The sequence below is a fragment of the Megalops cyprinoides genome, chromosome 15 (genome assembly GCF_013368585.1).
Source record: "Megalops cyprinoides isolate fMegCyp1 chromosome 15, fMegCyp1.pri, whole genome shotgun sequence".
NCBI lineage: Eukaryota > Metazoa > Chordata > Actinopteri > Elopiformes > Megalopidae > Megalops > Megalops cyprinoides.
The window spans coordinates 29532488-29590660 of record NC_050597.1 but is presented as its reverse complement, the minus strand read 5'-3'; the positions used below and the strand labels follow the sequence as shown (position 1 = coordinate 29590660).

Below are 58173 nucleotides of genomic sequence, written 5' to 3'. Positions count from 1 at the left end.
TTATCCCCCATATAATATAGGCCTGTGGCTTGTAAACATGTTGCTGTCTTGCCTCCTCGAGTCTGTGGGTAGTTAATGAATGATATTTCCGCCATATCATAACTACTGTGCTTCATTTTATTGTTTGTTGCAATCCGATGTCTTTATGCTCAGAGCCCAAGCACTGACGCGCCTTATAATTTGTACCAAGCAATCTTTTAGGCATTTTCTTTGATTGTTTAGAGAAGGCACAGTAGGTCTTAACACCCATCAAAAGTTTGAAGACCAAATAAGGGTCTTCAAACTTTAAGGGGGGGGGGGGGCCTTGTCAATTTGTTGTACGATCTTCAAGGTGAGATTTTACTACATGTGGGCTGTGAATTGACAAATGTCATTTTACGTTCCGTTGTGGGTCTTGCAGTTTGTAGAGTAAGTTCACGCCATTAGATGTGAGAAGCAGGCCTGCATTTTTGGCATTGTTGGAAAATGTGATGTGATGACATTACACGTTCCTTAGGGGAGATCACCAGAGCATCACATCTTCTGGGGAGATGTGAACAGAATGAAAAAATGGATGAAGGAGGTTTTGTAGGCCACCTCTTTTTGGGAACAGGGTCTCGGCACTGTTTGAAGAGAGTTGGAGAGCAGTGAAAGGTTTTGCGTTCTGTCTCCCGTGACTGACCTAGATTTAGATTTGTGGGGCTGCTGGAATGGGGAGAGGGACATATTTGAAGCTTGTCTTCAATAGCATTCGCCGGATGTGAACTGAATGCCAAGGGGCTGTCTTAGCCGTAACACTGGAGGGAAGACTGTGCTACTTTGCTTGGCTTAATGAGCCCTCCTGCTTTGAGATAGTTTGGCTAAGCAGGATGGGGGGCGTGCCTTGACAGACCCCCCCCCCCAACATACACACACACACACAGACACCATCAATGAACTGTGCCCTTCTGAGCCAAGCCTCCCTCTCTCCCTCTCTCTCTCGTTCGCTCTCTCTGTGGACTTTAGCCTGGTGTGTTATGAAAGCGGATGTGTGATAGAATCTGGACAGGGACTCTGGGGAGAGGGAGAAGAAGACCCAACAGAAACAGTGACCGCCTTCGGGAAAGGGGGCAGGCAGGGCTTTCTTTGGCTGGAGGTCTGCGTCTAGCCATTCCACAACTTAAAAAGCAACTTCATCAAAAGAGAAGCTTCAGATAGGCGTCCAAGCACCGAACACAAGGAGAGTGAAATCGCCTCACAGAAAGCAGAGTTAAGATTTAACCTTAGGGACTGCAAATAGAAGTCTTTCATGAAGCAAAGAAAGAGACACCTGCTGTTTTCTCCTCATTAGAAAACTCTGCAGTCCTGCTGAATCACCACTCGCCTTTGGCCCAGAGAGGCTGTTTGTGGACTGCTGATAGACTAAGTGGGAACATCAACCTCTCTCTCGCTGATTGGACCCAAACTTTAAGCACCATGTCAACTGCCTTGGACCACTACTGCGGCTCAACATTCTGGGTAATCTTTCACTCGATTTCACTTGTTTGTGACTTACATGCTTCAAATTCCTTTTTTCCAGCTGTCTTCTGATTTGTGAATTTGCTACTTGCAAATTGCACTGTTAAATCAATTTTGTGATGGTTGTTTCAAATGTGTGTTGCCATCACTGATGGTTTCTTGGTGTCAGAATAAAGCTACTCAAGATGTAATACTGTGTTTTAATAAATAATTGCGTCTCCCTAAAAGACACCCACAACTTTCATCAATTGTTTACCTTGCAGTTTTCATTTGTGTTCAGTGGTAAGCTTTCAGGCTTTTAGAGTTTTAGTAAGTCCAATATTTGAAAATGAACCCCAGGGAAAAGTATTCCAAAGACATACAGAGTATAAGGTTCTCATTTGAAAAATCAAGACTGATTTATATACCACCCATCCATCCAATCACTTTTGCAGGGTTTTACTTTCTTACAGAACCAACTCGGATGCCCTCAAGAGCTTGCTTCTAAGATTGGCCTTCCAATTATTGGACATCCTTTACTACCAGTTTTTTATATCACAGAGTGCACTGGGCAATACACAACGTTGAATGATTTATTTGCATACAACCCTGGAATGTTTAGACAAAAAAAATTGACTTGGTGAAATAGAGATTAATCTTATCCCAGAAAAATCATTGAAATTGAGTCAAGCTAACTGTTGTATCTTGTGACCTGTATTTGATGTATGTAAAAGCCACCCCCCTCTGTGAAATTCCCCCTCTGTGCATTGGAATTGTTATAATTAGACATATTTGTTGCTGTGAGTACCATCAGTGCTTAGAAGAGAGGATTCGGTAAGATATAATCATTAAAGCATGACACATTTAATTGTCTACGTTTCCCAGAACACTCCAAAACCCTTCCTCAACTAAACAGTACAGAAGCATTATTCAACCCTCAGCAGTCAACAATATGCCAGAGATTTGTGTGGGATTTTTGTTTAATTGTGAAGAGGATTCTTCCTCCACTTAAGGTATACCTCTGTGTCTTACAGCTCTTGGTTGTTTCCTGAAGGATGTTATCTCTGAACGCTGAGTCATGTTTTTATTGTAAACAACAAGACTTTTTAGTTATTCTGAAGAATTCATGTTTCAAGTCCTTCAGCAAAAGAACAAAACTTATATTTCCACCCTCCTTGCCTGATGAGATTTTTGAGTGGTAATTTTTTGAGTGGTAATTTTGACAATGTAATAGGCATTTCTTTTTAGGTTTTTTTTTAAACAAAACTAGGAGCTGCCCAGTTGTTTTCACCAATACGCATTTTCAAATACATGAAGAGATGTCTCACCATTTTCTATCATTCTTCAAATTCTGTGTCTGTCCCATGACTTCCAAATTGTCTTTGATTGAAGTAAGGATTATTATATGCAGATCAGTTTATCAGATGAAGCTAATATTCACATTATTAATCCGTTTGTTTCAGGGACATGTGCTTAAATGATTCATTATTCTGAAATTAATTCACTCAGTCCTTTGTTAGACATATATTTTCTTTGTATGCACAAATTTTAAATTTCACAGAATGCAAGTTTTTTCCCTGAGTATCATGTCCGATCATATCATATCATCTGAAGCTTATATTGTCTAAGCATCTACTGTATTCGGAATCTAATCAGTGTATACTTCAAGAGTTGTTTTTTTCAGGGTTTGCGAGGTAGTGTGTCTTGTGTGTCAGGTGACCAAGTAAACCTTTTTGTATTTTGATAGAATATTTTTGGGGTTTTATGGATCATGGGCAATCCTCAAAGGTCAGATCCTGCCGGGCTTGATTTGGTTCTGTGTTCTAATCACCTGTATGTCACATTTTATTAAGAATCTTATTAGAGTTTGGAACAAAGCCCTTGGATTGGATGCTTAGAGGCTGCAGCTTCTTAGCCATTAAGCAGCAGGGACCATATTTCTGTAGTGCCTTCAGCTGTGTGCTTGTGTCTGTCCCAGAATGCCTCATTCCTGGAGCGGCCTGACCCGGATTTGCCAGTGTGTGTGGAGCAGACGGTGCTGGTGTGGGTACCGCTGTGCGTCCTGTGGCTGTGTTCCCCCTGGCACCTCACTGCCCTCTTCAAAAGAAGGCTCTCCAAGGCACACTTCTCCAGGCTCTACATATGCAAACAGGTTAATCCCAGCATGCTGCAGGGTACTCTGATACACTTTAGCAAATAGGAGGGTCCTTCATTAATGGATGTGGAAAGAGACCCATAAAAAGTACTGCTGTCAGTTTTTAATAACTTATCTAATCTAATATATCTTAATCTAATAAGGATTTCCATACTTGAGGATTTACAACATCTTTGAAAATTAACTCACCAATATTCTGAGGTTAGAAACCCCTTACCTCACTGGAGATCTGCAACGATTTGGCAGAAGTCCATTGGCAGTCGATTAAACACGTGGTGTATGACTGGCCTACAGACACTCACATTCTCTGTTGGCTTTCAGGTCCTGGTTAGTCTTCTGTTTCTGACTGCCGTCGCTGGTCTTGGTGTCACCTTAGGAGAGGATTATGGGCCGTCGAATAACAGAAATACAGATGGGACAAATCCAGCGGTTTTTTATGCCAACCCTTTGTTGTTTGCTGTCTCCTGGGTAAGCCTGAGCAGGGGATAATGCACTAATACCAGTTCATATGCTCACCCCATTACTTACATGTTTTTGTGTGTGCGTGTAGGTGGCCCATTCCAGAATTGCAGGTACATTTCAAGCATAGAAAGAAAACAAAAAATTGTCAACTCTGCTATTGTTAAACTGTCCAGTGTTTCTAGATCCTACTCCTGGAGCCACCCTGTCCTGCATAACTTCTATCTATCTTTGCTCCAAACACACCTGATTGAAATGACTAACATGCTCTGGATTAAATCAGGTGTGCTCAACTAATCAAAAGTGCCACTGATGAGTTCAGTCAGGTAGGTAGAGCAGGGAAAGATGGAAAACGTGCAGAGCAGGGGGGCCCCAGGAGCAGGATTGAGAATCAGTGGTTTAAACCATTAAGACAGCTGACGGTAACAGAGTTGACATTTTCCACCATTTTGTGCTTTAACTCCATGTGCTAACCTCAAACCACATACCACATGGCATGTCTAAAAACAGTTTCATGGATTTTCAACATATTATCGTTTTTTAAAAATTGAATGAGAGATTCATGCCAATATCACAATAACAGATGTGACAATTTTGTACAAAATAATGAGCGAAGAAGCATGGCATACCTCACTGCCTTCCAGATGTTTCCCACCAGAGGAAGAGACATCACTGGGTGCAGGTCACATGCTTTTTATTAGAACTCTTTGCAGATTTGTATGCGGATTTATAACAGAGATAACAGAGTTGACCAGAACATTGGGACAGACACAAAATGTATTTTTTTATTACTGAAATGACATATTATACAGAAAATAGATATTCTATGCAATTGATTTTATAACTAACTTTTAATAGAGTAAGCACAAAAAGCTGAAAATTAGACTTAATTATTTCATGTTAATTAAAGTTGAATGTATGAATCAGGAGCCAAAGACAGTCAATAATGTGTGGGGTGGGAGTCATTTATTTAATATTTTATGTATTAATTGTGCCTACAATATACATCAAGCATTATTATTAGTGAAAGCATAATATAATTAGTATTATTATTCAAAACTGATTCAATAAAAATATAGAAAATAACAAAAAGTTTATCTGGGAGACGCAAAATGTACCCCCAGTTCTAGAACTAATCAGATGTTGTTGAAGATTTTCGATCACATGTATATTACCAATTAGGCACAGGTGTCATTGATCTTTAAGATCAGCTTAATATGTATCAGTCTCGCTGTCTTTATGCTGTGTACATTGTGTATATGTTACATTTTATACAGCATATTAATATTTCACAGCTGAACTAGGTGTGTATTTGAATGTATTTTGAAAAAGCTTTTGTATTTACCTCATTTACTCTCTGTGTGTGTGTGTGTGTGTGTGTGTGTGTGTGTGTGTGTGTGTGTGTGTGTGTGCCAATATTTAAGGAGCACACAGGAGCACACAGATCAGGCCAGTCATGTGACTTAATTATTGCCACATCCCAAGTCTCCACATGACTACACCCCTGGTCTGACTATCCCCAGATCCTGGTGATGTTGTGTCAGGAGGGCGTGCGGAGGAAAGGGGGCGCTGTGGACTCCGGCTCCCTGTTTCTCTTCTGGCTGCTGCTGGTGGTCTGTGAGACCTTCACCTTCCAGACGCTCCTGCGGGAGGCCCTGGGAAAGGTGACCGGGGGTAGAGAATGATGCTGGGGGCATCTGTCTGGGGATGTACACACTTCTAACAGTTACACGTTGCACGTACAGACTCATAGACTGCACTCATAATGTACACACTGGCATCTGTTGGAGGGCAGCAGTATGGTGCAGTGGTAAGGGGCAGAGCTAGTAACCTAAAGGTTTCGAGTTTCATTCACAGGTGAGATACTGCTATGGTACCCATAGGCAAAGTACCCTAACCCTAACAAAATGCTTCAGTAGATCCAGCTGTATAAATGGATAACATGTAAAATTTGTAAACCAAGCAGGTCTCTCTTGACCATCTGCTAAGCAAATGTAATGTAATACATTTCAGAATGTCAAATGTAATAGGCTCCCTCATTATACCTTCTCAAAGGCTGGACACCCGTAACCAAAAAGTTGAAATTTCAAATCCAGGGTTGGGTATTGTTATTGTGCTATTTTACAAGGTTCTCGATCTGTATTGCATCAATAAATCTATCCAGTTATCATGTAAAATGTAAGTTAAATACAGTAGATTGCCCTGTTCAAGGCATCTGCCAGAAGATTAGTAATTCTCTCTCTGCATCTTTTTTTCCTCAGGGTGAAATAGAAGACCTTCCACGCTTCTGTCTGTTCTACATATCCTATGGCCTGCAGGTGCTTGCCCTCATCCTGTCCGCTCTTGCTGACATCCCCCCAGAAGCTGCGGAGTCAGTGAAAAAGGTATCTACCCCTTAGGCATCAGTAAAGCAAATGAATCTCGCTGTCATATCAGTCCACACCAGCATTGACCACAGGGTGCAAAACTCTGGATCTTAAATGATACACTAACTCCCTTATAATACAACAGATGAGATTCTTGAGCTGAGCCAATAAAATGCATTCATGGCCTCTGGATTGATGATATAGTTTTGTTTGTTTTATTTGATTTAGAATCCTGAAGCTGGAGCACCTTTTCTTAGTAGAATCACTTTCAACTGGTTGAACAGGTAGGACTTACCAGTGTCTGTGCATTCATATGGCCTGCTGGAAGAGTGAAACACAAGTAGAACTGAATTTAAAAAGGTGGAGGAAGCTCCCAGCCTTTCATTTAGATAAAAAGCCAATAAATTCATAAAAGAAATGAGTCCCTGCTTTCTACACACTTCAAACACAGTAGTACCTCAGGGAATGTGTTGTCCTCTGTTATTTCTTTCTAGAACAACATTATGTAATAAAAAATACACTAGATAAGGGACTTTTTGGCTGAGGATGATATAATTTGGGGCCTTATTTGTGTTTTTCTGTGTTAAAACAGTCTCTGGTGCCAGCATTCAAATATCATTCATTTTTAATATGTCGGGCAAAATTAGCTATCTTTCATATCTCTCTGCCTGTGTAGTATGGTTGTAAATGGCTACAAGAGGCCCCTGGTGCAGGAGGACTTGTGGGATCTGAATGAGGAGGACAGCACCCACAGCATCTGCCAGGCCTTTGAGGGGGTGATGAAGTGGGAGCTGAGGAAAGCGCGGTCCAGGCTGCAAACCCACCGGGGGAAGGCCAGTCAGAGGGCAGAGGTCCAGCAGAATGGGCTGGCCAAGGGGGTCAGCCAGGATGTGCTGGTCATGGTATGAACCTGATATGCTCCATATTACGACGGCACCAGCCCAACATTATCATCACACCACAGCCATGTGACTGCGTGAAGGTTGAGACGTTGAGGTTGAGGTTGTCTGGTTCATGTAAGCTACATTTGAATAAAGTGGACCAGATTATACTGTAGGTTTTATACACAATCAGAACCTGGCAGGATATTTTGAGGATGACCACAAAGCAATTTAACTTAACTTTACGGTCTACTAAATTTGACCTACTTTAAGTAATAAGTTTCATGTAAACACATAAATAACATACGATAATACCAGACCTGATCTGAGCCAGAGTAGATAGCAAACCCTTCAGACAAGTGGAATTTCATCGTGATGACCGTGAGGGAGCAGTGAGGTCAGTATCAGAAAACAGAATGTTGGTTCATTGTTAGCTGAGATTGCATGGTCACAGCTGGATTTCCACTGGTGATGTAATGGCAGGGTGATCACTGACCCAATGGTAGAGATTTAGGTACTCTGTTTAGCTCAACTCTATTTTATGTCCAGCAGTGAGTTTAAGTGATTACCGGTATGTGATTTATTATGATTCTGCTTGTCTATTACATAGATTACATAGATGCTGGGTTGAAATATAGACTGAAATTTATCTAATAAGTCTTGCCTTTGAGAAAATGCACAATAGCATGTTTGCTTGTCACGCGACACATATGTAATTAGCACACACACACACACACACAGACTTTATTCAGATTCACAGATGCACGGTCTTTACATTGGGGAAGAGGGAGACAGGCTGGTATAAAACAAAACAATGCACAAAAACAGCTCTAAAAATGTTTTGTGCTGACATCTGGCTAGAATTAAGTACAGAATTCATGTTTTCCTCAAATTATTTAAGGTGTCATTATGGTGAATTAATCCTATATTTATTGATGCAAGCCAGCTTGAACATTATTTGACCGTGTAACAGTTATGATCTCATGTATTTTACTCCTACACGACTCCTTCAAAGTAGGCTATTGGACCGTAGCTGCTATACCAAAGGTAGGCTATGCGGTGTGATGTAAAGTAGACTTGACTCCATTTTAATTCTGACAGCACAGGATAACACAGCAGCGCAACTCAAACACATGGCCTACCTGTCAACAGGTTGTTCCAGAGAGGGGTCAATCAGCTGTCAAGGAGTCATCAGTGTTAATGTAGCTAGCTTATTAATTCATATTGCTCAGTCTGTATGTAAAAATCATGAAATCAACATTTTATTAAATGGAGTTTATTCTAACAAGAAAGGATCATTGTTTGAGGTTGTGAAATGTGAAATTACATTGGACCCGCTAAAATCTTTGAACAAATTCCAAAACCCCTGTTTGAGCTAACAGTTACTGAAATATATCTGCAGAAAGTTTGCTTGACATTTTGCCTGTCACAGTTATACATAATATACACATGTATACAAATATATAAATATTGAATCTTTGTCCTGTACCCCATAGGAGGAAACTGGCGAGAAGAAAGGGAAGAGAAAGAAAACTAAGAAAAAGGATGGTGAAAAGGAACCTGATTACCCCCACTCCTGGCTTGTTTCCTCCATAGCGAAGACCTTCAAAGGGGTGCTGATAGAGTCTGCTGTATTCAAAGTGCTGCAAGATTTGCTGGCCTTCATCAGCCCCCAGCTACTCAAGTAAGTGTTTCATAGATGAGTCAGACACTCAGTGTCAGAGTCAATGAACTGCAGAGACAGAGAAATCAAGTCACAGAGACGCTGAGTCACTGAGCCATACAGACTCAGGCCTGGATTTGATCATATAGCAAAAAAGCAGGGGCTTTAGAGTGACACAGTCAGTTAAGATGCTTGTTTTGAGTGCAAGCTGAGCCCTATGACCTGGGTTTGAGCCCAGCTGTATCATCTGCCAACAACTACCAGGAGCCCACAGTGACATAACAAAAATGTGGTTACATTGAATTTGTCATCAGAATCACAAACCCTTTTAACATTAGACCTAGTTCCTGTATTACTCTGTTCAGTTTGATTTGAACCAGTTATAAAGTATAAACACGCATTAGGAATTTTCTGTGTTGAGTCCCAGGCATCAAAATGCTAAAATTCAGCTTTCAGGATGACTTGAAAAGAGAATAGTGGTATGTTATATGAATGCATTACATCCAAATGCACAAGAACTCATTTTGTAGACCACTCACATTATTCAATTATGGACCCTCTGCCAAACTGACACTTCAGTAACGGCATCAGCCCAGAAAGTGAGACGTGAGAAGGAACTAAGGAACTCTAGCATTTCTAGCAACCACGTGCTGAAAGTCAATTTGTCCACGACTTGCTCCTTTATTACAAAAACAAATTCTATCCCACCCCCAGAAACTGGAGCACAAATTACGTTTACATGTGCTCATTTAGCAGACGTTCTCAAAGACAGCAATTTACAAGAAGTAATGGGCTGCTGTGGCAATTTGGCATCCATAAATTCACAGAATTTGGCATCCATAAATTCACAGAATTATTCTGCAGTATGTGAGAGGGTACAAATTAGCAATGTGCTGGGATTCTTTCAGCTTCAGCCAGCAGCGTGAATAAAAGGGTGTCAGTGTGCTGTGCCAGCATTGGTTGTGTCTGTATTTTGCCAGCCCTATTGGAGTGAAAGTAGTGACAGCTGAATGCAGAGACATAGGCAAGCTGGTCAGGCCTGCCGTAACATTCACAACCCGGTCCCCCTGCAGTTTTGACACAGTCTTGCTGAGTCACCATGATGCTGCCCTTTTGAAACTGGCTCTGGAGTTTTATGTGTAATGTATAACCATTGCAGTGTCAGATCTGGACAAGAACATGTAAAAAGTGAACTTTTCTCCAGTCAGGAGGACATCAGGTTTTAACACCAAACAAAACAAGCAGAAAAGTTAGCCTTTTTTTTGAAGTAAAATTTTGAGGCATGCAATACAGCATTTCATCTGTTTCCAACTTTAGCTTGCCTATGGGTGTACATCTTGAATAAAAGCATGCCATGCCAAAATATTAACAAACATTTGTAAAATGTGTGAAACCAGGATAGAGCTTTGGTGGACCTACATTGATCAACCAGAACATCTAAATATACCGTTTGAGAGCTAGAGTGAAAGAGTTACTAACACCAATAATATTTCTTTATTTTAAACTTACTTTATTTTACTTTATTACTTTAATTTAAACCGCAGCACACTGGTCTTGAATACAAGGGATACAAGGGATGCAGTCACACTGGCTACATAATGAGGCCCCTTGGGGCTTCCAAGTGGCTCAGTCAGTAAAGTGCTCGTTTGGAGTGCAGGTTGAGCTCAAAAGCCTGGATCTGATCCTGTCTATATCTGCCAGCCATGTCTGGACTACGTTTGTTTTTGTGGCGAGACAAGCCTAATGTGCAATTCTAAGCAGGGGGTTGCAGAAAGCCAAAAAACGCTTTGTTTTCTTTTCATGTACAGTATGTCTTATGCATGTATGGCAATGACACCTTGCCCTGGAGTTTATTCTGTTGTATAATATGTACATCCCCGATGTCTTGAACTTAAATACAATACGTCTGTAAGCATTTACTGTGCTAGGAATCCATTTTGCTTTTCCTGATTGTACGATTTGGTTTGGTCCAGGGTGATGATCTCTTTCACTCAAGACCCTTCCATTTACGCGTGGAAGGGGTACACATGCGCAGTGCTGCTCCTGCTGGTGACCATCCTGCAGTCCATGTTCCTGCAGCAGTACTTCCAGCGCTGCTTTATCCTTGGCATGCAAGTGCGCACAGCCATCATGGCTGCCGTCTACAAGAAGGTACAGCCATCCCTCTCACCCCCCTGCTTCCTCCACCCAAGCTTAATCTCTGAAAACTTTCATAATAATTGCCTTTTTCTTGCCATGTGGGAAAGCTGTAGGGAGCTGTACATTTAACCAGAGGGTTGTACATTAAAATCTGGAGAGGGGCGTGTTTATACCTTTGACCTCAGCACTAAATATGAGTTGCTTCAGTCAGTATACTAATGTATGAATTAATTATTTGACTCTTTATAACCTATCCTTGATAAGAGTACTTGCCAAGTAAAGGTAGTGTGTTTGATACGTTATATTTATAATTTCCTTATAGGACCATGAGATCATATTTAAATAGAGAAATGTTACTAAGTGCTTGTACAGCAGGGAAAGTGTTTCGATGGAATACCTTACCAAACCAAACACTTTCTCTGGGTTATTGCTCATGGAACAATCCGAGGAACCCCATAATAAGGAAAAACATAACTTCACTTATGATCCACTGCTAGCTGGTGTGATGGTTTAATTCCATTAGGCACCAATCAAGTGATTGAATATTGATCATAACACAGAAAAGCCCGGAAAGTGTCTTAAAACACCCAGGGGAAAGTAATACAATATAGCTTCGAAGACCACAGTTTTTTTAAGGATCAACGTTGGAAATTGGATGAATGTACCAACCATGCTTGTGAAGGCCATTTAAGATGCTGGGTGTAATATATATAGTCCAGCATGGTTCAGTTTCTTTTTAAAAATGCACTAATCTTGTTTTACAAGAACATAAAGTAACCCAGCGTCCTGCAGTGTAATAAATTCAAAATGTATGTCTAACTTTGTAATTATGAAACATTTTTTTTCATTAAATTATCATTAATAGAGCAATAACCTTGTAATGACCTGTGGTAGAATGTGCCTAAAACTGCTGTTCGAAATCATTCCCCCCCCCCCCCCCCCCCCCACTCCCCATCCTGACCTGTAGGCTCTGGTGGTGTCCAATGATGCGCGGAAGGAGTCCACAGTGGGGGAGACGGTCAACCTCATGTCTGCCGACGCCCAGCGTTTCAATGACGTCACCAACTTCATCCACCTGCTGTGGTCGTGCCCGCTGCAGATCATCCTGTCCATCGTCTTCCTGTGGCTGGAGCTGGGGCCCTCTGTGCTTGCTGGCCTGGCTGTCATGGTGCTCATGGTGCCCCTCAATGGACTGCTGGCCACCAAGTCCAGGGGCTTCCAGGTCAGGTGCCCCACAATGCCAGTCTTGCATCTCGTTCATGTCTCACCTGTGTCTTACATGTGACCTGCTTGTTTTTCACTTTCTAATTTTTTCTCTTTCCAACTTCCTGTTTTCTGGTTGTTAACAAATAGTGTCACAATATTTGGAAAAAAAAAAGACAGGGAAAAAAAGGAAATACTATTTGCCGCATGAATGAGGATGGGCCATTGTAGATTGACGTTGGTTGGTGGCTGAGACTGTGATGAAAGGAGGCAACATTCTTTCGGTGTTACTACAGTCAATCAATACTTATAGTGTTTTGTGTCCTTTGTATATACTTATGTATATATTTTAGCTTTCTGCAGTTTCTACAGTTTTTGAATGTCAAAATGTCATACTGTTCTCTGTAGAGGAATGTTGATGACTGTCATGCTTTGACACTGCTCAAATCATGTTAGTTTACATTCTTGTTAGCTAACATTCTTAGTCAACTCAACAACATAGTTAACATTCTTGCTATAACTAAACCTACTGACAATTTAATTTCAGATGAAAAACATGAAGCACAAAGACAAGCGCATGAAAGTCATGAATGAAATATTGAACGGCATCAAGGTGATTCCTTTTTAAATACTGCTGATTCAGTTTTTTTAAAAAGTATTCATCCCTTCACCGAAGTCATTTATGAAAGCAGTGTATTAATTAAATAAAAATAAAATTGACTACAAAGTAACAGGTACTACAAGCACAAAAAGAGCTTTCGGGGATTTTTTTGTCTCTTTTCCAACAATTTCTATATTATTAGTGAAGCCATTTGCATCTCTGTATTGTCTGTGTAGTTGATTTTTGCTGTTGTGAAGTAGAAGTAGCTCACCACCAAATATAAGAATGGCAGGTTGCAGTTAGGGTTTTTATATCAGATATTACCTTTTATTGGCTCCTATTTGCAGGTGTGTGTTGCTTCAGGACTCTTTGTGTCCCCATTTTCCTCCCCCTCTTTCAGATTCTTAAACTGTATGCCTGGGAGCCCTCTTTCGAGGCCCAAGTCCAGGATATCAGAGAGGAGGAGCTGAGGGTGATGAGAAAGTTTGCTTATTTGTCCTCCGTCTCCACTTTCATATTCTCCTGTGCCCCAGCCCTGGTAAGTGTCCTGCTGCAGGCCATGATGGGCAGGAATGCTCTTTCTCTGGCTTAATGAATAGCTTTATTCTGGGTTTGTAACCCATGGGCTCCACTTTGATATCTGATGGGGTCTCCCTATGTGTCCTGCAGGTGTCTCTAGCCACCTTTGCTGTATTTGTGTCAGTCAGTCCTGATAATGTGCTGGATGCTGAGAAGGCCTTCACCTCCATCTCTCTCTTCAACATCCTGCGCTTTCCCCTGGCCATGCTCCCCATGCTGATCTCTGCCATGGTGCAGGTATGCATGCTAAAGCACACACACCTACATCCATGCAAGCACACTGACAATTGCTCATGCATTGATAGACAGGTGTACACAGCCACACGTATACTCATTCACATCAAGAGGCTGGCACACACACAAATTTGCAAACATACACAGCACACAGAAATGTAAACTACACATAGACACATGCAAAAAAATGAACACAGACAAAGACCCGTACAAATGCACGTCACATTTAAGTCCTTAGGCAGAAGCACACACATGAACATATTCAACACTCCTCTCAGAGGTGTTTTCTTGATTCCAGACCACAGTGTCTAAAAAGCGTCTGGAGAAGTTCCTGGGAGGAGATGATCTGGATGATCGAGCAGTTCAACACCACTCCAGCTTCAGTAGGTTTGCAGAGAACTAATCCGGCTGGCTCACACTGCTGAACTTAAACTGTAGTTTTACTCAGCCACTATGTCCAAAGTGCCCCTCAGTCCTCACAACTGTCAAAACTGGAGTTTGGTGAATTATGATATTACAACACAACCATAGATTTAAATAACATTATTATTTAAAACTTAAGATAATTGATTGTTAATAAATTATTACTTATTGTGTATACTTAAAGGGAAAAGAGGCAAGACTTTGATGTTCTCTGACCCAGTGAGCCAGGCAGCAGGCTGCAGGTGCTAACTATCAATAGCCCTTTAGGCACATATAAAGAAAAAAACATATTTTCGGAAAATTTTTAATGTTTCTGGTATATAGCCAATGTTGAAAAAATTCCAAGCTGTCCATGACCTAAATAATAGGTATGTACCCATAATGCACCATGCAACCTTTTGCTTTGCTTGTATCCCTCAAGCAACATTCCTAAAACAGAGGATTTTGGCATTTTTCAAATCATAGCTGAGAGCCTAGAAAATAATTTTTACATCATACAACTTTCCAATTTAGTTTTTTCTAAATTATGGCTTGTTGTTTCAATTATGTACTTAAGATAAGTCAAACACTTAGATGGACCTGGACTTGGATGAATTTTAATCTCTTGTTCTTGGATTCATCAGACACTGCTGTGAGTGTTTGTGATGCTACATTTGCATGGGAGAGAGATGCTGAACCCGTCCTGAAAAGGTGAGAGCATTCAGAGCAAACGTTTTTTTTTTTCTGACACTCGGGACAACATCTAGCACAGGATTCTCTCATGTACTCTCCACTGTGTGCCTGGGTTGGAATTTTCTACCATTGAAAACAGGTCTCAGATCACCTTTCCCACCCCATAACTTCCGTCCCCAATCATTTTGTTTAACATTTTGTTTCTGATCCAGAATTAGTTACTAAGGGCAGAACGTGTCTGCACTGTTTTTTCTTAATGTCGTTCCCCATCCCTTCATACTCCTGTGCGTCTTCTCTTGAGCTCCCCCTACTGGCTCCTGTTTACAGCCCACATCTCATTCAAAACTCCTCAGCTGGTTAATCAAACCTTCAGCCAAACTGCCTCACAGAATCTAATTTCCCTACCTCCTGGCCTATATCCTGCTCTCTCCTAGTGCTGTCTGTCCCTCCCAACGCTGGTGTGTTTGTACCTCCAGTCCTCAGTGATGGACCATACTCTGTACCTCGATCCTTCCAATATAGTTTTATCTGGAAACAGAACAAATGTACAGCGACTTTGGTTATAAATCTTAATTATTATCTCTGTAGCAGTGTCTGAAATTAGCTTTAGCTATACTGCTGTCTTGATGGCTACATGTTTTGCCTAATATTATATACAATGTTCCCACCATACTGATGTGTGCCTCACAGGAGCCAGTTAAATTGTAATGTGACTCACAGTAAATAATTTTGACCGGTAAATAAATCTGGCTGGCTCCTGAGTTATGTATCTACTGGCCACCCTGATTATTAGACCATAAGGTTAATTTCATACCCTGTTGTAGACTAGCCATTGGCTTGTGCTGTTATTCTGATCAGTATAATTGTACTTTTGGCTCAGTTGTATCAGCTCTTTCTTAGATTAACTGATTGTGAAGTGTTAATGGTAATGAATGACAGGATTTTTGTGTTCTATTTGTATACATGACACATTTACATTATGTCACTTTAATTGCTCTTATCCAGAGTGACATAGAAGATGTGAATACATCAACATTACATTTCCATTTTTGACCTCCAGCAGACAGACTTGCCCACATCAATGTACAAGATGTGAAATAAAGTGTTACACAAACATCCACACACAGAAAAAAATGCTGGTGCCAAACACAGGGCTGAGATCACAAGTGCACACACAGTGTAATGGCGTCTTCCAATTAAAAAGTTAATTATTGAACAAACCAAAACAGCAAGAAGAAGAGGGAGAATAATTCAACTACCACTACAACTGCTACTGTTAATAATAACAATATCCATTAGATGGTGATGTTTCTCCTGGGGTTTTATTAGCCCATTCTGTTTTTTTTTTTTTTTTTAAATAACATTACACAGTCTCAACTATGCTTTTTTGTCCCTGTGATCATTTAATATTTTCTCCTACTGTGGCCTCTTTGTTACTGTACTTAAATTAGAAGATGGAAAAATCTGACTAGAAGTCTTATTAAGCAGTGTGTTTCATCTCAAATAGCATTTTATCATCCCTATACAGTAAGTTTATTTACCCCCCAACCCCTCCTGTCAAGTCCAACCTGACAGGCTGTGTACATTACAGAGATTTAATATCCCCTTCATTGGCACAGCCCAGTAAACAGTAATGAATTGCCCTTCATCGACTCAGCAGGTCACCCTTAGCAAATGTCTGCTGCTTATTCATACTCCCACAGCTGGTTTGAATGAAAGCAGGTGTTTGATTGCTGTTGTGTGTCTGTGTGGTACCTTTTTTGTGAGTTACAATAGCCTGCTGCTTTCACTCACTGGAATGGGAACTGCTTTCCTTTTTTCCTGTGAAGTAACACTGTTAATGGCTATGCATGAATATGAATTTTATTCGCTACATATAAGAGCTTGATTAAACCCAACTGAAAGGCAACTGGTGTAATTCTGCTGCAATTAGCAAAAACACTGTCTGGACCATTGTGGCTTCTAATAATCATTGCTTTTACATTGCATTAGGTTGCTGAAATAAAATCAATTTGGAGAATAGGTGGAAGGATAAGTTGAAGGCAAGCAGCTGTGTGTGTGCATGTGTATACGTGTGTTTCTGCGCATGTTTGTGTGTAGCTGCCAGTATGTATGTGTGTTTATAAGTGCAACAAATCTGTTTGTGCCTGTGTTGCGCAGCATGTCCTTGGACATAAAGCCAGGCCGGCTTGTGGCAGTGGTGGGAGCAGTGGGATCAGGGAAGTCCTCCTTGGTTTCGGCCATGCTGGGAGAGTTGCACAGCCTGAAGGGTTTCGTCAACATCAAGGTAATAAGAAATAATACAGAACAAACAATACGGCTGCAACACATCTATGTATATAATATGTGTAGTGCATCACCCCCCAGTGATTATTTTTATTTATTTACATATTATATATTATATATTATATTATATATATATTATATATATATTATTTATATATTATTTCTCTTTTTGCTGTGTTGCAATATCAAATTTAGTTATATTAGAATGGGATTTTTTTCTGCTCCTTTTGAAGTGACTCTCTACAGAAATAAAATGAAACAGAATATTTAGATATCTTCAGAATTATTTAAAAAATAATCTGAAAACTGCTGAATTGATAAGTATTCACCTCCCAGAGTCACTACTTAGTGCATTTTCATTTTACAGCTTTGAGTTGTCTCAGATTTGTCTCTGTGAGCTTTGCACATTTTGATTTTGGAATTTTCTTCTATTCCTCAATGCAAATTTTCTCCAACTATGCCAAATTAGATGGAGAATGTTGGTGGACAGCAATTTTCAGGTCATACCACAGATTTTCAATTGGATTTAAGTCTGGGTTTTGACTCAGCCATTCCAGTACACATTCAAGCCATTCCTTTGTAGTTTTTTTCCCCTACGCTTAGGGTGATTGCCCTGTTAGAACATAAATCGTCACACTAAACTCAGATCTCTGGCTGACTGGAACAGGTTCTCCTCAAGAATTTGCTGCTGAAAAGCAACCCCAGAGCATGATGCTATCACCACCATACTTCATGGTAGGGATGGTGTTACCTAGGTGCCAAACATAGTGCTTTGCCTTTAAACCAAAGAGCTCAACTTTAGTCTCATCAGACCACAAAATCTTCCTCCAAAAGCTCTCGGGTTTTGTCATATGGCTTCTAGCGAACTCCAAGCATGCCTTTATGTTGGGCTTTCTCAGAAGTGGCTTTCTAACCCATGGCCACTAACCCGTAGAGACCGAATGTGTGAAGAGCTGATGATATTATTGTCTCTACAGGTTCTCCCATTTCAGCCAGTGAGCTCTGTAAATCCTTCAGTGTTGTAGCTGGTGTCTTGGACACCTCTCTGATAATTGCCCTTCTCTGCCTGGGCACTCAATTTGGAAGGATGTTCTGATCTTAGTAGCACCTGGGTTGTGCCATATTTTTCCACTTTGTTATAATGGATTTCACAGTGCTCCTAGGAAGGTTAAAGGCTTTGTTGATCTTTTAATAACCCTCTCCAGCCTTTTTCCTCCTAACAACTTCATTGTGAAGTTTCACGGGTAGTTCCTTGGTCTTCATGACAGCAGGACTGATCTGACCTCCCAAATCAGAGGTATTTATTGTGCTAGCATACAATTCAACATAGGTGGATTTGAAATGAACACGTGTACCTTGTTTACCATATTTAGTGTGAGCTCTCAGGAAAATGGAATACTTCTCCTAATTTAGTTGGTTTAAAGACAGGGGGGTGAATATTTATCAATTAAGTAGTTTTCATATTTTTAAATAATTCTGAAGATATTTTATTTCTGTAGCAAGTCACTTCAAAAGAAGCAGAAAATCCCATTCCAATATACTTAAATCTGATGTTGCAACACAGCAAAAAAAGAAATAATCACTGGGGGGTGAATACTTTCTGAAGGCATCGTGGTTTAGTGATGACATTTATGTGGTCAAAAGTGATGGTTAAGTCACTGCTGTGGTAGTTCAGCTGGTTAATGGAATGCCTTAAATGCAGTGGTAGGAGACTGAGGCTTTACATGTTACCATGTGCCATCAATCAAAAGACTCCCCCCCCCCCCCCCCCCCCCCACAGGGCTCTGTGGCCTACGTTCCCCAGCAGGCCTGGATTCAGAATGCCACACTGAGAGACAACATCCTGTTTGGGTCCCCACTGGAGGACAGCAGGTACCACAGGGTGCTGGACGCCTGTGCTTTGAGGCCAGACCTGGAGCTGCTGCCAGGCGGGGATGAGACAGAAATCGGAGAGAAGGTGAGGCTAGCGGTGCTGGAGTAACACTGAGGCTGTCCTCTTAAAAGAAGCAGTTTACTTTACAGTTATTCCTCACTAATGTACATATCTCATTTTTTTTATTTCGGAAGGAAGACAATGAATATTTCAAAAAGATTCCCTTCTGAAAAATGTTTAAGTGGATGCACCAAGTATGCACTAGACAGATATCCCTAAATCACTGTAAAAGCTTGCTACACACAAAGAAAAAACTTTCTCTAGATGTCTTTTTGTCATAAAACAGGTTTGGGGCCATTTAAATGGGTGATTGATATATATATGAAGTAAATGTGTATGTAAAATATATGTATTGTATATAGAGAAAGTCACCCCAGGTAAGGAAGTACATTGAGCCTGTGGGTCACGTGACAGGAAGCTCCTGAGGCATAGAGCTTCCTTGTGAAGTATGAAGTGATGGTAACCCTCACTTATGCTGTGTTTTACAGGGAATAAACCTGAGTGGTGGGCAGAAACAGAGGGTCAGCCTGGCCAGAGCCACCTACAGCTCAGCTGACGTATACCTGCTGGACGACCCCCTGTCTGCTGTGGATTCTCATGTAGGGAAGCACCTGTTCGAGAATGTGGTGGGGCCCAAAGGCTTGCTGAAGGATAAGGTCAGTGTGACCATCCAACCTGGTCATTGCAGTAATCCATAAACCTTGGAAAAGGTTTCCTGAAAAGGCAAATATTCAGACAAATATCAAAGCAAACCAAGTAAGCACAAAGTAGTTTATACTTTAATTGAATGAGGGCCAAAATATTTGACAACAAACAGGAGAGAAAACATTTAGTTGGATATACAAAGCAGGCACCAAGACAGTGGCTGTTACTGGGCTGCTGTCTGCATGCATACCATGCCAAAACAAATGCTTTCCCTGTGTTTCATTTTCTTACAGAAACAGACTACTATATTACTCTTTGTGCTTCTAACATGTCATGCACAATGTAACGTAGCTTGCATAGGCTCAACACTGGCAGTGGGCCATGTCATTCTCAGACTCGTATCCTGGTGACACATGGGATCAGCTTCCTGCCGCACGTGGATGAGATTGTGGTCCTGGTGGATGGGCGGGTCTCAGAGGTGGGGTCCTATGAAAGCCTGAAGGCCAGTGGGGGCGCCTTCTCTGAGTTCCTGCGCACATATGCGTCAGAGGGGGGCAACAAACCACAGACCCTGCAAGGTGGGTGTGCAGAAAAGGTGCTCTACAGTACCAAGATTTATAGAAACATCATCAGGAATCCCCTCACCAAATGATTTAATAGCCTCCAGAACTTAGCTGGGTTATGTGAGAACACAGAGTCTATTGTCTCTTACCTCCACCACCCACAAAACACAGTTACAATGGCATGCAAATTAATGTCTTCACTGCATGGAATGAGTCTTTACTGGTACAGTAAATTTAGTATCGTAGTAAATCTTATATCATATTATATTGATTGATTTTCAAAACTCAATATGTGTACCCAGTTGGAGTGTTTCATATGACCAATGGCCTGAAAGAATTGTTCTGGCATACAGAAACCATGCTGTATACTATTATTTATCTTCAGAATGCAGAAAGAGAAATCACTTGGCATTTAAGAAAACCTTCAAAATTAGAAACAAATAAACAAATTGTGAACTTCACTTGAATGGCTGACATGATAATAGCCTCAGTTACCCAAAATATTACATTCATTTTAACATAATGTTTTCAGGTATTAATTGGTCCTCTCACATAGAACCCATTATTCTTGTAGTTCTATTGCATGTTCCTGCTTGAAGGGGTCATTTTTATAACTGGCATGATGATGTTTTCCACCTCCAAGACTGGGTCATCTCTGTTGATTTTGTAGTAGCTACTTTCCTTGGATACTTCAGTGAACCTTGGCTCTAGGTAGAATCAGCTCTTTAATCTCAGCTGTTTTGAACTGTGAGGAATGAGATGGCATCCCTCTTTGTGTGAGTTCAGACATGCCATCAGATACAGAAGAGGTGGACACAGTGCCTGAGGGTCAGGAGCCCCAGGCAGACTGCCCACCTGAGGATGTCGTCTCTGTGACACTGAAGAGAGAGAGCAGCCTGCGCCACAGCCAGCGCAATAGCAGGTACACACAGTGCAACGACACAAAGAGGAGAATAACAGCAGTTACACACAGTGCAGAGATACAGACAGAGTAACAGCAGGTATGCACAACGCAAAGACACAGAGAGGAGAATAACAGCAATTACACACAGTGCAGAGATACAGACGGAGTAACAGCAGGTATGCACACTGCAGAGATACAGTAGAAGAAGTAACAGCAGGTACACACACTGCATAAATACAGAAGGAACAGTAACAGCAGGTACACACACTGCAATGACACAGAGAGGAGAATAACAGCAGTTACACACACTGCATAAATACAGAAGGAGCAGTAATAGCAGGTACACACAATGCAGAGATACAGAAGGAACAGTAACAGCAGGCACACACAATGCAAAGACACAGAGAGGAGAATAACAGCAGTTACACATAGTGCAGAGATACAGATGGAGTAACAGCAGGTACACACACTACAACAACACGGAAAGGAGAATAACAGCAGTTACATGCAGTGCAGCGATACAGACAGAGTAACAGCAGGTACGCACACTGCAGAGATACAGTGAGAAGAGTAACAGTAGGTATATATATTTTACCAATATAATGGGAGAGGACAACAGCAATAACAGCAAGTAGCGCATTGTAAAGAGATAGAGAGAGGCAAAAGCAATAAAAACCTATCATGGTTGTGACTTACAGTAGCTCAACCAAAAACAAACAAACAAGATACAGTGGCTTAATCTGGTGCTGGTTGTAGTACAGGAATAATGTTTTATTTTTTCATTTATTTATTTAACATGTATCATATATTCTTTCATTTTATTAGTACTGAACTGTTTTTTGTCTGTTTATAAACCATCTTCTTCTCTTTTATTTTGCTAGTATAAGGTTAAGAAAACAGGGCTCTGTCAAAAAAATCAAAGACGTTCCGCCATCAAAGAAGGGCCAGCGGTTAATAGAGAAGGAAACTATGGAAACTGGACAGGTAGGTCCTCCCTCCTTTATCTTTGCTTTCTTCTTGGCTGAAGGAAAGAATGTAACTGCCACATAAATTTAAAGTTACCGACTGTTAACTTTCAGTTGCTCCACAGCGCTCTATCAAAGGCACAGCAACTCTCTTATTGCCTACAGTGTGTCGGACAATAGATGCTGAGAATGGAATAAGCATTACTCACAGATGTGTGAATTTTACAAAGCACATATTACTTTTTATGTCAGGGAAAAGTTTCATGAAATTCTTTTCCAATGAAAAAACGAAGCAGTGCAGAACAGAACAACAACAGTTTGCTGGGGACTTGAAGAAGCAAACATGATGGGAATAGTACATTGAGATCCAGTTCATTCCCCCTTTATTATATCTTTGTGAAAAAAAAGCAAAAAAGCAGTGTGTGCCTGTCTTACTGTATCAAGCTGTTGGGAACATATTAACATAAGGCGATCCAGAATTTTAGATTCTGGAAAAATACACTTTCTTAACTTGTCTTTTTTCCACCTTCTCTTACACTGCTCTGTGCCCACCCAGGTGAAGTTCTCTGTGTACCTGCAGTACCTAAGAGCCATGGGCTGGGGCTATTCCACCATGGTCTTTGTGGTCTACTTCATCCAGAACATCGCCTTCATTGGCCAGAACCTGTGGCTGAGTGACTGGACTAATGATGCGGTCGAGTACAATGGAACATACCCCGCCTCTGTGAGAGACATGAGGGTGGGCGTCTTCGGCGCCCTTGGGGTGGCACAAGGTACAGACACATAAATGTCACAATTATTTGCACAGACTAGATGGGGGGAGGTGAACTCCCAAGTAGTGTTCTCTTAGTTCTGCAGAGTCTTTGTATCCCCAAAAGTGAAAGACACTCAGGATTTAACAGGTTCAGAAAACAGAAGTCATTAGCAAAATACTCAGGGCACAGATTTTTTCAGATGTTTTCAGATTTTATTTTTCTTAAGAAATATTTGGGAATTTAGTAGTTTTTACTGTTTATCACTGTTTATTTTGAATTTAAAAATCAAGAGTTTATTTTTACAAGATGTTTCGTTTCCATAGAAGTGTGTAAAAGTCACAAGTATTGTCACATTTTGTCACTGTCGAACACCAATTTATGTAGAGTCAAATTGTTTTTTTTTTTTTACATGCTTGGTTTGCATGCTTGGTTTAAACCTCCCCTGTGATCTCTCTAGATAGATCGTATTGTGAGCTTTCTAAATATATTATAAATATATTTATACTTTCCCATTTTTCACCCATCTTTTAATGACTTCCACTTGTACTACCTCAGGCTTATCTTGCTATGAAAACTGAATGTGCAGTCCACCAGTACACCTGCATGCTAGTGTGACAACAGACCCACAGCGCACTACAGAGAAGTGGCACTGACTCCACTGACACAGTGACTTGCAGGTGCCCTGAGAGTAGCAGGCCGATCTACTCTTCCCTGTCCCCAGCAGAATGAATTTGTTACACAGCTGTGGGCTCCTGGTGGCTGTCGGGAGATGACATAATTTCAAAGCTGAAATGCTAAGGCTAAGGCTTAGTCTGCACTCAAGAGGAGTGCCTTGCTGGCAGCCACTTGAAAGCCACCAATTTACTGTTTTAAATGATTATGGGTATGTTTTGGGATAAACACCCTAAAAGTATTGATAACGACTAAAGAAATATTATTAAGTTGGATGGCCCTAAACGTAAAATACACATTTATACGATATGTTAATTACATGAGATGCATTGTCATTCACATTTTACTCTGAGGTCATACTGTAATTTCCACTACCTGAGTTCTACCAATTATTGTCGCTGGCCTGCTGCGCTGTAGTCTTCACCTTTACGATATATTAATCTATCATGAGTTGCTTTATAAAACTTTGCCATCCTTTTGATCTACATTTTAGCATATAATGAATTTACTTTTTATGTTAGGTTTTGCATAACATGGCCACCTGCAGTCACAATAGATGATTGTTTGGATGCCATATCTGCTAATCACTGCTAATCACTAAGAAATCATAAAGAGGGATTGAAGACATTAACTGTATATTTAAAATGGGGACAGGAGATGGTTATTTTATTTGGTTACTTGCACATCTCTTTACTGGATGGCTGTTGATAATGTAAGAAAACAAAAACAAAAAAAAAATTGGTGTACTTTATAAAAGCACTGTGTTGAATTGCTCTCTGTGAGATTTTATTTCAGCAAATGTATTTTTATTGATTATGATAAAATATTAGCTTCTTCATAAAGGTACATCTTTCTTAGATGTGTTTTTGAAGGCTGTGGTAGACCCTTAATTTGAAGGGGTTCAGGTGCTATAGGTGTAGTGAGCAAAATGTGCAGTGTGTATTGTCCTTCCTTGCCAGTCACATTTGATGGTTGGTGAACAGATGAAAATTGCAATGTTCCTTATCCTGTTATTGCATTAATAAGGTTCTTTATCCAGAGGCTAGAAAGGCGTTTAATCATGCAAAACTTGCAAAAGGAGTTGATGAGTACACTGCTGCAGCACAGCACCAGTGCACTCGGTCTGAGACCCGTACAGCAGCCAGAAATGCGTTTTGCATCAAGTCATTGTATTGATGGATGATTTGTGTTGCGTGACAAGGACAGGATAAATGACGCGAGAGAAATTTTGTTGCTGTAGGAGAACAGACAGAGATGGGAGACAGCTGTCCACATGAAAGCCTAAACTGTTTTGGGGAAAGCGAAAAAGCTTTCTTGTTCAATAATTGTTCTGTCCACCTACGTATTCACTGACCGCACCATTCTTTTTTTTTTTTGGCTGAAAATACAATTTCAGCCTCAAATGAGTGTTCTGTAGGGAGCCGTGACCTGGGGCCCTATTGCACAATCTCAGGCCTCGTAGAGTGTCCTTCATGGGAGAGAAGCACAGACAGCTGTGATTAAAAATGAACAGAGGAGCTTGGTCAGAGGATCGGTTGTTTAGAGAACAGGATATGGCTTGTAGCTGGTTTCTGTCCTCTTCCGGCTCAGGTTTTTGGATCAACGTCTGTTGCCTGTAACCAAACACAATAATGTGTTATTATTCCTTCATTACTGCAGTTATAATTATTACTGTTATCATGTAATTTAAAATTTTCCTTTTGTCTCTATTTCTTGCAATTTCCACTGTGGTGCCTGACGAGCTCTGGATAGGGGAGACAGAGAGCTTTTCTTCAGTTAATGATTATCCTGAACCTGTCATTGAGTAGCAAGCCAACTTATTAAGGCTCATCCATTAAGAGCTGATTCCTTTCTTGCATTATTCCATCTAATGTGGTATCTCTGCTTTTCTGCACTTCACATTTTGGTTCTAATGAAAAACAGGAAAAAGGTTTATAAGTATTTCTTTTCATGTTAATACAATGAACGGATGCAGCTTGATCTCTTTGCTGAAAAGCAAATAATGTTAATGTGATGCGTGCAATGGTGACGACATTAGATGCTTATGAACCTAAAAGAATGATCTGCTGATGGTGATCTGAACCAACACTAGCAAGCTGGCAAATTTTGAAAAACAGGACCATTATCTGCCTCCATTATTTGTAGCTCACTGGCCATAAGTGAATCTGTCATATATGTTTATAATGTATTTACTCAGAAGCTGGGTTTTAGTTGAGACAGAGAGGAATTCAATTCTCAGTTGTGGGATGAATGAGGCCATAAAATTTATCATATTATTTGGAAAATCAATCAGAATTCTGGAGCAAACGCCATTATTTTGATGTGGATGTATAAAGGCATTCCTTATGTACCAGAAAAAATGTACGATACAGCTCAAATGCCATTCACATTATAGATTTTGACAAGAGTTTCATTTTAATCATATTACACTTGTGTGTTTTTACATCTACCTTTACATTTTGTCACTTAGCAGATGCTCTTAGCCAAAACGATAAGTATATAGCTTATAATATTACATTTACATTGTTCATATGCAGTAGATGCTCTTTTCCAGAGTGATACCAGGAGTCAAGCACACAAGGCAGAGACCACAGAGATGCACCTGGTCTAGCTTCTAGAAGTTGCGCTGTTGAAGGAATTGTTACTGTTTGGAAAGCCTGATTTGATGTTGTCTCTCAGGGGCGCTGGTGTTCCTCGGTACCTTGTTGATGGCCGACGGGGCCATCTCTGCCTCTCGGATCCTGCACAGCCGACTGCTCTCCAACGTGTTGCGTGCGCCCATGGTCTTCTTTGACACCACACCCTCAGGCAGGGTGGTCAACCGGTTTGCGAAGGTAGGATGCCGGCCCCATCTGTGCTGAGGAGTAAAATTAAAAAGTTGGATTTGCCGGTTCATGTTCAGGCTTGTGTTTGGGGTCCCCACGGCTCAGCTCAGTGTAGACCGTGTTTGTGACATAATTGGAGCATGACACTGTAATGCCGATTTGATATCCACAGGACATATTCACAGTGGATGAGGCGATCCCCATGTCCTTCCGCTCCTGGTTGCTGTGTTTGCTGGGGGTCCTTGGGACTTTGTTCGTCATCTGTTTGGCAACACCACTGTTCACTGTGGTCGTCATCCCCCTGGCAGTGGTGTACTACTTTGTGCAGGTGAGAGGGGCGGTCTGTGTGGATACTTCCTCTCAGACCAGCTTTACATACAAAGAATGACCTTTCAGCTCTTTTTATGTGTGTTCAAAAGTGTACATATCTATAGCCTGGTTCCCTGGTTCCCAGACAACAATGACGTTGTCAACCATCCGAGTATTTAGTGAATGGGAGTTCTGCACAAAATAAATATGACGATCCTAATCATTACATTTAAATTTACATTTTATCACTTATCAGACTCTTTGTTATGTGTTATGTACAAGATGAGTAGTTACATTTACATTATTGACATAAAGTAGACATTCTTATCCATTGCCGCATACAAAATGTGTACATCTAACAATACATTAACATTGTTGACATCAAGTAGATGCTCTTATCCAGAACGATGCCAGAAGTCAACCACAAAGGGCATCCAGCAAAATGAACAAGAGTCAGTGTCAAACACACAAGGTTGAGACCACAAATGAGAGCATAATATACCCAGCAGAACTCTTCCATTTCAACACAATACCAACACATTCTCAGGGCCTCTCTGGGTTAGTAGTACACAGTTATTTATGTTAATTATTATAAATCATTAAACGTTCATTTGACTAAGTGTTCCATTGACCTCTATAGTATAGTATTAGCTATAGTAATGGCAGTGTACAGGCAAGTAGCTTGATAGAGTGCCAAGAATTTCACTAGAGGGAGCACAAGGAGTACCCATTAAAAATCAACAACAGAAATCTGCCATACTTGTATCCTTACCTGCTGATGCAGTGCCTGGAAATCAAACCAGCTACATTTGGGTTACAAGCCCAGCTGCTTAAACACTACACTACAATGACCCATATCCGTATGTGTGTGGATCCAAATGTAAAGCGTGTGAATTGCTTCTCTAGATAAGGTTTAGCTTCTAGGTACATACTTAATTGAACATGCAACAGATGAAATCAGTTTCTCCTTCACTGAAGTGAAACAGGTGGACCAGAGGAAAGAGAGGGCACTGCAGTGACTCAGTAAATAAATGCACTTCTTTGTAAGCTGTCTTAAGCAGACAGAGCCTGCCCCTTTGTCTGTGGTGGCTATGCCTCTGTATATAGATGATCAGTAGACAGGGCTGTTTAAACAGCTTCCAGGGGGAGGGGGTGACCACCTGCCTCCTGGTAGAAATCACTTCTGGCCTTTCCTGTCACTCCGTGAGTGAAGCCAGGTACGCCGCAGTTCTGAATGCTCCAGGCTGCTAAAGGCCACCATCTGTCTTTTTTTGTCCCCAGAGGTTCTATGTGGCCACCTCCAGGCAGCTGCGTCGTCTCGACTCCGTGTCCCGCTCGCCCATCTACTCCCACTTTGGTGAAACAGTCTCAGGGTTGTCCGTCATCCGGGCATATGGCCACCAGGAGCGCTTCCTCAGGCAAAACGAGGCCACCATCGATGACAACCTGAAAAGCGTCTACCCCTGGATCGTCTCCAACAGGTCAGATGGACGCGATGGTGGCATCGCATAATTTAAAAGGCAACCCACAGCTGTTCTGTGCTTTTACCATACAGTTATGAGTTACCAGTTATGAACCCAACTGAAGCTTCATATTTCCTGGAAACAGTCAAGAAGTGTTGAAAAGGAACTAGAGGAAGTGTTTATTTGGATGTAAGGAAAAAGGTAATAGTTTTCACTTTAGGGGACTTTTTCCCAAGTAATAGCAGGAGCTGAGCATTTGGCAACAGCATCTGCAGTGGGTGATACCATCGCTACTCATAGTAATTCAAGAGCACTGAGTAACTAACCAAAACTTCTACAACTCTCTTATAATGCTGTACACGTCTCTGTATGTGTATGTACACGTCTCTGTATATGTGGGCTTTTTTTTCAGAGTTTTCTCTGGTCAATTTCTGGTCTCTTATCAATGACCATTTGTTGTTTGCAAGGTAGCCTATCAGCAAATATGCTGTTTTTATGATTTCTTAGGTTTTTATCTCCTGAGAACTGAGACCACTTGGACCCTCCTTAAATCAGATTTCATGTTTGGATGTAAGATTGCTATATGTGTTCCTGTTGGTGACTTGATGATTCTGATTCTCAGGCTTGTGCTCCTGCTGTCTTCCCTGCTCTTGCTGCAGGTGGCTAGCCATCCGGTTGGAGTTCCTGGGCAATCTGGTGGTGTTTTTCTCGGCTCTGTTTGCAGTTCTATCTCGAGAAACCCTGGAAAGTGGCATGGTGGGACTGTCCATCTCCTACGCTCTCAACGTGAGCAGCGATCTCCTGTGACAACAATTATGTCATTTACCACGCCACTCACACCCTTAGGCTATACTGTATTATGTTTGTCTTGGATTTCTATTAGGTAAAGATGCAATGGGTGCAAGTACATTGTAGTGTTGGATGTCAATATTCCCTGAATGATAACTCTGGCTTTCATAAATGGATTACCAATCTGTTGTGGTTCTGAGGATATCCAAATGAAAGTGTTTGATTGATGATCTTTGCTCACATGAAGGCTAAAGGATTGTCTCCTGTTCACCCCCAGGTGACCCAGACCCTGAACTGGCTAGTGAGGATGACCTCTGAGCTGGAGACCAACATTGTAGCAGTGGAGCGCGTAAGCGAATACACAGAGATCGAGAACGAGGTAAAGTTTCAGTGAGCAAGTATTTCGATATTGAGAACAAGGTCAGGTTTCAAAAAGTGAGTACACCAAGACTGAGAATGGTGTACAGTGTCATTAGTTTCAGCCCACTGCTAATACCTGCTGACATTGACAATGTGTAATGATAATGGCCACATCCTAGAGTGTCATCAGTAGATTTGCTTTGTCATTCCTGTGTATTGTCATTCTTTTTTCATCTTTCACACATGTTTATTTTCAGTAAGTGGCAGCATCTGTTCATTATTAGCCGTGTTGCTAGGTTTCCTAGTAACCTCAGAGAGCAATAAATAATGCCTTTCGCTGGCTGGGTCTGCAGGCAGCCTGGATCACAGAGAAACGCCCCCCCGAGGGATGGCCTGATGCTGGGAGGCTCCGGCTGGAGAACTACAAGGTCCGGTACCGGCCTGAACTGGACCTGGTTCTGCATGGGATCACCTGTGACATCAACAGCACAGAGAAGGTATGGTATGCATAAGCCCCAGGCATCCCATGGTGATCGTTAGGTCCTCCTCTCACTCCAAGATGACAACCGGCATCCCACCTGCTGCTAGAGATGTGCTGAATGTGAAACAATGTATAAGCAGGAGGCATAAGACAAAGTACTGTAATTTTGTATTTTGTGAAATCAGAAAATGAGTAAATGTTTCATGGCCCTGAGAAGAAATTGTGAAAATCACATTACCATATGACATAAATTAAAACACAGATTTAAACTGGCTTTTTTTTTTTTCAAAAATATCATGCTTTACTTGTTCTGTCCTTTAGACCTCAGCAGTGCAGACAGAAAGCATTTTAGTAAATCAGTTCCAGTCCCATTGTTCCTTTTGGTGCATTTGTATTCCAGTGGTGACAGTATTCACCAAAACGTCACGGGTAGATGGGATTTCTGTACATTGTTTTATACATACGTACATTCCACATTTCTAAGAGTTAAGTGAAGTTGCTGAGGATAGAAAGGTTTGCTGTCTCTTTCAAGAAGAAAGTAGTTCTTGTAGTAAGATAACAATCAAACTCTACTGTGTGTTGTTAATATGAAAGTCAGCCAGCTTTTTAGTTAGCCCATTCACTGGCCAGCTAGCAAATCCAGGAGCACCATTTAGATAATATCAGGGAAGTTACTATAGCAACAGTATCATACGCCTTTTACTACTTTCATTGATGGTTTCATATAATTAATACAACAACAGGGAAACAGCAGTATATTAGAGTTTCTTTAAACAATGGAACCCACATGTGAGTTACACTGGCCTTGAATGTGACTGTGACCATGAAGATGACCATGAACGTAACCATGACCGTGTCCGTGTTCCTCCAGATTGGCATTGTGGGTAGGACAGGGGCAGGGAAGTCCAGCCTCACAAACTGTCTGTTCCGCATCATTGAGGCAGCAGAAGGGAGCATCTTTATCGATGGGGTGGACATCGCTACTCTGGGCCTACATGACCTGAGGAGCCGACTCACCATCATCCCACAGGTGTGTGGGAACACACAGACACACAGACACACACACACACACACACACACACACGCACATACACACACACACATACACACACACACACACACATACACACGCACACACACATTCATACAATCACATTGTCTGTTACATGCACATACAGTACATACGTGATCTTTTTTTACACCCCCAGACAAACACACTCTCTCTTACTCAAAACATTCATACAAACATACACATTCAATACAGAGCCTGAGGTCAGTCTTTTGACATATACAGTATGTATAGTACAGTACAGTATAGTATACAGTAGTATAGTACTGTATACTATATAAAATAACCAAGTTCCTTATGCAACACAAAAAGAAGTAACAGAGGAAAAATACAAGCATTTTATCCAGTTGCTCCAGTAAAGAAGAAAAAACACACACAATATGTCTTTAGTGTAATTATTAGTTAAGTTAAGTGTGTCTGGAAGTTAAATAATAAGAATAATAAGGACAGCATGCTGCTATGTAATCTGACAGTCAGAAAAAAGTGGAGTACATAGACTGGACAGTCTTACTGATATGAAAAAATACAGCTTTTGGGCTATTTTAAACTTGACAAAATGGGGTTGTTCTTGTGTGCTTTTGATGTAATATAATGGTGAAATATTACATTATATTACTTGAAAAATGTCTCGGCAGCTGCTGTCCATGGTAAAAATACACAGGGACTGTTCCTAGGGTTTTATGTGCATAATCCAATAAGGCACAGTTGAAAGATGGGCTGAAAGTCCATAAAATACCCATGTATTTCACAGAAGAATACAATAGACCCACTCCTGCTCTTGGTAAGAACAAAATAAAAAGTACTCTCTCCCCCAACAAGCCAGGGGCCAGACACCATCTGACCAGCATTTGTTTGGTCCTTCCAGCTGCAGAATGAAGAGCAAGCTTGAGTGGGTGCTGAAAACAAAAACATATGCAGTGTATGAAATTTAACGAGTGAAACTCTTGTTAAATGATTAATGTGGTTAGACTTACAGAAGTGAAGCACCTGCAAAAAACAAAGGTCTGTATTCAATCAATATTTGTTCTTAAGTTTGACTTTTAATTAAGTGTAAGTGTGACATAGTTTAACAAGTTCAGTAATGAGCCAGTGACCAGGCAAAAGAGTGTATTTTATGTTGAGATTTGGATATGATTTGTGTTGGAATTTCCAGCAATTGTTAGTGGGTGATTCATTGGGTCCTCTGTGGGCTGCATCTCTTTTCAGGATCCTGTGCTGTTCTCTGGAACACTGAGGGTGAACCTTGACCCCTTTGAGAAGTTCAGCGATGAAGACATCTGGAGAGTTTTGGAACTGTCCCATCTTAAGGAGTACGTTGGGGGGTTGCAGGATGGACTGCACCATGAGGTCACCGAAGGGGGGGAGAACCTCAGGTGTGTACAGTGCGCATGCCTCCCTTATGTGTCAGAGCTCCCTTTATGAATCACCAGTGATGACTATTGAAAATTAGAATGATAATAACCATAGATAATGTACACATATTGACATTGGTTTCCTAATGACATGTCATTTTAAGAAGCCTAATCCTAAGTAGCCAGCAAAACCGAAATAAAAATTGTAATTGTATTACTGTGTTACTGTATGTTCCAGACTTCAATGTAGTCATTTATCTTTTGAGAACAGTGTCGCCGAGATATTTATTTACCGAGTCTTGTAGCTTTAGCATGAAAGAGTTGTGCAGGTGTGTGTGGTTAGTGTTTTGTGCCTGTAGTGTATGAGAGTTGTGTAGGTGTATATGGTGTATTAGAGTTGTGTAGGTGTTGTGGTATATGAGCATGTATGAATTGTGCAAACGGTTAGTGTTTTGTGGCTGTAGTTTATGAGAGTTGTGTAGGTGTTTGTGATGTATGAAAGTTGTGTAGTTTGTGGTATATGAGCATGTATGAATTGTGCAGGTCGTTAGTGTTTTGTGGCTGTAGTGTATGAGACTTGCGTAGGTGTGAGTTTTCTGTTTCTTCTTCTGTGTGTCCAGTGTGGGGCAGAGGCAGCTCCTCTGCCTGGCCAGAGCTCTGCTGAGGAAATCACGCATCCTGATTCTGGATGAGGCCACAGCTGCTGTGGACCTGGAGACGGACAACCTCATCCAGACCACCATCCGGAGAGAATTCTCCCACTGCACTGTCCTTACCATCGCCCACAGGCTACACACCATCCTGGACAGCTCCAGGTAAAGGAGGGGGGGGGATCACAATGATATGATGATATAAAATAGCCGGTGTCATTACAGTAAATGGTAGAATGGACCAATCAACCTTTTAGGGACCATTGTCTTGGTATGTGTTTTGTATCACTATGATATTTTTTAAACGATTGTTAGTTTCTTCCAGGAAAAAATATTTCTGAGTAGATATACAGTACATGCAAAGTTATAATTGTTTGGTTAACTACCAGTAATAATAATTGTAAGACAAAATGCTGATAATTTGTCATGCCATAGAAAAAGTTTCATTTACTGAATTAACTCTTCCTTCAATACCTGGATCAAACAAAGAGAACCACTTTCATGAAAATGCTGAAAGCTGCTCGATTTAAGCACAGGTCAGAGATCAGACAGGAAGGGACTATGTAACCAGCCCGTGACTCACAGCAGGTGACAAAGACCTTGAATACCTACCTTAGCAAACTGTATGGAGCTACTTTCAGAATACATTCCTACCCCAAGAAACAGAACCAAGGCAAGCAGTCAGGCATCCAGCACACTAAAAGCAAATCTTCAAAAAAGCAGCCATAAAGAAATTCTTCACGTAGGTACATTCACCTGCCTCTGAGAGAAATACCTAAGCACACCCACACATCAAAGGGACTCAGGAGAAGTTCTCAAAATGTCTGAAAATAATCAAGGCGGTTCTTTTCTTTTCTTTTTTTTTTTTTGAAGAAAAGCCACTTAGTTTCAAGGAAGAAAGGTAGCTTTGTTTCATTAGCTGATGGAGATGTAGAGAATCTTTCTGACAGCTGTATTATAGTAAGTGGTTGTATTGGGGTATTTGAAGATGTGGATCTCTCTTTGAATGGAGTTCAGTGGCAACATCAAAGCCTGTGGCTTTGACAAATGGGTACTCTGGCTGTGAACTGTTAGAGGGGAGAAATGCATCCCTCAAAGGGGCTGATTTGAAGAGGAGTCCTCTACTGTTTCCACCCCCTGCTCATCTGAACATCAGAGGCAGGTGGAGGCAGTGGTGGAGCCAGAGGGGTGTCCGGGGTGGTGCTGGACAACCCTGATATCTGATTGGCCACCCCAGGTGCCACCCTAAAATTTCATTCGCTATCACTGGCAGTTTGATGCTGATTGACATCTCATTTCACCTGGCCGTGAGCTGTGGAAATGTTCTCTCTTCCTCGTCCTCGATTTGAAAAAGGCGCTGCCGGATGTCAAAATAAACGCTTCTTTCAACAAGAGGTGAAATGAGATGTCAATCAGCATCAAACTGCCAGTGATAATGAATGAAATTTTAGGGTGGCAGTCAGACCTGCGACGAAAGCACTATTTTTAAGTTAGTTTTAAGGTTTAGCATCGGGTTTAGGTTTCCTGAACAACTTTTACGAGAGTTGAGTCGCTGTGTGGATGCATACAGCCAATTTGGCTCCTTAACAGACGGTTTATCAGATAAAAGAGATCGGTTCCCAATTTAGCGTAACATTATGTTTACATCTGTGCTAGTAATACACGCCACGCATATACAGTGCAGTGTCGTAAGTTACAGTATACGAGTGTTTAGTTAATGTGGGGTAACTAGTACAGCTGTCAGTTTTCAGCAAGTTATCATTTAGCAATTTGAAATCCATTAACTCGGTTAGATTTTCGTACTTGAATTCAAAACGAACAATTGTTATTATCAATCTGTTAACGTTACTCAAAAGATTACCGCAATTTGCAGATAGCCTGTTTGCTATCGGCAGTGTAGCATAGTGGTTAAGGAGCAGGACTCGTAACCGAAAGGTTGCCGGTTCGATCCCCGCTGGTATACTGCTGTTGTACCCTTGGGCAAGGTACTTAACCCACAATTGCCTCAGTAAATATCCGGCTGTATAAATGGGTAACATTGTAAAGAACTGTAACCTATGTACGTCGCTTTGGATAAAAGCGTCTGCTAAATGAATAAATGTAAATGGTGTAAGAATTTATAGCAACTTGCTGCAGAGTAGGGCTAGCCATGACCTAACTAGTAACTTTGTGTAAGGGCTCAGGCAAGGACTCAGTCGCAGACCAAGAGAGCTTCAGGTTCCAGGCGGGTTTATTAATGACGGCAGGCAAGTTGCACAACAAAAGCAGGCAGGGTCGAAAACCGGAAGGCAGTCCGTGGACAAAAGCAGGGTCGGTAACAGAAGCAGGCAGGGTCAGGAACCGGGCAGGCAAACGATCAGGCAACGGGACAAAACGGCAGGCAGAAAACAAAGACGAAGGGCAGGCAGAGTCAAACACGGAGAAATCAGACATCCAAAAAACTGCGGGAACGAAACAGGTACGAAACACACTGCAACGAACTGGCAAACAAGACAGGAACAAGCAGGGTAGAAATAGGGCTGGGCTGATGAGGAGATGGGATGCAGGTGAGCAGGCAGGCAGGTGAAGGTAATGGGGCAATCAGGTGGGCGGGGACCAGGCGGGGAGCGGGGCGGGGCTGGAACACAAGGAAAAACAAAAAGCACATGGACAGGGAAAAACAAAAACACCACAGCTAGGGGGGCGGAGCCCTGACAGTACCCCCCCCCCCCTATGGACGCCCCCAGGCGTCACAGCGGGTTCGCCAGGGTGCTGGCGATGGAAGTCTCGGATGAGGGCGGGGTCCAAGATGTCCCTGGCAGGGACCCAACACCTCTCTTCAGGACCGTAGCCCTCCCAGTCAACCAGGTACTGGAGTCCGCGCCCCCGTCGCCGAACCTTAAGCAGGCGGCGCACGGTGTACGCCTCCGATCCGTCGATCAGGCGAGGTGGCGGGGGCGCCCGGGGTGCAGGACAGAGCGGGCTGCGGAAGACGGGCTTGATCCTGGAGACGTGGAAGGTGGGATGTATGCGGCGGAGCAAGAGCGGCAGCTTCAACCGGACCGCTGTGGGACTGATCACCTTAGCAATGGGGAACAGTCCGATGAAGCGAGGGGCGAGCTTGCGGGAGTCCGTTCTGAGGGGAAGGTCTCTGGTGGAGAGCCACACTCGTTGACCCTGGCGATAACGAGGTGCTTTGGTGCGGCGGCGGTCAGCGAAGCGCTTAGCCTGGGCTGAGGCTCGCAGCAGGACGAGCCGTGCACGCCTCCAGGTGCGTCGACATCGCCGGATGAACGCAGCTGCCGAGGGGACGCCGACCTCCTCCTCCTGGGCAGGAAACAGAGGGGGCTGGTAGCCCAGGCAACAATGGAAAGGGGACAGCCCCGACGAAGAAGACGGCAGGGAATTGACAGCGTACTCCACCCAGGGCAGGTGCTGGCTCCACGCCGACGGCTCCTGGGAGGTCAGACATCGCAGCACCGTCTCTAGTTGCTGGTTCGCCCGCTCGGTCTGGCCGTTGGACTGGGGGTGGAACCCCGACGATAAGCTGACTGAAGCGCCCAGCAATCTGCAAAATGCCCTCCAGAAGTGAGAGGTGAACTGGGGGCCCCGGTCAGACACCACGTCGGAGGGCAGGCCGTGCAGCCGGAAAACGTGATGAATAAGCAGCTGCGCTGTTTCTTTGGCGGAGGGAAGCTTAGGTAACGGAATGAAGTGGACAGACTTGGAAAAACGGTCGATGACGGTGAGAATGGTGGTGTTACCGTCTGACGGGGGCAAGCCAGTGACGAAGTCCAACGCGATGTGGGACCAGGGTCGTCGGGGAACCAGCAGGGGTTGCAGCAGACCGGCGGGCGGCTGGTTGGACGTCTTATTCCGGGCGCAGACAGAGCAGGCGGAAACGAAGCTGGAGATGTCCTCCCTCATGGTGGGCCACCAGAACCGCTGACCGATGAATGCCGCAGTACGTCGGGCGCCAGGGTGGCAGGCAAGTCTAGACGAGTGCCCCCACTGCAGGACCTGGGATCGGACAGACTGAGGAACAAAGAGGCGGTTAAGGGGGCAGGAGCTAGGACCCGGCTCGGTCCGGAGGGCGGCACGGACGGTGGTCTCAATGTCCCACTGCGCCGCCGCAACCATGCACCGGGTAGGCAGGATGGTGCTGGGTTCTGGGGTCTCGCCTGCTGGCGCGAACTGGCGAGAGAGGGCGTCAGGTTTCCCGTTCTTGGTTCCTGGTCGGTAGGACAGGGCAAAGTCGAACCGGGAAAAGAACAGGGACCAGCGGGCCTGTCGGGGGTTCAGACGCTTAGCCGACCTGATGTACTCCAGGTTTTTATGGTCAGTCCACACCAGGAACGGCGTCTTTGTCCCCTCCAGCCAATGCCTCCACTCCTCCAGAGCAAGCTTCACCGCTAGCAGCTCCCGGTCGCCGATGTCGTAATTGCGCTCGGTGGGCGTGAGGCGGTGAGAGTAGAACGCACAGGGATGGAGCTTGTTATCGGCAGCCGACCGTTGCGACAGGACGGCCCCCACTCCTATGTCTGAAGCGTCCACTTCCACGATGAACTGACGGGCAGGATCAGGCTGTGTCAGAATGGGCGCAGAAGTGAAACGGCCTTTCAGGTTGCAAAATGCCGCCTCGGCTGCCGGAGACCAGGAGAATGCCCTGTTGGTAGATGTCAGGGCCGTGAGGGGAGTTGCTACTGTGCTGTAGTCACGGATGAAGCGGCGGTAAAAGTTAGCAAAACCGAGGAAGCGCTGCAGTTCCCGACGGGAGGTGGGGTGGGGCCACTCCTCCACCGCACGGACCTTCCGCCGGTCCATATGTATGCTTCCTGCTGTGATAACGAAACCCAGGAAGGAGATGGTGTCTCGGTGGAATTCGCTCTTCTCGGCCTTGACATAGAGGTGATTCTCCAGCAGGCGCTGGAGAACGCGACGGACATGCTGGACGTGTTCAGGCAGGGAACGAGAAAAAATGAGAATATCGTCCAGGTATACAAAAACAAACCGGTTCAGCATATCCCGTAGGACATCATTCACCAGTGACTGAAACACGGCAGGGGCATTAGTTAACCCGAATGGCATAACCAGATATTCATAGTGACCGGTGGAGGTGTTGAAGGCTGTCTTCCACTCATCTCCCTCCCGGATACGGACCAGGTGGTAGGCGTTTCGGAGGTCGAGTTTAGTGAAGATGGTGGCCCCCTGCAGCGACTCAAAAGCAGAGGACAGGAGCGGGAGGGGGTAGCGGTTCTTCACAGTAATGGCATTGAGACCCCGGTAATCGATACATGGACGAAGAGAGCCGTCCTTCTTCCCAACAAAGAAGAAGCCGGCCCCAGCAGGCGAGGAGGACGGGCGAATAATTCCAGCTGCTAGGGACTCCCGGATGTAGCGATTCATGGCCTCAGTCTCTGGTGGGGATAGGGAGTACAGACGCCCCCTAGGTGGTGATGAGCCGGGCAGGAGATCAATCGCACAGTCATAAGGACGATGCGGGGGAAGCAAGGCTGCACGGGACTTGCTGAACACGGGCTTCAGGTCCAGATACTCCGGCGGCACTGCTGAAAGGTCCGGAAACTCCTCTGGTGCGTGAACAACAGGTGACACAGGAGCTAGGGCCTCATGCAGACAGTGGGAGTGGCAAAACGGACTCCAGCCCAGGATCTTGTTGCCCTGCCAGTCGATGTGGGGGTTATGCCGTGCCAGCCAGGGATGACCCAGGACTATGGAAGCTTGCGGAGTGTCAATGACGTGCAACACTATCTCCTCGCGATGGTTGCCGGATATGAGGAAGCTCACGGGGGGAGTGGCGTGGGTGATGCGGACCAGCGGGGCCCCGGTGATGGCATGGGCCTCCAGAGGCGAGTGCAGCGGGACCCGGGGCAGTTGCAGCTGGGCCGCCAGGTTGGCATCGATGAAGCTCCCATCGAGTCAATCAGGACAGAGACCGGGTGAGGCTGATCCTCGACGAGCAACGTGGCAGAAAACAGAGGACGGACTTCAGAGGACTGGCTTAAGGGGGTGACGCTCACCTGTAGTCCCCTTGCTACAGGTGAGCGCTGGCTTTTTGCTGGGCAGGTTGCCACGAAATGCCCAGGTTGACCGCAGTACAGGCAGGCCCCGGCGCTGATCCTCCTCTGACGCTCAGCCGGGGACAGGCGAGTCAGGCGAGTGCGGTCGACTTGCATTGGCCCCGGGAAAACAGGCGGCGGTGTAGCAGGGCTATGCGTTGCTGGTGTGGGTAGGGGCTCACGGGAGGGACTCCGCAGTTCACTGGCTCCTCTCTCCCGGTGCCGCTGTGACAGGCGCTGGTCAACGCGGATAGCCAGATCCACCAAGGCGTCAAAGCTGACCGGCAACTCCCGAGTGGCCAGCTCATCCTTGATGGTCTCCGAAAGGCCGTGGAGAAAGGTGTCATACTGCGCCTCCGTGTTCCACCCACTGGAGGCAGCGAGGGTGCGGAAATCGATTGCATAATCAGACACCGACTGGCGCCCCTGGCGGATCAGGAGCATCTCCCTCGCGGCTTCACGACCGTGTTTGGAGCGGTCGAAGACCCTCCTCATCTCCTCGGCGAAGGTGGCGAAGGAGTGGCAGAAAGGGGCGTCGGCATCCCAGACCGCAGTGCCCCACTCCCTGGCACGTCCCGTCAACAGGGTAATAACGTAGGCGATCCTCGCCCGGTCCGTGGGAAACGTGGAGGGTTGGAGTTCGAAAACCAGGGAGCACTGGGAGAGGAACGACCGACAGGTTCTGGGATTCCCCGCGTAACATTCGGGAGGTGGCAATCGGGGTTCCCGGCTCGGGAGAGCTGGTGGGGCAGACGGGGGAGCTGCCACAGGCGGTGCGGGGCGGTTCTCCTGGCTCAGCTGCTGCAGTTGCAGCAGCTGGGACGTGACGCTGGCAAGGTTGGTGGCGAAACTCTCAAAGGACCGGCCTATGGCTTCCAGCTGGCTTTGATGGTCCCCCAGTAATGCGCCTTGCAGCTCCAGCGCAGTCTTCAGCTGAGGTAGGTCTGCTGAGTCCATCGTGGCCAGTTCGTACTGTAAGGGCTCAGGCAAGGACTCAGTCGCAGACCAAGAGAGCTTCAGGTTCCAGGCGGGTTTATTAATGACGGCAGGCAAGTTGCACAACAAAAGCAGGCAGGGTCGAAAACCGGAAGGCAGTCCGTGGACAAAAGCAGGGTCGGTAACAGAAGCAGGCAGGGTCAGGAACCGGGCAGGCAAACGATCAGGCAACGGGACAAAACGGCAGGCAGAAAACAAAGACGAAGGGCAGGCAGAGTCAAACACGGAGAAATCAGACATCCAAAAAACTGCGGGAACGAAACAGGTACGAAACACACTGCAACGAACTGGCAAACAAGACAGGAACAAGCAGGGTAGAAATAGGGCTGGGCTGATGAGGAGATGGGATGCAGGTGAGCAGGCAGGCAGGTGAAGGTAATGGGGCAATCAGGTGGGCGGGGACCAGGCGGGGAGCGGGGCGGGGCTGGAACACAAGGAAAAACAAAAAGCACATGGACAGGGAAAAACAAAAACACCACAGCTAGGGGGGCGGAGCCCTGACACTTTGACTAGTTGATTTTAAGGTACAGTTATCATAATGGGGGTAATTAAGATTGAGATTGGATGCTTAGATGTAACCATAGACTCTTATTTTTGCAATTCAGTGTAAATTGGCTGAGAAATAGAGGTTGAAAAGTAATGGGGGTTACAGTAACATTATCATTTTGTTGCATATGTAATTAACAGGTCAACAAATAAGTTACATATGCAACAAAGCCTGTAAAATATATGTAAGCTTGAGTAAGAAACAAAAATGCACTTACTATATGTTAAATAGGGGTTGTTGTTGAGAAATTATATGTTTTTGAATAAAAACAACCTTGCAATAATTGCAGGGAGCATTGTTTAAGTTTGTAATATTGGTGGGACTTTTTCAAGTCCATTTCTGCTTGATAATACTGTATTTTGCGCAGGCATATCTTGTGTTTTCAGTCAGACAGAAACAAACATATTGTTTGACTTGGGTGGCAGAGAGGTCTGTACAAGTTGGCCATACCTGGTATGTCAAATTTCATTGTGGTCACACACAAATGCTATCTTATGTATCTCCTTGGTGCTTGAGCTTTTTTTTCTGAAAATATTTTGGATGTTCAACACTTATAGGCCCAGATTATATATTCATGAAAACAGAGTGACCCAAGTCTCTCCAGTATGTGAGTACAGTACAGTGTGTGTGTGTGTGTGTGTGTGTGTGAGTGTGTGTGCGTGCGTGTGTGCGTGCGTGTGTGCATGCATGCATGTGCGTGTGTGTGTGTGTGTGTGTGTGTGTGTGAGAAAGAAATTGAGTTGCAGTTCCAAGGTAGAGACACTGGCTATTCATAGTATGTTAAAGAATTCTAGTGAAGTAACCCTGGTGGACCACATTATCTGCTACATCGAAGAACTCCGGGTTAAGTGAATTATCACTTCTACCTCTAATGAGTAATCATAGGATTCATTCATGCTCCTTAGATGCCAGGTTAAGGTTACACACTAATTTTCTGTCACAGTCTATGGACCCCCTGAAGTAGCCTTGGCCACCCCCTGGCCACCCCATGTATAAAACACTAGTTCCGCCACTGGGTGGAGGGTGGCGTGGTCTTCATAACCTGTGGTATCCTGATCAATCTTGCATTTTCCAACCTGTTTCAGATATCACTGTAAATATGATGTGTGTATTCAGACTAACGTTACTGTATGGACAAGATCCATTTTAGCCCACAATACATTTTTTACTTGGGGTCTCAATTTGCAAATCCTTGTGTCACTTATATTTTTAATACTTAAATGAAATCTCTGGTGTTGGATGAACATTTTTCATTGCCAGGTGTAGTCACACAGAATAAAGAACTGTGCAAGGGGGTTTGACATTTTGAATGTGTTTTGAAGATTTTGAAGTTGAATTTTATTGCTTTGTAATGTTTGTACATAGTTCTTTAGGAGTAGTGCTAGTCAAAAGCCCATATGTTGGAGCAAATGGCCCCTTTATAATGCCATAATTATTCATCAATTCTTAAAGAGCAACTAAACCACGTTTTACCAGAAGAGTTTTGACCGCAAGTTACATAAGTGTCTGTGTCATGAGTTTTATTGGCTATCACCTCCTAGTTGGACTGTCAGTGACTCTGACTCTGTGAAATGAAAAAATCAGATATAGAGGGTACTGTTTTGCGTTTGTTGGTCTTCCCCTTGATGAGCCTCTCAGATCCAGGTGTAAATTCATTTTTGCTGACATAGTCTGTCAGGAAATGCTTAATACAGACTCTTCATCATTGCGAGCCATTTTTTAGTGATCTCCTATCTTTTAATGGAAGGCAGTGATAATGAACTCTCCTAGTTCTGTAGAACTTCTTTCTACAGCCTGGAGCAATGAAATGAGCACCCCCTTTTAACCTTTTACTTTTGAGAGATGCCATTTATGGACTGCAGCAGTTGAATAAGTTAGTGGCCACTATCACAGCGGATGAACAATACTCATCACATCATGCAAAAAACATGGCTGCGCCCTTGTGGTAAACTGATGCTGTATAATTGAGCTTTTCATAAATTTTTTTCTTAATTATAATTAAATGTTTATAATGTAACCATTTCAAGATTTAATTTTGATCGACTTAATGTGTAATATGAAACAAACATCCTCAAGTGCTTCACTGTAATTTTAATACATCCGATTAGTGTAATTCTGAGTCATAATTTGGACACTGGGAGCTGCATTTGTACATTGCGCCAGCACTCCCCTTTTCACAATGATCCAGTTTGAATTAACCAGCATTTATGATATTTATAAAAATGCAGCTGCCAATTGTTTTTGACATGAAAACCTGAAATATGAATGGAGAGATGCTGTAGAGTGACAAGTGAGAAAAAGAGCCAGCAAAGTAAAATAAAGCCTGAAAAGGCAGCAAAGTTTTTCAGTTTGCCATCAGGGGTCTCTGCTTTAGTTTTTTTTTCCCACACATGCTGTCAGGGCTCAGGCAAGGACTCAGTCGCAGACCACAAATGCGTCGATTTCCGGGGCAGATTTAATAAGACGTGAGCAGATCGTAAACAGTACACAAGCAGGGTCAAAAACCAGAGAGGCAGTCCGAGGGATAATCCAGGTACGGGTAAACCGGAACAGGCATTTCGAACAACGGGCAGGCAGAGAGATCGGGCGAACAATGCAGAGCGGCAGGCAATAATCAGGTCGAAAAACGGAAAACAGCTAACAGACAGGGAAAACCAGCGGGGACGAAACAGTCAGGAAACTAACTGCTATGAACTAGCAACAGGACAGGGACACGCAGGGCAGATATAGGGCAGGGCTGACAAGGGGATGGGAAGCAGGTGTGCAGGCAGGCAGGTGAAGGCGATGAGCAATCAGACGGGTAGAGAACCAGGCGGGGAGCAGGGCAGGGCTAAAACACAGGGAAAACAAAAGCACATGGACAGGGAAAAACAAAAACACCACAGCTAGGGGGCGGGAGCACTGACACATGCTCAGAGTGGTCAGGCTCAGTACAGTTCAGACAGGAGGTTGGAATCAATGTTTTCCAGTCTTCAGACTGATATTTATTAAGGGTACAGTGAGAGGCCCAAAATCAACAAAAGCAGAATGTTCATTGGGCTCACCCTCATAGACTTAGCAGTAGAAAACTACAAACTAAAATAACAAATGCAAAACATACAAATCACAAAAGTGAATATGGTTCCTTTTCAGGCTGTCACAGGCTGCAGGGTTTTTTGAGCGCCTACACTTATCTCTCATGTCCTCTTGTTGTCATCCAGCTCCTCTGGATGTAGATAACTAGATAAAAGGGGTCTTTTATAGCTGACATTCTTGACAGAGCTTTCATCTTGCCCAGGTGCACCATCTCCTTCTGTATCCAACAAGATGTGTTTGCTTTCCCCTCACCCCTCCCCACAGGCCTGATAAGTTCCACATTATGCACTGAGTGTGCACTATCTACCCCCATCCTTTATTAAACACCTCTGAGAAGGTTGTGTTTTGTGTCCCGCAATTCTCTGTGTCCTGTTCTCTTCAGCCTTTCAGTTGCAGAACAATATTGAAACATTGACTGAAAACAAATCATGAATTGGTATAGCAGAAGGAGGTGTACTTCCATATTTAAGATTGACGCTGGCTTCTCTGTATGATAAATCTTTTCTCTCTGCAACTCAGTCAGTGAAAGAGGAGGAAATATCACTTTGAGTGGGCACATTTGCAAAAATAGGCCCAGATTTGTTCCAACAGCAATATGCTTTTTTCTTTGTGTGAAAACAATATAGCTGCAAAAGGAATTTAAGGAAGTGTTGCGAGCTTTTTGTTAGCTCAGAAATATTCTTCCAAAACAGCCAACGAGTGACGCATGTAATCTGAGCACATACAATGTTGTAAATTAATGTCTGGGCATTTAAAGTAATTGAATTTTGGGATGATGTTTTAGAAGTTCAAATTGGATCCAGTTAAACAACCACAATACAAGAGCAAGGGCTTGGAACATGCATTTGACAGCAATAATAAATATTGCAAATAACAGCTCGGCTGTATGAATGTGTCATAAAATAGCTTTCTGTTAGTAAAAACAAGAAAAATAATATGTCAAGTAGTATTTCTTCCTTCTCCAGAAATCATAGTGCTTGCGCTGTGTGGGAGCATAGTGAATGTCTGGCACAAGTGAGGGTGTGGTGCAGTGAGAAGTGCATTTTCATTTCAACTTGTACTGAGGACAAAATTCCCTCCATAACCACCTCTTAGTGCACGCACATGGCATTTGGATGCAAAAATGATGTCAAAAGGCACTTTTGTTAAATTAGTACTTATACATGTCAGTTGTGTCAGCTGGAATGTCAGTTGGAGAACATACAGAGAATTCCAGTATTTGGATAGTGACACATTTTTGATGTTTTGACTCTGTATTCCCACACTTTGTATTTGAAATGTTGATAGTGACTATGAGGTTATGGAATGAGCGCCTGAAGTCTGCAATCCACAGACATCACCAGATGCTGGGTATCTTCCCTTGTGATCCTCTGCCAGGCCTGTAGCCAGCTTCAGGTCCTGCTTGTGTCAGGGGCTTTTTGCCTTCAGTCTTGCTTTAGCATGTCAAATGTATGCTCAGTTGGATTCAGATCAAGTGATTGCCTTGTCCTTTCAAGAATTTGGAATTTTTTGGCCCTGAAAAAATTGGTGGCTATAGCAGTGTTTGGAGTCGTTGTGATGCACTATGTGCATCCCAATGTGATGAAGCACTGTCCATTGATATTTGAGGTGTTTGTTTGGTTTGGTATCTGAGCGGACAAAACGTTTCAGTACACCTTACCATTCATCCTGCTGGTGCTGCCACCAACTAGGAGGTGGTATGCTTTGGATTACAGGCAGTTCCTTTTTTCTCCACGCCTTCCTTTTTTCGTTACTCTGGTACTGGTTAATCTTCATTTCATCTGTTTCTAAGACACTGGATCCCACAGGCTCTTTTTCATATGTTTTATCAAACACCTGGCCTTTCTGTTCCCGAGGCTACCTAGTGTTTACATCTTGTAGTCTACCCTCTCAAGTTGTGCTGGTGTAGTTTTCTGTGTATAGTACTGTTTGACACAACTATGCCTACATCCTGGAGAGTATTCCTGATCTGTTGGTTACTGATCTGTTGGGGGGAGGGGTTCTTTGCAATTTAAAGTATTCCTCAGTCATACATTATATTCGTCTTCCTTGGTCATTTGCCATCGCTGAGCGCACTAGTGCTATATTTCTTCCTAATGATGTATAAAACAGTGGTATTTTGGCATGCCTAATGTTTTGGCTATGTCTCTGATTGAAGATTGAAGTATAATTTTTCAGGTTCATAATGGCCAGCTTTACTTGTATTGACACTTCTTTGGTCCTTATGTTTTTAATCACAAGCACAGTCTCCAATGGACAATGAAAAGCCTAGAATCAATACTAGACATTGACAGCTCTCTTGTGCATGTGCAACGATGCAGACAAACACACCTGTCTTATAAAAGACACCCAGTTTTGTCCAAATACATGTGGTAACCTAAATGGAGGTACTACATACAAACATGCTGTAATTTCTAAACATTACATCCAATATGGATGAAAATACCCTCACATTAAAGCTGACAGTGTGTACTTTAACCCCATAGTCATTGTCGTCATTTCAAATACAAAGTTCTGGACTACAGAGCTAAAACAACAAAAAACAACAAGTACTGTATGCACTGTCAATGATCATGTGTTTTGCATTCCATCTCACAATAGAGTAAGCCAAAATACCATCAATCTCATACTGTTATCGATTAAGGGTTAGTAGAGAGGCATATAAGCACACATCAGTACACATTAACCTGAATGAGAATGAGATATTCTCATCAAAAGTCTGCTGACATACCCATGTAAGGTGTTTTATTTTGAATTTAATTTGTTCTGGTGATGCTTACATCATTCTACACTTTCATAATGGTAAACATGGCTTGCATCCTGATGTGCCATCACAGGTGTGAGTGTAGCTGCCAAGATCCTTTTTTCCTTGACCTGTTGCCTTAAATTGCATCTGACCTGAGAGTTTATAGCTGACATCTGTCCTCTGATCGCAGTAGATGTGGAGGCAGGTACAGAAGGTCCCTGTGCTGTCCCCATTATGGTGAAATTCACACCTGTCTTTCCCCCTGGTTCTTTCTCACTCTTTTTCTCTCCCTGTGGCTCTAACCTCCCATCATACATTTGACCACTTCTGCATGTACTTGTATGTCCATAGAATGATTTTTTACTTAGATTAAGTACAATATATGCTGTGTCTCTCATTAAAAATGGGGGAAATCATGGACAGAAAAGAAATCATGATGGGTACAGTACTGGTATGTCTTTCTTTTATGGAAAAGAAAGCATGACATTTCGGTCAGTGGAGCAGTGTCAGCTCACTGACAGCCGAAATTCTGTGCTTTTTCTCTTCGGTGTGAGAGCTGTGCTTCTCCTTGTATCATTTCATCTAATTTTAGCACAGTTCACCCAATACCAGTGAATTGTGCTAGAACTCGAGAGAAGAACTTCTCCTATCTATATATTCAGATTAATGTCTATCATGAGTAAAAGAATGTGAGGACCCCATAATTTTCTTGATTTGTGTTATTTGTTGCCTTACAGATAAGGTGGCAAGACAAGTGTTTTGTCAACTATTTTCCTCTACTTTTAATAGGCTTTTGAGTTTGACACAGTGTTGTATGTTTGAGAAAGCCACTGTCCCATCACTGTGAGGTCATGTAGTCAGGTATAAATATATTAAGAGTACGAACAAGCTAATCACCTGTGGGCTACAGCTTAACTAGCTAATATTTAAACATTTAAATTTTGTATCGCATTTGTAAGTTAGTAGATATACTACTGTATATCACTTAAATTTGTTACACTGACATAACTTGAGGGATGATGCACATGGAGTTGGGATGTTAAGTTAGATATTTTGCATCTTTAACCATGAGGTTCTTTCCATATTGCCTGCAGACTGTAGCCTCATTTTCTACCACAAGCCATTCTTTATTTTTTAAAACCCCACATGCCTAATGGGGAGAAAGCCATGTGAGACATGCCAACCAGTATGCCGCCATGTGTGAGGCTGTTTGTTATATATAAACTGAAGTCACCTTTGTATACATCAGCCAATAAAATTGCAACACAGCCAACCAATCTTATTTCCTTTTTAAGTTTGGTACGTGCTAGGAAAGGGGCACTGAGGGACCAGTCAGGAACTTCCCAAGGACAGGCACTGATCTTCAGACCATGAGTTGAGAAACAGTGGTTTATCACACTTATTCTGGATACACTGGTTACCACTAGCAGTGGTCATATTTCATGGTACATGTAAATAGCTTATTCAGAGTTTGACCATAACCAGGAGAAGTACCATTACCTGAAATACTGTGTGCACGTCAACATAGAATTCATTGTTCAAATTGCACCAACTCGCTGAAATCAGCAAACAGAAATATACGAGAGACAAAACTGCACTTTGCCACACATGGAGAGGATTAGACAGAAAATTGTCAGTGATGGATGGGTAATGTTCTTTTTTTCTTTTTCCCTTAAGGGTGATGGTCCTTGATGCTGGGAAGATTGTGGAGTTTGACTCTCCCAGTGCATTATTCCAGAAGGGAGGCCATTTCTATGCCATGGCAAAGGATGCTGGGATCACATCACTTCACAGCACAGCCCTCTGATCAGTCATCAAAGAGGCATATCGGACTGCTGACATGCAAAACTTTGAGATTATGCAGTATAGTCTTTTGTAAGAACTACATTTCCCAAAATGCAATGGTGGTCTTTCTCCATTGCGTCCTCGATAGCTGAGAAGGCATCATAACTTATCTTTGACAAGCCCTGGGTGCTTTGCAGTCATTGGGAATGGATACATTTTAAATAGTAATCATGATCTATTATCTGTAGGTAGTTAATTTAATTTGACACTGTATTGTACAGCATGCCATTTTACAGCATTGTCTCGGAGTTAAATTTGGTTTGGGACAGGTCTTGATAGTGTATGCTTTTATTTTTAATGCTATTTTATGCTCTTATACACCTTAGGAAATGTTCTTTTTTCTACAATAAACATTGACTCAAATTAAATATTGCATATCAACTTATTTTCTATGAAATGTTAGTTGTGTATTACAATATTCCATACAGTTCCTTTCTAAGCCATATCAATGAGTTATATCTTGTGAAAAAGTAACACTATAATGAGGATATTTATATAAAAAGGTTTTTATGTAAATATGTGTCATAGTAGAATATGTCAGTTCCACTTTTTATATGCCTTTTTTACAGTTTGTAGATATATAATAATATAAAATAATGTTGCTGTGAATAAAGTATATTGTACATATTGCTGTGCAAAAGTCATAGAAAATTTTAGGAATTGCAATGCATATATTTTTTTCTTACATGGATGGTTCATTACAATAGAACTGTGGGTCTACTTTAAGAATGGAAACACTAAACCAGTGAAATAGCACATCACTGGATTTTAATCATGTGGTATCTAAAAACTACAGTGAAAAATCTTATGGAATCTTCTGGGGACAGCACAGGGACCTTCTGGAAGTGTGAATGGAGGACTCAAAAGCTGTATTAGAAGGATGAGTAATACTGAATCAAGTGTGAAATTAACAATGTTAGTTTACAGAATTATGAGAGATGCCAAAGACATTTTATCCTGATGTTTTCTTTATGTGAGTGTTGACAACTAAAAAGAGTAAAGATCAATGATTCATGTTTCTTTAACTTATATTATTTATTTATTATATATTATTATAATATTTATTAATTTATCTTTAGCCCTGCAATAGATTTTAGCAGTGTGGCATTTTTCATGTACTTCTATTTGACAAAACTAAATTAAAATAGGCTTCATTTGTGTAAACAATGGACAAAATTGAATTAAAAACTAAAAAAACTAAAATAACTAAAAAACTAAAATAAAAGTCTGCCCCCTCATAAATGTGATAAATATGACAAATGAATGTGGCCCTGGCTTTGTCATTTATAATTACGCTATATGGACAAAAGTATTTGGACACCTGACCATTACATTGTAATGACATTGTATTCAAATACATATACTTTAATATGGAGTTGGTCCCTCTTTTGCAGCTATAACAGTTTCTACTCTTCTTGGAAGGCTTTCCACAAGATTTTGGAGTGTTTCTGTGGGAATTTGTGCCCATTCATTCTGTAGAGCATTTATGAGGTCAGGCATTGATGTTGGACGAGAAGGCCTGGCTCGCAATCTCCGTTCCAGTTCATCCCAAAGGTGCTCGATGGGGTTGAGGTCAGGGCTCTGTGCGGGCCAGTCAAGTTCTTCCACACCGAACTCAAACCATGTCTTTATAGTCCTTGCTTTGTGCACTGGGGCACAGTCATGTTGGAATAGAAAAGGGCCTTCCCCAACCTGTTGCCACAAAGTTGGAAGCATAGCATTGTCCAAAATGTCTTGGTAGGCTGAAGCATTAAGATTGCCCTTCACTGGAGATAAGGGGCCTACCCCAAACCCTGAAAAACAGGTGTGGCCAAATACTTTTGTCCATATAGTGTAATTATGAAGATGTGCAACACAGTCACTGAAGGACAGAATGTAATTAAAGAACAAGGTCCCTCAAAGGAACAGGGCACATTAAAATATTTCACCTCAAATATCAGGTTCTTATATGAAGAGAACTGTCTACTTCTTTCACTGTTATAATCACAAAGACACTGGACCTGCATCATAATAAGTAACATTATAAGTAACATTTCAGAAAATGTGTGACTGTGACCCTGCTCATCTTGATACCCTGTCTCTGCACTGCTTGCACCTGGATGCCTAACATTACCATCACATTAAAATAGAATCAACTGCCAAACACTGTATTTGGCTATACTAAATTCACTAAAGGAAATATGCTATATATGCATTAGACATGAGTATATTTACACATTATGAGTTGACTTTAAGTGATGTAAAGCTACCTTCTTGTACTTAGTCTCCTGTTAAAAAAGTCTGTGTCCGCTCTCCTCTTTTTTGATGATGCCATGGTTTGGCCACCTGCAAATCCCAAATGAAATGATAACTTGGTTTGATAACATTATCAGACATTCAGTAATTACAGTCAAGTCCAGAATTATTGGCACCTTTGCACAAAATGCTGTAAACTAAAAAATAATACCATTATTGACATAAACATTATTGGACTGCCCTCTTCAGTTCAGACTACAGGTTTTCAATGGAATTTAAGTCCAGAGATTGAGATGGCCATTGCAGAACCTGGATTTTGTTTTCACTTAACCGTTTCTGTATGGATTTTGATGTTTGTTTGGGGTCATTATCTTGATGGAAAATCCACCTATGACAAAGTCTCAGCCTCCTAGCAGAGACAACCAGACTTTCCACCGAAGTTCCTTGGTACTTGGTGGAATTCATTATGCCATTGATCTTAAATAGTGCCCCTGGATCACTGTCAGCAAAATATCTTCAAAAGATCAATGATCCACCCCCATATTTGACAGTAGGTATGAGGTGCTCTTCCTCCAGACACTTGGTTTTGTTTCTTGTGCTCCGTAAGGGCTTTCTCCGTGCAACCTTTCCAAAGATCAGGTTGGTATGGTATTATGGTTGTTTTTGAGACATGGGCACCCCAAGATGCAACCAAGCTCTGAATTCTTGAACTGTGATCCTTAGGTTCTTTATTGCCTCCCTCATCATCTTCCTCACCGTCCATGGGGGCAATGTGCACTTGCATCCTCTTCCTGGCAAATATGCTCAAAAATAATTCTTTCTCCCTAAGTGTTTTAATCAGTGAATTAAAGACACCGGTGGAACCATTAGAAAGCTTTCCCCTGAGATCAAGTTCCAGGTGAGCCAGTTCCTATCTTATATCAATCAATTTGGGAGCTTTTTTTTGAGCAATGAGTGCAGGGGTGTGGTATGGATAAAAATAACTGGACAAATAATGCTGTGGATTTAAGGGATATTATTAGTTGGGACAGTTTAACAGTTCCTAATCATCATTAGGGTCTCATGCCCCTCATCCCTACTAAAATCTATATTTATGCTGAGTCCATTGTCCATTGATGTTGATATTGGATTTTGTAGTGACAGTAGAATGATGTATTGGTCGTCCTTTTTTCCGAATTTATTAAACTGGAGGCTGGAGACAAGTGCATGACTTTAAAACTGAACAGCATGTACATTTGAACTAATGTCAAGAGAACATGTGAATACATTTGTGAAGTGTGGCAAATGCCAACTGAATGGTTAATTGCTGAGAAAATGTTTGCATGACTCTTGTTTAGAATATTATACACCTCAGGAAACAACATTAAGCTCCAATAAAATGCTTTCTATAATGGAAGCCCCCCTGATGAGCGTTCTGACTTTTAGAACATTTAGCCAGGACATTTCTTTGCTCCAGGAATGCTATTTTCTTAACATTTTCTGTCCAAATGGTGTTCAACTCCTGCTATTTCAAAGGCCACAAACACAGTATTTTTTTTAGTCAAACCTGCTTTCCAAGCACTCCAAGTTACCTAGTTTTGCATTTGAAAGATTCTGTAAAATCATACCAGACAGCATCAGCAAAAACTGAACCTTAGCAGTGAAAGCAAACAAAAAAGGACGCAAATAAAAAAGGCAATAAGAGCTCACAAATACACGCAGGACTAATGGTGTTGGCAAGGGACTCCTAGGTCTGTTTTAATCAGAACTCCACATACATTCCAGAGGACTGAATGTATGCTTCCACCTAAGATGCTTCTTTCATACGTTCACTGATAATAAGAGCCTCCTTAACCCCCATGTGCAATATGCAAGGTGTGGGAATGATCCTCTGCCATATTCTGTGGCTTGCCTCTTAAGAGCACAGGCAATAAGGCCCTAGGCCTGAGCCACTATGGAATAAATGCTTAATGATAGATCCACAAACCAATATGAAAAAGTATCCCCCAAGGAATGACTCTGTATAACAAACACATGAGCCAGAATCGCTCAGACCTCAGGTTTGCACAGAATTTCAGCATCTCTTACCATGAAATACACATGCTCCAATGCTTTTCATGACTGCTGGTAAGGTAGGAAATTCATTTTCACAATGTATTTCCTTCCACTACTTACAAGAACTTTTCTAAACTGGCAAGAAATTAATTAAAACCATTACATTGGCTGATTGGCTGATATTCATGTTGCACTTCATGATAAGTGTTACCCAAGTAAAAAAAAAAGACATGATATCTGTAAAGTTGGGTGCCGTTAAATGAAGGAGACTGCGGGATTAATGCTCAGGAGCGGTTTACTCTCGACAACTGCATAGCTTACATACTTTCGTTCGTGTCAAGCAACAATGACAAATATACAGTATCTTGAACTTCCTGACTACAGTGGCCGGTGTATCACCTTTTAGAACGATGTGATTGTCAACTAACTACGGTGACCGGCACATACCATCTTTTAGAATCACCCAATAACAATATCAATATATTTTTTCAGCTTTTGTTTAATGTCCTAAATAAGTAGATTTAAACAATACGTTATATCAGTAATAATAGGCTTCTGTCACCCTCTTTCCCATCTCTTTGGGGGGAAAATTGACAACAGTTGTCAGACACACTGAAAATGTAGTTAGTGAAGATTGTTGTAATTAGTGAGGATTGTTCTGTCGTTAGAAACTCCGAGCCCTTTAGTGCAACTTAATGCTATTTAACTTAATGCTTAATGCTATTTAACAAGCTGGTGAGCATCCTAAACAACACCTCCCATCCTATCCATGACGGGCTTGTGAAGATGAAGAGCACCTTCAGTGGCAGACTGATCTCCCCAAAATGCTCCACTGAGAGGCACAGAAGGTCTTTTCTGCCTGCATCCATCAAACTATACAACTCCTCCCCTCTCCGGCTGCAACATGGGATTGACTGGCACCTGATGCCCTGTGCTGTCCCCCCCCCACACACACATAATCGTTGCACATGGGACAATAACTGTTCTCTAGCCATTTGGTCAGGATTTGCACTATACAGTTATCATTGTTTTGCATATTGTACAACAATAACTGCTTTCTACTGCACTTCATACTGTATAATAGCAATAACCTTACCCTTGTTTATTCTTGCTTCATAATTCATTTTATACTATGTATATAATCTTAGCACATGCACGATAACTTGCACGATAACTCAACGCATAATTGCACAAACTTCTTTCTATTTGTTGTATTTTATACCTCTTATTTATTTTATTCAATTTATTCTTTGTTGTTTTGATGTGTGCCGGACGGTGCAGTTGTGACCCTCAAATTTCCTTCGGGATTAATAAAGTATTTCTTATTCTTATTCTTATTCTTATTCTTATTCTTATTTCAATGCTGTTACGTTGGTTTGGTTCCAGTTGTTATCACTAGCCACAGATGGTGCCGCTGTGTGCAGAAGGCTCCGATCTCAATTCAACATGGAGATGAGTGGGTTCTGATTGCAGGTGGTGTTATTTAACAGCGAGGACAGCCAGCTGGGAAAACAAAAGTGGGTCCTGCAAGGTGCTTTCATCTGACCCATTTCCACCCGGGTCATTTTGCATGGATTCTCCCCCACTTACTTGGTCTGTTATGGTACAAGGCCTTCAGAAAGTGAACTATTGTTTGATGCACGTTGCTTTATTCTCTTTTATTCCTGAAAACTAATCGTCCAGGTCTTGTGGGCTGAAATACTTGTCTCTGTGCCTGGAGGAGTTCAGATGAATGCTGAGGCAAACATTGCTGCCCTTATGCCACAATTGGTTGCCTTTCCTTTTGTAATGAGATATCAGGTTGGAAAATTTAACCCTGACTCTAACCCCGTTTGAACTGAACATCTCCAGCACTGCTGTCAGTGGTACCGAAAATCTGGCTGTCAAGGTCGACTGTTTGAATTTATGAATTGACATCAGCTCTGACTGATTGTAAAGGTTTTAATGGAATATGTAGCCAAATAATCCTCTCTTTTCCATCTTTTTTTTCTTTCCAGTCAATCATCTATGCAATGCCTACAAAATGAAAAAATCTGTACACACATGCTCTTGGGCAGGAATAAGGAAGGGAAAAATAATTGCCCTAGAGAATGCTGAAAAGGGAAAATTATGAACAACTCTATCATATGATTAGCTTTAGCTGTAGACACTGAAATGATTTTTAAAGGTCATTCTCTTTTCATGTTTTGTTATGTGTATACAGTTGTAACTACCCAGTGAAAAGGCCTATGTGGGTCCACTGTTTGCATTCAGAGGGCAGAGTGTGCTAGTGCTAGCCTATGGTAAACTCAGAACAGGGGCCATAACAGGCTCCCTTTTAGCATTGCATACTTTGGCCAATTTGATGGTGGCCCCATTAGGACTAACCCACATGTGGCTAACACTCCAATGTATACATGCACTGCAGTGACACTACGGAGTTTTAAAATTTGGTAAGTTAAGCTAATACATACATCAAATTGAAGTTATTACAGGTAAATTATACATGTATGCATTGACGTCAGAATGCATGCACCATGATGTTTCAAGGTTACATAAGAACATAAGAAAATATGATGACGAGAACAAGCCATTCGGCCCAACTAAGCTCGCCATTTCCTAATTAAAGATTAAAGATACCTTTCAGTTCAATTACTTTTCAATTTCAATTCAAGGTTTGTAAACTCGAAACACAGGTATTGAAATTTGTCTTCAGTATGTATTTTTCCTTTTCCAACCACAGAGAGGCCTTCTAAAATGTGGTATCATAGAAAAATCTAATCCCTGAACTGCTTTCCAGCATTTAGAAAACTAATATCATATTTTGCTGCTAATGACAAATTTAGATAATTGCATATTTTGAGTTCTTATTAAAGGTCTTATTGTTTTAGCAGTGACATTATTACATTACTATAATTTACAAATTGCAGAATATTACTTTGCATTATTTTTGTATATTTGTAAGGTAGCTAATGTGTGATTCTTATTAAAACTGACATTGCATGGTCTTCAGCTGTTGGAAATGCATTGTAAGTGATTTTATCGTCACTGGCCCAGGTCTCTTTTTTGGTCACTGACTGATTGATGACTGATTCTTTCAGTGTATTGGATCTCATGAATGAAGTCTGTACATTGAATGAAAATTGACTTGCAATGCAATAATGCACTAATCCTATTTATAAGTATTATAAATGATAAAATACTAATGACTGTCTTTTTCTTCATAAATGTCTGCATATAACTTAACAATGAGTCATGCTAAGTAAATGTAGTTATTTTTTATTTTTTAGTGAATGGTGGAATTTTCACAGCCTGTGGTCTGAGGACGAAAAACATGTATTGCACAAACTGACCAAGATTCAGTTACACACTGGAAAAACTAATTAAATGAACTGAATGAATTATTGAGTAAGTGCAGTGGATCCTCTTACTAACTCACTGAAAGAACACAGTGCTACTCAAACTGTGGGGCTTGCGGAGGAATTACAGGAGGTTTATGGTGTGTAATTAATAGATATTATGAATGAATTTGTTGCAATATTTGAAAAATAATGTTAAGGAATATACTAAATTCAAATTCAATCAGCTCCTGCACATACAAATGTTAAACTAATGTTTTATACCTTTCTGGAGAGGGTGTAGGCATTGTTACCAAATAATTACACTAACTAGTGGTTCTCAGTGGCATTTCTGTAACAGTGGTAATTAGCAGTACATTGAGATGAGGTGGAGCTACTGACTGAAATGAATCAATTTGTAGTGTTGAACATTTTTTGAATGAGTGAGCCAGTGAACTGGGTATTTGTACCGTTTCCTTTTCAACCCCTCAGATTTCATTTTGAATGGTTATACCTACACACACACATACACACACATACACACATACACACACATACTGAGTCATTGACACACTGTAGGTACTCTTGGGCTTCTGAAAATTATTAAACATATTATAACAAAAATAGCGGGGGCACAAGTTCTCCCTTTGAATAATGTGGTCAGGGGGCCATAAATGCACTGCATGTGAGTTCAGCCTCTGGTCAAGGAGATCCAAGGGCTCTTTTGCTCTTTTGTCCTGCATTGAATAGAGTTCTGAAATAATGATCAGCCCACATATTGAATCGACCAATGTAGGAGGCTCTTCCCACTGCAGAGGAGTGACAGGACGCCCACCCCAGAAACCCAATGCATAAAGACACTGGTTATTATCATTATAATAATTATTGTTATCACATTTATTTGGCAGACGGTATTATCCAGGATGAAGTGTGGGGCACTGGAACATAACACCTAGGGACACAATGTAGTTGTTTGAAATCACCCCCCTCCCCTCTCCCCAAAGCATGAATGGCGTGTGAAGGGAAGTGATGAAGAATGCGGGTGAAGAAATTTTGTGATGCACATCATGGGGTGATTCACTGCATTTCCTCCAAATTCCAACATAAAGTGATGACAGATAGTGTACACACTGGAATAAGAAAATGTCCCCCAGCCGTGCGTTTGAGACACTGACATCCGTCAGTCAGCTCCTTATTGGCTGCGCTGTAAGGGACAATGAGTCTTGCATGTGATTTCTCACTTAATGGTCTCCCGGGAGAATGCGAAATGGACTTTTGAAATGCAGGTGACACGCTCAGGTGCTGCCTGCATGCAGTGCGTACGGACTTCTGCCTGGGTAACAGCGGTAATTTTGAAGAAAGCATTAAATAAAGTGAATCACCACTGAGACATGACTTCTGAAGGCCTAATCGCTTCTAGTGGCCCGCTTACCTTGGCGTACCTGCCACCTCCCCAGGCATGTTCTGAACTGCATAATTTTAGATGACATGCTTTTCCGTGTTTACTGTAGTCCCAGCTGACAGCGTATGACAGGGTAATGTCAAGCACAGTGTGTACAATAAATGATGTATAAATGCGTAAATATACACTTTTGCTTATCCACATTTGTCCAGACATCTTTCTGAATGAGACATGAGATGTCTTAATCTAATTCCATTTTCAAATGTACTTAACACTTTTGTACATAACAAATCAAGTTGTTATGTACAAAACAGCTTCATAAACAGCAAAAAAAAAAAATCTGAGTGCTATTGTTATTTGTGATATGTGACAAAATGACAAAATGGTAAGTTTTAAGATTGAGTTTTGTGTCACAGCAGAAGATAGCAACAAAGACAACAGCAGCAAGGGCAAAACTGCTAAATTGCTATTGCAATTATAAGGCAAATTGCACCATAACAGCCAGCATTATCTTTCTCAGAACCCTAAGTGCTGGGTTTAAAATTTCACAATTGGTTTCACAAAATATACTTACATATATTTTTTTTCCTTTTTTGGACACAGTTATGCCACACAACCCAATTACCTAATCTCTGTATCTCTGAGATCAGAGACACCAAGCCCCCGCCAAGTTAATTTTACATCCTGGTTAAAGTCTCAAGTGTGATACATTTGTAACACATTTCATGGAACTGGAAAAGTAAATGTAGGAAAATTGAAACATAAAAACATCTTTTAAACCTGTCACATAATTCACATTACAACCATTAATGTGTCATGTAGCCTGAAAGGATTTCAAACTACTGAACAAATACAGAAAACTGTTTAACAGCATGAGGTTAAGAGTCCATCCTTGGTGAAAATATGAAATACATGATATTTTATAGTAATGTTCAATAATGTGTATTTACTACATGAATACCATTATGAAGCACACATGAAATGTGGACAGAACAAAGTGTGTATATTTTGCACACATGATGAATAACAAGCGTGTATGGACAGTGGTGCTTTACAACCCTACTTCAGC

The 58173-nt window shown here is 42.1% G+C and overlaps 1 protein-coding gene across 1 annotated transcript; it reads left to right on the top strand.

Moving 5' to 3' along the window:
- The first annotated feature begins 993 nt into the window (after window positions 1–993).
- On the top strand, window positions 994–48357 carry LOC118789848 (canalicular multispecific organic anion transporter 1-like). The gene is made up of 32 exons (XM_036546536.1): window positions 994–1476; window positions 3434–3607; window positions 3932–4078; window positions 5593–5733; window positions 6331–6453; window positions 6664–6719; window positions 7112–7337; window positions 8813–9000; window positions 10953–11130; window positions 12086–12340; window positions 12869–12934; window positions 13323–13460; window positions 13592–13738; window positions 14034–14118; window positions 14782–14848; window positions 16991–17117; window positions 18897–19073; window positions 19538–19705; window positions 20089–20272; window positions 21044–21179; window positions 22043–22145; window positions 22683–22899; window positions 26233–26387; window positions 26551–26706; window positions 27969–28168; window positions 28810–28936; window positions 29217–29318; window positions 29653–29796; window positions 30652–30810; window positions 32056–32222; window positions 32822–33016; window positions 47949–48357. Exons 1-32 carry the CDS (start codon window positions 1435–1437, stop codon window positions 48076–48078), a joined length of 4680 nt encoding a protein of 1559 aa, XP_036402429.1. The 5' UTR covers window positions 994–1434; the 3' UTR covers window positions 48079–48357.
- The last annotated feature ends 9816 nt before the right edge of the window (window positions 48358–58173 follow it).

Coding starts and splice junctions, on each gene's coding strand:
- LOC118789848 (XM_036546536.1), top strand. CDS start 1,435: ATGTCAACTGCCTTGGACCACTACTGCGGCTCAACATTCTGG. Junction 13,739..14,033: donor TGATCTCTGCCATGGTGCAG/GTATGCATGCTA, acceptor TCTTGATTCCAG/ACCACAGTGTCTAAAAAGCG. Junction 29,797..30,651: donor ACATCAACAGCACAGAGAAG/GTATGGTATGCA, acceptor GTGTTCCTCCAG/ATTGGCATTGTGGGTAGGAC.